The sequence below is a fragment of the Thermobia domestica genome, chromosome 12 (assembly GCF_964235325.1).
Source record: "Thermobia domestica chromosome 12, izTheDome1.hap1.1, whole genome shotgun sequence".
NCBI lineage: Eukaryota > Metazoa > Arthropoda > Insecta > Zygentoma > Lepismatidae > Thermobia > Thermobia domestica.
In genome coordinates this window covers 107,743,629-107,815,717 of record NC_137465.1, presented here as the reverse complement: position 1 = coordinate 107,815,717, position 72,089 = coordinate 107,743,629, and the positions used below count along the sequence as shown (strand labels likewise).

Here is a 72,089-nt window from a genome sequence, read left to right as displayed (position 1 = left end):
TTAACAACATTCTCGGCATAAACTGTATTATCCACTGAGTTTTCTTTTTATTGCCCTAGTGACAGTGTTTCTAGTCAACAACATGATAAACATTTTTTTAAAAGGAATTTTAGAGGGAAATTTATTAAATTTTCCCTCCGTCACTTCCTTCCTTTAGGCCATACTCGCAATAATAGCTTGCTTCATTATCTTTCGAATGCGATACAAGTTTCGTCTTTACACCAACTACAGGTATGTTATATGCAATTAACTGAAACTCAGCAGGTTTCAGTGGCTGAAAAGGTAAATTCTATCTTAGAAATCTGGAGAAATAGACCGTGTGTTCATATAAACTTTTTGGCTTATTATGATCTCCCTTAGCACCTCCAAAAATATCTGCACTTCCTTACCGAACACCCTGTATATATATCCCATGCAGCACATATACGTATGCAGGGTTGAATCGAGGATTTTCTGATGGGGGATGCATCAATAAGTACCAGTACATTTGAATTGAATTGGAATTTTTAAATGCCTTTAGGCATCTGTGGTGTGAATGAGGAAATGGTCTGGAAATGCTAAGTGTCTGTTCTCGGGGAATACTTCTCTTTCAACTTTTAGAAAATTGACTCAACTAACGATTTTGCGAAACTTCTCGAAAAACTCCTTTGTTTTAAGCCCAAACGCAAACATGACAGCAGAAATTTTCGGAAAGTGTTGCGATTTTCACTGTTAGCTGCTCACTTTAGGTAGTGAATATTTACAACAAAGGACGGGGGTGCACGTGCACCTTTGCACACACACCCCTAAATCCGGCCCTGTACGTATAACATATGTATAATGTACGTAACATCTATCTGTTGTATATGTATATTATCTGTATAGGTTTGGTATGCGTTACGTACATTATACGTATATCAGTAGTTTAGATGTTCGCCTTCGTAAAGTATATTATACGCATAAAGTAGGTATGTATAGTCTGTATTTTCAACGTAATTTATGTGTTCGAAATTTCGTGCTATCGCTACGTTTTTGAGGTGACAGGTTCAGACTTACCTTCAATTATCCAGCTGCTGTTTCATTTTTTAATATAGTACAAGTTCAGTGCAAAAATTAACATTTGCACGGCGAAAATCACTTCATAACTAACACATAACAAAACATAGAGTGTCAAAATCATACAAAATGACTACCACTATATAGAGATCTGCACGGGCCGGAATTTTTAGCCCGGGCCCGGCCCGTACCCCGGCCCGACTCATGTGATAATCAAATGAGCTCGAATTACAGAAACTTAATGCAAAATTGTATTTTTATTTACAGCAATTGGAGGTTTCATTTTGCAGTTATGCTTTAAAAGTTCTCCAGAAAGAACAGCCCAATAAATATCAATGTACAGTATATTTACAAAATTAAGCCTGGGAAATATGGTTGCATATTTAAAAATTTGCTGCCCAAGCCCGTGCAGATCTCTACCACTATAGCAGATCATTATATGTTATTTCAACACCAAGTTTTTTTTTTTTTTAATTTAAGGGATTAGGCTTAGGAAATTTCTTTAATCATCTATTTTTGTTTATTTCATCATACTTGGCTTCTTATCAATCAAACTAACTTCAGCCATTAGAGAGTTACGCCCTCTCTTTTTCATAGGTTTCAATACATGTTGGTGTTGCTAATACAGGTACAATAGATGGTCTAAGTGCAATGCACTCAACACCAACGATTATTTTTACAAGGTTAGACTGTTCAAGGGGTACACCCTTTCTTCGAGAAGGGCGTGAAGGGAAAACAATGGGATAGGTGATAAAAAGGTGAGGGCTAAGTGTTTTGATTTTATATTTATTTCTATTTTCATTTCATTCCTTTGGGGTTTGCATTTATTCATATAGTTGGGTTTTCATATTCTGTATTCAGGACATCCATTTCATATTATCGTACTATGCAAATAGGAAGGGCATCATTTAGGTATCCATATCCTGTGGGAAATTGAAACTAGGAGTCCATCCACGGGATAATGAGATGATAGATGAATCCAGTGCAATTGGACAGGACAAACACAGGGAAAATGTTAATATAGACAAATGCAGTGTTAGCGTCTGTTCTGTGGTTTTGAATTTACTAATGAGTAAAAACTAAATTGAATAACATACTGTTCTGTAAAATGATTATTCACATGGGTTTTCATTCAGTGAGTTACTATGAAGCTCATAAATTATTCTTTTCAATGTAACAATAGTGCGGCAACGACTCAAATAGTCCCTTGAGTTCAGAGTCACTAATAGACACGTTTTTTTTTTTTTTTTAATATAATTTGTTATTTTCACTTCAATATTTTTCTGACTATTGATTTTATAATAGGATTTCAGTTTTTTCATATGCTGATAACTTACTAATATTTTGACGTTATAAGTTAAGTCGTCTATTGTGTTAATTTTTTTAAAAAATCCATTTTCTCTTACTGTAGTCAAATAACCTTAGTCTCCCGTCCCATAATAACTTAAAAGTGCATCCTCTAACATTTTGATATAGAACCCTTCCCCGAACAAAATCTTTTGGAAGAATATTTTCTCTCCAGTACACACTACGATTGATTTTCCCTGTAAATGTCTTTAATTTACATATTGATTGTACTATAAGTAACGGAAAAAGAACATACAACATCATTATTAAATACTGAAAATGTATTATAATTGACTTACTACAAAGATACTCGTATTTTCTGGAGAATAGATTTTCTGTCCACTGGACTATACTCAGATATATTTTCAAACATCAAAAAGTATTTTCTGTGCTACGTTTGAATTGAGAATAACCTCTGTCCTATATAAAGAAGTTACTAAAGTGTTGCTGTGGAAAAGAGGACTTCGTTTCTGTTTTAATCTGAGAGCATCCGTGAAATAGAGAGCTCTATCCTGTAATAGCACACATATTTTTTTTTGCCAGACAAGCCCGTATTAAGATGCTTGTTATTGAAAGGTTTCTATTAATTGAGGTATTACTGTAAATGTTATTTTTAAATATCTACATAGAACAATATTTCAATCATTATACGCTGTAGAAATTGTAATGACGATATAATGTCCTGGCACAATTTCGTCCTGAAGAGTTCTGGTAAGGCAATACTTCGTTCCACGAGATTTTGATCGACGAGGTTTTGAGCAGGCGAGATTTTGACTCACGAAGTTTAGGACAACGAGAATTTGGCCCACGAGGTTTTGGGTGCCGAGATTTAGGTCAGGCGAGAATAACGCCTACGGTATTCTGCAAGATTTTGTACCCTTGTAATGAAACCTAACATTGAGCTATAACGTTTTTACTAGATGTACTTTAGCGTACTGCTTAAAATACGTTAAGTGTTGTTTATGATTATGACAAAGAAAAATACATTATTTTATTCCAAATAGTGCTCTTCCAAATCAACATGAATGAAAATGTAGAAACCCAAAATTATCATCTATTCTTTCCACTAGAGTGAAAAATCGTAGAATCTTGTTGTTGGGACATTCATATGAATGAAATATTATTAAGAGGCCTTATCACCACGAAATTCAAATACCACTAATTTTACAGTAATTATCTAATGTCTTCAAATAGATAAAATATAATCGAAAATTATAACCAGAGCTCGCTAGACAATATTATTTTACGTGAGATACCGTTATCGGGACTCACTTATCTGCGTGCGATTTCCATCCATTTAGAAAATAGGCGTTTATTTTCGCGTTTCTAAATGGCTGCAAACGGAAAGCTACTAGGTGACTCGTATAACGGTGCATCATGCAAAACAATATTGTCTAGTGCGTTTTTTCTTCACATTTCGATTATCTTTTATCTATTTGAAAAAATGTATATTTATAATTACTGTAAAATTAGCGATATTTTAATTTTGCAGTGATTAGGCTTCTTAACCCTAGAACGGTTGGGGTGGGTCTGTGAGACCCATCTACTTATATTTTAAATAAAATTTTCAGCTTAAAGTTAGTGATTTGAGTTGTAACTTCTTATACCTTCCTAAAACGACCGATAAGAGACGCTAGTGTTGCAAATCAGTTTGATTTATTGTTAGTTTGCTTTTAATAGAACTCTAAACCTCGCGTGGGTCTGTCAAACCCAGCCCGACCGTTTACGTATTTTTTTTTTTTTGCCAGTGTTAAGAATCTTGTAGGAAGTTTACTTTTTTATTAAGACTACCTATTCGACATTTTTTTTTTTTAGTATGTGTATACGAACAACATTTCAGTTGGTATTTTGAGCAACCTTAGAACATAATCGGACGAGAAACAGTTTCTGCGAGTAAAATTCATAGAATTTTATATGATGATGTAAGTGAACTGGATGATTCTGATTCAGATCCTGATTATGAATTATTTATTGACCTGATAGGAACAGTGAGTGTTGTGAAGAAGAGGATGAGAGTGAAGAATTTTTATCTACTGCCACTGCTGAGATAACTCCATCCACTCCGCTATTAGATAACAATCTTGCCAACAATAAAAACTAAAAAAAAACTTTACCCTCTGACATTTAGTACGTTTCATTTCTCTTTTGGTGAGAACTTCAACTCTTTCTGTGTATGCAGGTATTCTGCAGTCGCCCTTATTGCTTCTCACGGTGGAACAAAGGACTTGTTGTTTTTGAATGCAACACTTATCGTCTAGACAGAATGCTTCGTAGCAGCAAACTTGTTTTTTCTTTCCCTAAAATAGTTTCCAACTTATACTCTTCGTTACCATGACTGTTCCGTATATACGTTTTTTTATAACAACGTTTATTAAGATTGGGAATATTTTTGGACACGAAGTTGATATTGTGTGTGAATGATATTGTGTTTGTCGTGTTCTCACGCACTCATATTACGTCATCCTTCCTACCGTGAGAACAAGTGTTCATGTCCTGCAGGAGTCGTAGATGAAATGACTCATATACAAAATTACCATCGTTCGCTCCTTTCCACTGAACTGTTTTACGTATAACAGTAGTGCATAGAAATCCAATAACCATGGAAAGAATTTATTAGTTTAGACTGCCACACTCTTTTTTAACTATTATTTCCAAGCTTCATTCTCACGGGACCAAATCAAATGTTGCCAGTGTTCTCTATTATAACATCGACCTATTGGCACTGTGTATGAATGCAGAAAACTTTAACATTTTCTTTATTGTTTGATATAGTGTATTGTCAACCCTAAGTGTAGAAAACGGGTTGTTCCCAAGCGTCAGTAGAAGCGGAGAGTTAGCAAAAGGAGTTCGTCGTAAGAGGAGTTAGCAAGAAGTCATCGCAAGAGATCATAGTATGAGGAACATTGTGTTGCTACATTAATATATAGGATGTGAAGCTAAAAAACGAACGAATACTTTTTGGTCATGCAGCGTCCTTTTGGAGTCAAGATACTTCATTGATCAGTGTTTTTCCAGTATTTCCCCATTCCCCTTGTCATTATTACGCAGTGAAAGTCTTGTCTCAGTGTGAATAGTCAATTTATAGTGCAAGTGATATTTAAACAAGGGCTATGTTTCTAGTGTTCGTATATAGTGTGCGCATATCTACATTTACCATGCAGTGTTAAGAGTTTTATTATTCATTTCGTTTATTCGATTGCCTCAGTGCAATTTCTTCTGTTTGAGCATTTAGCTCTGTAAAGTGAGAATTTTGTGTGTTGTTAATATACATATATTTCTTATTCCGCTCCGTACAGACATATATCCATATTCAATAAATAGGAATTTACCCAAGTAAATATTATCGTCTTCATTCATGTGTGTGTGAATTCCTGCGAGCAGACGGCTTGCCAGTTGCGTATATGTATGCATGTGCATACGCGAAAGTAAGTATAATACAACCTGAGTCTCAAAAGCACCAACGTGGCTCATGTCAAATCACTTGTCATATTTCAATGTTGTCAATCTGCGCCCAAACAGAGTATGAGCCTGGACCAGAATTGTTATCAGCTGTTTTCTTAGGGAGTTCTTCGGGAGCCAGCACCCAAGGGAAACGGTAGGTAGCAGTACTAAAATTCAGATTTTAAATATAACTTCTCTATAGTCAGAATATTAACGTATGTATGTACAATTAGTTGAGTATTTTTGAAGAAATGGACGCGAGTGGAAAAGCAGTCTTAGATAGGATGACCGAAAAAAAATACCTAACTTTAAAAATACAAAAAATTAACTTCAAATATTAATACTAATTTTCTATTTATAACAATACAGTGTACATATCCTGCATGTGTTAGAAAAAAGAGAGGCAAAAAATATTTGGAAAATGAAGAAAATAAATTGACATTGTCGAGTTGAACCATAGACGATGTTCAACAACGATATAGAGAAGAGTGTAAATTGTCATGACACATATAAGTAAGGAAAAGAAACAGGCCTGTTTGGGGCTTTTACGGAAAGTCTATCGCCCTATCCTTTGAAATCATAAATGAATTATCTATAAATATTATCGCATGAAAAAAAAAAACGCTTGTGAGAAATTTCCGTTTGTCTAAGCAGGGTAAGATTATTCACAAATTGAAAATTATGGTGTTAATTCAGGACAATTTTAACACAGGCCAGTGGTCCCAACTTAAATTTAGAGGGCACAATGGCTCAGTGGTAGAGCGCTTACCTATGGTGAGTGGGGTCTCTGATTCGATCCCGGTGAGAGTGTGTTTGTGATGGACAAAATCATGTCAATGGGTTTTCTCGGGATACTCCCGTTTCCTTCACATTCTCATTTCAACAATTTTTCCATCATCTTTCACTTGCCTTAATCATCCATCTACTTTAGCCTAAATGCCATAATCGTGGGACGTTCAACTGAAATATTTCATTTAATTTTATTTTCCCAACGTGAATACCACTTTTAAGTGTTGTTTCAACACCAAAGGTCCGGTGTTGCTCTTAAGAGTCTTCATCCCGGCGAAATTAAAATACCGCTAATTTTACAGTAATTATATGATATCTTCAAATAGATAAAAGATAATTGAAATATGGAACAACAGCGCCCTAGACAATATTATTTTGCATGAGGTACCGTTACCACAAATCACCTAGTAGCTTTCCGTTTTCTGCCGTTTAGAAACGCGAAAATAAATGCCGATTTTCAAAATGGCTCGAAATCGAAAGCAGATAAGTGAGTCGTGATAACGGTTTCTCATGTAAAATAATATTGCCTAGGGCGCTCTTGTTCCACATTTCGATTATCTTTTATCTATTTGAAGATATCACATAATTACTGTAAAATTAGCGGTATTTTAATTTCGCCGGGATGAAGAGTCTTAACACAGGCTGTGTGTTATGATTTGACAAAGAGACGGTGCCGAAGCGGTGTTACAGAATTAAGTGAAGGAAATAGGAACAACGCGACGGCGATCTTTCTACATACCACATGTTGTTAGTAACTCCATAACTAGCATAGTGAACAGATGTCATTGTTATACTAATATTAGCAACTGCATTTCAGAGTTATCTTAAAACCCTGTATATCAGATAGGTGCATCGATAATGTATTATTCAGTGAGCACATGGCCTTTCGTCCATATCATAAATATCTACCAGTGACAGTGAAACTTGTTTTAGTTTTAAGCTTCTGCTAGGGGAATGTTTTGTGCGCTATATTTCAATTTACACCAAATAACGAACGATATATAGGCTATCCTGTAATCCTATGTTTTCTATGATGGTTTTGTGACTGTTTAAATTCTCTCACAATATTTATATAAGTAGAAGTTTTACCATCTCTTGGTCTATGTTCAGTGTTTTCTTCTTCGTCGCCGACGATATTTTGTTTCTCATAATCACTTATAAATAATCTATGCCACACATTACTATCCCTTATAAGACTCACGTCCATTTAATATGAAATCAAATGTTTTGTAAAAGTAGTGTTTAGCAATTGTTAGAAGAAACATTGTGTGTAATTGTTTGAAAATTTGCACAATTTGTTAGATACCGTATATCAACACCTCGTCTATGGCGACAATAAACGTCCATCAGTCTCCTACTAGAACTCGCTCGTACAACTTTTTGCTGTTTTTCGTTACACTACATGGCTGACTTTCAGGGTATATGAATGATAAGGTGAGTGATTAGGTGGACAAACAGTATCTGGTAGTATATAGTGTTTAATTCTGCGAAGCTCTCACTATCTTAATTTCACTCAGCACTGGTGATTTTAGTTTTAATTGGATCCGTTTCGGATGTGATTTGATCGGTCGTTCACTTGCCGGGTTCGGTCTTGCACATCTTCGTACTATGGGATCAAAGTAAAGAGTTCAACAGCAAATCCATGTTCGTGGCAGTGTTTATCTATGTTGATACAACTTACGTCAACAGTGTAAACTGTTATAATGTTGTCTTCCTACAATCGATTTACTTTCGGTAACGTAAGACTTCACTTAATACGACTATTTTGTAAGCAGATACATCACAATCTACTACCTCACTACTGTAACTTTCACAATTCTACGCTGGACATGCACTGTACGTGCTCTTTGCATTCGTCTATATGAAAACCTATGAATGTTTGTAATGTTTGGCGAAAAATTTTTCACCAAATTATAAATGCAAATTGCATATAGCTTGCTGACAAATAACTACCTAACACGACTTGTAATCAGAGAAGAAAGAATATGTTTGTTGTTGCAAGAAAACTGTTGAAGATAAACTTACTTTCCCTGCTTTTTGATTGATTGATAGGATTGCTTGTTTGGATTAAAGTTTAACGTCTCTTTGAGCATACAGACTACATGAGACATGGATGTACAGCATAACATGGGATTCAAACCACATAGAGTACTACTGGGAACAAAACGAGTTTAAATACTTATCAGCGTCAAGACTATATGAGATAAGACCTACATTTTAAAATCGGTTCCAAAACACTACTCTGTTTTCCATTCAAGGCAAGCACCCATCCCAGGAAACGGACCCAGGGTCACTCGTGCAGAAAATACGTGTTAACTACCACCAAGGGAAGCATTGGTTTTAAAGTGTGTTCCCAAATGAGTTTAAAGAGTAGCGACACGGTACCTATTTCCTGCATCTATATTATAATTTCAACCACATTACTAGTTGAAGCAAGTGAAAAGTAAAGCGAAATATTTTGCAATGTGACGTATCACCTATTTCCATATCTTCTTGATCACATTCCAGACTCTCAATTCTAGCAGGTTTTCGTCACTGACATTACAGAAAACACGGTTTTGCCCTAAAAACGGAAGTTTACAACTACTTTGTGTGATGTAATGCATAAGAAATTTTTAATGTATTTGAGATAAGGACTTTTTGTATAATTAGGGTGTGCACAAGATGGAATGTCAGAATCAAAGTATGCAGTTGAAATTTCAAGAGGATTGAGAAAAATACGTTAAAAGTTGCGAGACCACTTAGCAACTAAACTTTTATACAAGAACTGCATAGTTCACACAAGAAACATGCGTTTTAAGGACGTTTCTTGAGGAAAGTGTATTGATAAAACCTTAAATTTAATTGCTACAAATTATAAGAAGAAAACTTATCCAATGAATAGCTTCAGAAATTGTATGAAGCTTCCTTCCCTTAGCTTGTAACGACAAATCTTTTACTGGTGTGGCTTTCTTCAAGAGTGCCACTGCGTTTTAATAAGAACATGTTCTTAAATAGGTGGAAGGAGGAGATGTATTATTGTATTGAAAGTCAGGGCTATTGATTAGATTTTAAAATGGTATTGCTTCTTGGGTTAGGGAATACGAAAAAGGTAAATTTAAGGGAATATCTCTCTGGCTTTGATAAAGGTGAGCACCGTTGACGGGACATTTATACATGAATATGTTTTAGCTAAGTCGGATCCAAAAAGGATGGTCTCCTAAGGGGCGCGGAGTGGACGGCTACTTAAAGTTAATTTAGCTTTATTTATGAACATATCCGGACCTATAGCAATAGTGCCTGTCACTTGGGAGGAGGGAGAACGATCCTTCGTTCCCCGCCCTGGATTCGCTGATGTGTACTAGAAAAATGTTTTATTTCTTCTTCATCATCATAAGTATTCTGCCATTATTGATAGGTTACTTCCCGCAACTGAGAAGCTTCCATGGTCCAACGTTTTCCGCTAACCTCTTCGTCTTCACGTACGACTTTTCTGGTTTGATCCATTAATTGTAGTCTCCTTCGCCCCCTCCCTCTCTTTCCTCCCACCATACCATCTAGCACGTCCCTCATGATACAGTTCCTTCTTATCCAATGTCCCAACCAGTTTCTCTTCCTCCTTTTAATATTTGCTCTTACAAGTAAAGGGTCCAACTGGATAAATCTAGTTACAGTATGAGACATAGTGCGCCTGATAGGGAATGTGAAAATATGTGTATGTGCAAAGTTATAGCGGCTGAGCGCCATAAGAAACGGAGGGAGATGGAACAAAGTTGGTGGGAGAAGGCCTATGGTATTTTATAGAAATACATCAAATAAATTATTCAATCGTAAAAATAGTGAAAGATAGGCAATGAAACGGTGGTAGTTTCACATATTGGCAAAAGAATGGGCAGAGTAGATGACGAACCTCCGTCGCCATGTTGAAATCTGTATATTATTTGGAATAGAAAAGTAGGCATGCTGCACATGTGTTAAAACTGTGTTGTGACCAGGAGTACAATGCTGCTGCCCATTTTTACATTATCACTAAACATTAATGAATTATAGTCTCTTTTATCCCTTTGGATACCATCACAACACACGCTCGAAATGACCACCCTGTGCAACAATGTTGTGTGCAACCCGCCTCTTCCACTCCTCATACACAGCCAGCAATGTCTTTGGACGCACAGAAGCACATGCATTCTCAATCCGCTGCACAAGATACTGTAAATTTCAGATCTTGACGGAGTATACTATGGACTGAAGGTGGCCTCATCCGGAGATCCGGAAGTCGAGATCTGGAGAGCGTGGTCGTCACTCCACCAGTCACCGACACCCGTTCCACCTGCCAGGGAACTGTTGATCCAGGTACTCCCCGCGCGCCGAGTACGTAATGGGGAGGGCTCCATCCTGCTGGAAGAACGTTGGATATGAACAGTCCTCTGACAACACTGACGGCAAGATATCCTCGTCCAGCAGCTGTAGGTATTGAATGGCTTTCAGAGTGCCGTAGATGAAGAATGGGCCAATGACGTTAGTTCCAAAACTACCACACCATACCATAACCTGCTGACCACCAACCATCCTTGATGTATCACTCTAATGAGGCTTATTGTCACTCCAGTAGCGATGGGTTTTTTGGTTTACTTCTCCGTTGACATAAGAATTCGCCTCGTCGGAGAAGAACACGGTCATGGGGAAATCTGGTTTGGTTACCAGTGGTGCTGTTGCCCATTCTGCAAACTGCACCCGACGGTCTGGATCGTCCTCTGTTAGATGCTGGTGAAGCTGGAGTTTGTATGGGTGCTACTTGTTAGTGGAACGTATCCTCCGACGTTCGACTAACTCTACATTCCCGGGACAAACTCCGTGTGCTACGTTGGGGGCTTTTACTGAAGAATGCGAGGACAGCGACTGTAGTTTCCCCGTCTGTAGACGTTTTCGGATAACGACTATGATGTCTGTCGTTCACAGAAACCGGCTCCGGGAATCTGCTGATGAGCTTTGCCACACCATTGTAGGGTATGGGCTCCCTTCACGGGTATAGCAGATTAGACCCAGCAGCCACCACACGTGAGCTGCGATTTCCACACATCAGGATGATCGCAATACCTTCGTGAGTCGTCAGCACCATTGGTCAGTCACCGGCATCTGCAAAGATAAAACTGGCCGTAATTCATCAATGGTTAGTGATATGACAAATGGAGAGCAGCATTGCATTCGTGTCACAACAGTGTTATCACATGTACCGCATGCCTACCTTTCCACTTCAAATCATATACAGATTTCAAAATGGCGGATTTCAAGATGACAGCCGTGGTTTGTGATGTACTCTGTCCATTCTTCTTTTGCCAGTATGTGAAACTACCACCATTTGCAATGTCTACCTTTCACTGTTTTTACGATTCAACAGTTTATTTGATGCATTTCTTTAAGAACATAGCATAGCCCTTCTCCTACTAACTTTGACCCGCTTCCCATCCGTTTCTTATGGCGCTCAACCGCTATAAATTTACACATACACATATATTTACATCCTCTATCAGGCGCACTATGTCTCATTCTGCAACTCGATTCACCCATTTAGACCCTTTACTTGTTAGTTTTGCTAGCATTGGCATTGTTTTTAAGGTCAAGTTTAATAGCAACGCGTTCACAACAAATAATATTTACGTAAAGTGAGACAGGTTAATTATAGCTATATATAATTCTGTCATTTCGAGAGTTTATTTGTTGGTAAAAATTTTGCAATCAACCTTTTGTCGCCTTGTATGCAAAATTTCTTTAAATCTTATTTGTATCTCATCGTATCACCAATGCTAATAATATACTTCGTTTATTTGGTTTTCTAAAATTCGATTTTGATATAATTAACACTTAATATCTGACCCAATATTCATAAAATATTGCATTGGCATTAGTGATATGATGAGATATAAACAAAATTTAAAGAAAGATGTGGTGATACAAGGCAACAAGAAGTTGATTGCAAATTTTTAACAAGAAAAAACTCTTGAAATAACAAATATATATATATATATATATATATATATAACTTGTCTTACTTTATATAAATATTATTTGTTATGAACGTATTGCTATTAAACTTGACCTTACAAACAATTTCAATGCTAGCGAAACTAAGAGCAAACTTTTCTAGACAATGGAGTTTTTTTTTTCTGCAATATTGAATCTATACAGAGCAATGGCCTCGTATATTTTTCTTCCCCACTTTTGTATATTCATGTTTTTCCACTACTCCTGTCCACTTGGGTGCCTTTAGTGGAAGTTTTCGCGTACCACTGCAGATATAAAGATCTTGGACGAGAGCCCGGTTCCCTTGAGGGAGGGGAAGGGGAAATCAACATGGCTTCCTTTAGTTAGTAGTCTTGTCATCTAGTCCCAGATGGCGCCTGAGATCCCTTGTTTTATATTGTGCTGTACTACACTCGACACTTTGGAAAGAACAAACGAGCAGAAAAGAGGTGCTATATTAAACAAAGAGTGTATGAAAGAGAAGTTGTACTGGAGGAGTTTGAAACATTCTCAAAGATATATACATATGTATATGCGCATTTATATATGGAATGGATGATTTATCTTAATACGCTTCGTAACTTTTAATTAATAGATAGAAAACGCTGAAATTTCATACTATACAAACATCGATACAGGGATATTTTCTTACATATTACTCAGTACCACGAGATTAACACTGTTGCCAATCCAACATAAGCTTGTACTTTTCAAATGACATTATGTTGTCAGATTGGGCTACAAGTAGTGGATTGGGCGATTTGTTTATAGTTCCCTCTCAACAAAATTTTAAATTGCACTAGACGCTACTTTGGCGCTACTTTTAATAATATACATGTTATCTCTTAAGAATGCTTTACTTTCTTATTTTCATATATGAAATCACGTAGTACAATAAAAGTTTTGCTTGCTGAATGTTATATTCATAACAAACAATGGTTTTAATAAAACTAACATGTTTCATACTACTTTAATTCTTGTTTTAGCACCTTTTAATTTCCAGATTTGATAACACTAGACTTTCGTTGAGTTTGTGCTGTTACACCATCACTGACCATGTTGATGTCTCGGATAATGAATAGGAATGATAATCGAACGGAGCTGAGTAAACGTAAACATAGTACATTTATTGTTATCGTATTATACATATTAATATAATGAGTAAGTGGAGCTAAAATAAATCTTCCAAAATACATGGCTCCCAGATTACGAATTTAGTGAATGAATTAAAGAAATGAAGAATGCCAGTGACAGTCGGAAACTGTGGTCGCCGTCTGACTGTTGCCAACCCAGACATTTGATTTATTTCCAACTCCAGGTGTCTCTATTAATTTGATGTAAATGATTAGTAAAATTGCATAGCTGCAAAATAATTAATTTTCTGTTTGGGCAACAAATAATTCAAATCTGTTACTTTTAGAGCACAATATGCTACTTTTTTATCTTAGAATCTGGCAATACTGCTATGCGAGGTTATTACATATTTCAAATCCTAGCCTAACTATATATAAAACTGCATGATCTGACATAAATTATAGAGCACTTCCTATAGGGCTACAATGATTAAATTTTGCATGATTGTAGCTTTCCGGAACTAACCGACAGAAAAAATGTCAAAAGTGAATATTTTTAATTCTTAGGGAGTCTAAAGAGGAGATGAAGAATTTCCCCATGTTATTTAAATGAGCCTTTTTTGGAACCTATAATCTCATGTTTTAGGTACTTAGAATTGAAGAAAAAACTTGAAATTCGGTACGTTTGTATGGTTTCGTTAGCACTACCTAAGTAAATCAGCAAACACAAAAAATCCAACTTTGGAGTGGTTTTATAGGGAACTGAAAAATCTTTCCAATGTTATTTATATGGGACACCTTTTACACCCCCAAATTATTGAGCACTTCTTGTAGGGCTACAATGATTAAATTTGACATGATTGTAGCTTTTCGGGATAAACCCCAGAAAAATTGCCAAAAGTGAATATTTTTAATTTTTAGGGAGTCTAAAAAGGGGATGAAGAATTTCCCATGTTACTTAAATGGGCCTTTTTTGGGACCTATAATCTCATGTTTTAGGTACTTAGAATTGGAATAAAAACTCGAAATTCGGTATGCTTGTACATTTTTGTTAGCGTTACCTAAGTGAATCATCAGAAATAAAAATTTTGAACCGTAGAGTGGTTTTATGGGGAACTGAAAAATCTTTTCCATGTTATTTATTTGGGACGTCTTCTACACCCAAAAATGTTTAGGCACTTCCAGTAGGATTATAATGATGAAATTTGGCATGATTGTAGCCTTCCAGGACTGACAGGAAAATTTCTGAAAGTGAATATTTGTAATTTTTTAGGGGTCTTAAGGGGAATGAAGAAATCCCCATGTTATTTAAATGGACGTTTTATTGGGATACATAATCTTATCTTTTAGATAGTTGAAATAGGAAAAGAAACGACAGAATTGTGGGTTCAAGAGGTTCGAGGCCGTAGGCCGAGCAAAGACAGTGTGTGGGGGCGAAGACAGTGTGTGGGGATGGGCAGATTCAGGAAATATGAAGAGCAAGTTCACGAAATTCACTGTTCATGCAAAGGGCGATATATAAGAAATGCGAGACCGTAGGCCGAGCAAACTTGGGTGTCTGGGGGCGAAGCCCCCAGGTAGCCAAACGCTAGTTTACATATAAAACAAAAACTTACAACTCCACACTTAAACACAGTACTGCAAACTAAGTACACTGAGAAAAAATCGTAGGTGGCGTACTTAAAAAGATAGGTTACTTAAAAAGAAAGGTATATTTGTACAATCCGCGGCAAAAAACCTGCAACATGAGCATATAAGTTTATTGTGAAATGACGAAGTCTTTTGCTCCAAAATAAGTGTGCACGGGAGGAGGCCGAGGTTTATCCTGGCGTGATTCGTTCCACTTAGACGTTATGTTCATTCCCTGTGCTATTAGGCGTAGTTTCACAATAAACTTACATCCTCATGTTGCAAGTTTTTTGCCGCAAATTGTACAATATACCGCTGTCCGGAGAACGGATTTTTCTCTGTATATGTTACAGTTCCACAAACATAAAAGAACAACCGAAGTTTGGACGCTTTACAGCAGTAATGATGCAAGTTACACGAACAGGGTAACGCATATCCAAAGTGTCTTAGTGTAAAATATTATAGTTGTCATATGGCATATTTTGATAAAGTAGGAATAAAGTTACAACAGTTGAAACTTTGACATTTTTCAGCGTGTCATATTTCGATAAAGTCTTTAGTACCACATTCAATTACGTAGATAGTTTTCATTATAAACAAAGATCATTATACCGTCTACAGCAATTTGAGACCTCAAACTATTGGGGATATAGAAAAAAAGTTATGTTCCATATATGACTTAAAATGGCATATCTGTGGAAACGTTTTAAAACATGTCTAATTTACTTTGCTCCTATGACATTAGAACAATACTTTTCGCTAAGTATAATTGAGGCGGTATATGGAAAAAGGGCATATATTGCTATATGCTCTTTTTCCGGAGATCATTTTATCGAATTTTCCAGCCTTTCAAGAATATGTGGTGAAATTTTCATCAAGATATTTGAAAAATTGAGATTGGTATTCCTGTTTATGTGTCGTGTGCAGAGCTGTATTTTGGCGGTAATAGATTCGTACTGCAGTCCATTGTGTTTCGTGGTGAATATATTTTAAACCTAAACATGAACGCCAGTAACAGCAATGATTCTAGTATTGTGGAAAGCAAAAAGAAGGGTAAGAAAATATATATTCAGCGAAGAAACAAGAAGAAAGAAGATATTAAGCGTAAGCATGTTCGAGGCGAAGAGTATGTCAATGCTGGAGGGAAACGTATCAGCGTCAAAAATTTCAGGTACTGTTCTAACTGTTGTCTTAAATCATGTTGGCAACAGTTTTCGGTGGATACACAAAACGAAATATTTGCAGTATTTTACAATCAACAGGAGAAATCATGCCAGGACTGATTTTTAGCTAACTGTATGGAACGAAGCAAAACGTCGTCTGGAAAGAGGACTGGGAATCCCAAGAAGGAACGTTGCACACTTGGTCATATTCGTTGTGTGTTAACTGAAGAAAAATGCCGGTATGCCAGCAGTTGATACTAAAATTGTTACTAGTGTCCGTAAAGCGGCTGCGTGTTATTCAAAGTAAACTACTGGCAAATGCAGACTTCAGGGAAGTAAGGGGGTCTCACGCGAATAGGCCTCACAAACTGCAAAACAATATGTTGGAGCTAATGGCAGAACATTTAAATACTATACCCAGTGACTGCAGTCATTATTTCCGCAACTTTTCCACTGAATTATCATATGCCTTTGTTTGACCCAAAACCGACACTTGTGATTACTATGCTGCATGTGAACTGACGTTGAAAGACAATCCCGGTGCTGAATGTGCATTATAATATGCACTTCATAAACGCAAGGCAGCAAGACGAAAAGAAATAAGAAATCATTATGTGCAGAAGGCAAAACAGGATATGTCTTATTTAGTGATGGAATTCGATTATGCTCAAAATTTTCCTTTTCCACGCCTAAACGTAGACACACAGTTTTACAAACGACTACTGTGGCTCTAGTGTTTCAATGTGCATGTTTTCAATGATGACACATCGTACTGTTATTGTTTCATGGAAACTGATGGTGAGAAGAATGCTAATTCAGTGGCTTCTTTTTTGTATGACTGTTTAGTAAAGAAACTTCAAGAATACACCAATTTCAAGACGATTGTATTGTTTTGTGATGCAGCTGCAGGTCAAAATCGGAACCTCACCATTTTCAAATTCTTATCGTGGTTTGCCAAGACCAATGATCTTGAAATAATACAAGTATTTCAAGTACGTGAACACTCATTTTCACAATGCGATCGCAATTTTGGACTTATTAGGGAGCACATCAATAAAAAGGAAGTCATAGGAACAGCGAAATCATATCTTACTGCGATGGTCTGCTGCAGACGCAAACCCAGTCCGTTACAAGTTGTAATGGATAGAGATCTATTGAAAGAATGGGAGAACGGATTAAGCCATTTGTTCCTATCCAAACCTGTCTCCAACCGCCACACATTTACGATTATGAAATATGTCATGATAAAGGTGAATCAATCTGGCTCTCTGCTTTGTTCCGAAAATTACCTCCCTGTGTATAAGTTATTCATTTTTTGGAATCAGAGGGCACCGCAAGACCGTATACGTCTTGACCTTGAAAACATGCCGTATCCAGAGCTCAACCGCCTAAAAATCAAAGATGTAAGAGCTCTATACAGATTTCTGAAGGACGAAGACAAAGAGTGGCTGGAAAAATTATTTAATCGTTAGACTTCACCTTCTGGAAGCATTTGCAATTTGATGCCATGTTTATTGAATGCAAATTTGGTAATAAACATTGTATAATGTAAGTAATTTGGTTATTACATTTGTATCTATGGAAAAAGGGCATATAAGGTATTTTTTTAAATTACATCATTCTGAAATATTTTTTCAACACAGCAAGTATAAATGTCTATAATTCCATACATTAAATTCCAAGGTTTATTTTTATCATAGGTACCCAGTGAAATAAGCACCATGCATTTACGTATTCAACAATAAAAACTTTGATAGCGATTTTCTCGAAATGGTATTTTTGCGTATATGCCCTTTTTCCACATACCGCCTCAATTGCAACAAGTTGTCTGAAAGCAGTTTTTGAAATTATGTTTTTAAAAAATGTCAATTTTTCAATCCCTTGCATATTTATTCAAAACACATCATATCATGATCATAGTATTAGACACTACAGTATTTTGTATGCACATTGTCCTGTCCATCTTACTTGTGTTATTATTGCTATAGATGCTACCAAAATTTGGATGTTTGTGATACTGGCGTCATTAAAAAAATGAAATATTTCAATTTTACGTCCCACAGTTATGCCGACTAGACTAAAAGAGACGGTGATGATGATAAATGAAGTCAATAGTAGAATGAATGAAGTGGAAGAAAACGGGAGAATCCCAAGAAAACCCACGCACCCGGTGTTTCCATTCCAAAATCTACTTAGCGCGAGCTGGGATCCAACCAGGGAAACCACACACCAGACGTGAATGCTCCATCACTGAACCGCTGCGGTCCCCAATGGCGTCCTTAGTTTGTAACACTGAATAAAAAATTACATTGTAAGTTTTTGTTTAACATGTAGATTTAAAATATACAATAATCTGACCCAGTAATTTTTGAAAAAATATAGCTTTATATTGAACAGGTAACACTGGGTACTTAGTGTATCACAGAATATGTGATACAATGTCTCTCTCTCAATATTTGCACGGTACAAAATTTCAACGTTTCTTTGTCTATTAGTATAAAAGTTGCAGCAGTATATCAGGATAAATGGTTCAGGGGGTGTTAATGAACTAGACCGACAAACTGAAACAGATGATTCCGCATATCAAAATAAGAAAAGTTTATATGTACCTGTGGTCACAAGTGCATAGTTTCAGAGCTAGTGCTGTCCAAAATCGTGGGAGAATGAATTTTGGGGGTGAATTTCTCCAATATATCCATTGAGCTGAGGCGGCATAATATTGTCTTAGATTTGTAATCTGTTCTTTCCAAAAATGCATGATTTCGAATCGTTCACTGGCGGTGCAAGGGAGTCCTCCACAGGAAGTCGAGTCACGGATATCCTTTAGGAAATGGGTCCGATTCATGAAGAGTCCCAACAAGTAACAAAAAGTCATTGACAGACCATTCGTATTTTGAAGAGAAGCAAGATGGTGAAGGTTTCTTTGGCGTGTTGTGTGTGGTTGCATAATTACAACAGAGTGAATATAGTCGATAAAATGAAATCAAATAAAATCAATACGTCTGCGGGTTCATGATCCACAATCATGACCTGTGTGCTAAAGGACAAAGACATTAATAATACTTAATGATTTTGGAAGAATTGTTGCAATGAGGATTTGTGAGCAAATGGGAGTATTCACGGTAAAAAAGAAAACCGAGAAAAGGAACAATTGGTACAATGTTCATCACAAACTCAATTGACCGTGGTTCTAAAGTGGGATCTCTTACTATATATGTACACATTACCACTGAACTACCATAAATCTCTTTTCCCCCTCCCACGTAGCGAACAACAGATCATTGACAATGCTGTTGAGTTGAGATGATTTTAGTTTAGCGTCCCTTTCAGCAGCGAGGCTATATGAGACGTGGACCTACTGATTAACGTGGAATCCGAACCACATGAGCTCCTGCCGGGAATCGAACCCGGGTCTCCCACGCCATCATTGACAATGCATGGGAGATGATGACACATAAAAGCAATAATACTGATTAAGTAACAAAAAGAGCAAACAGTCATGTTAAGGAGATAGACATCTCGAAAAGAGTTAGTAACTTATCCTTCCAGTTTTGGTTTAAAGAAATTAACATTCCACAGTGTTGTCTCTTAGGCTATAGGAGACAGATAATTAAAGAAATGTGAAAAGAGTTGAGCGAATGAGAATATGCTAGACAATGGAACAGCCACAAGGAAATCCATGGATACTCCACACATATCGGTGACCAACATAATAAGTTCATTGGCCATGTGGGTCACGTGGTAGGTAGTAATTGGAAAGATGACACAGTAGTGCCATGCTGTCACAATGGTGAGAGTGTCACTGAACGAATCAGAGACGATCAAAACCAGCACTAACACAGTGTCATGGAACAATAGTACAATCTAAACTGAAGGTAATCCCCTCCCTTTACCTCCTTCTTCTCTCTTTGATGTATGAACATAGGACATTATCACATGGAAAGCGAAAACAAATTGCATAAATGGAAAACTCGTTTTTTACATGTAAACTTATATTGCTCATTACGGACGCGCCACTTTGTAATCAAGGGATTCCGGGTTCGATTCCTAGGGTTTACAAAAGGTTCAAAGCTAACGATAGGTCATGACCTAATTGTAGTGGTAAATTACGGAAAATGGTTATAAAACCAGAACATAATGAGTGCAATAACCAACATACAAAAATCGAGCCAGTTGTTGGCCTCTTCCCTCGCCATGTTGGTCATATTGAATGCAACCTTCATATGGCATAAGAAATGGCTCATGATAAGTGTCAAACCCCTATACGTGACATACCTTTTGTATTTTTATGTTGTCACAACATGTAACAGTCATGCATACGAACATACTCATAGCCACACAGAGAATTTGGAGGTAAAGTGGAGTAATTGTGCTGGCTATCACGTTCCTTCTGTTCTGACTATCTTGTAGTAGCGTCATTTCATCTCATATTTTTGCTCTGTGAGCAAGGCCCCATAGATACGTATGTTTCACGTTTTTAATTGGTATATTAGTAGACAAGTGATAAAAATATATGCATTTCCCAACCTCAGGAAGGAGTAGTTTTCCTGCCCTCTCCAAATAACGCCCTGCTATCATGCTATAAAGTACAAGAGTAATATACTTTGTATATCATTGAATTGGTATGTCCAATGTCCGTGCCAGCAGCAGGTTGTTTTGTGTTTTATTCCATTTGCAACACTGTCTGCCAATTGTGTTCACTCAGCATATATTCAACCACATCAGAACTATTGAGTGGTAGGTCAAAATGACCAACTATCAAATTAAGGAACTAGCGGATATAGTTTTCGTGTATGACAAAACTGGCGGATGTGGGCGAGGGGCAGCCAGATTATGTCAAGCAAGAAACCCTTCGAAACAAACACGTCATCATTCCATGTTTGTGAATGTCTTTGTGCGGCTACGCCGAACTGGGAGTGTCTGGGAATCCCTTATTTATGCCTTCTGCGGAATTACTTTACACCCCCATCGCATTTTTGTTACTTAAATATGACTTCACATGTATACGGTTATAGACGACGAGATCCACGGTTCCTGGTGTTCAAAATAAAACGTGTTGCTTTTTTGCTTTTTGTTTACCGTTTAGGGCCTACCGTAGGAACAGGTAAAATTCTTACAACACTTGTTATGTTATAGTCTTAGGCCCACGTAAGAGTCACTTTTTTATATCAATGTTTTACAATATATTTTGTAACGACCTGATTTCGTTCCAGTTTTTTTCAGTAATTTTATTTTATTTTATTTATTTCCTGATTAGTCAATTGATGTTATAATTTTCCAACTTTAAATAATTATTTTCATAATGTTTCTAGTGTGCTGATATTTTCTCTATCTGCAACACATAACAAGAGTTGGACTGTGTAGACTGAATTTAATACCAATATTGTTCTTTTTAATGATGATTTGTATAAAGAGGGTACTCAACTTTCATCAGGGATAAGAGATGACGCTGTAAACACTAAGTATTGGGGAGCTGTGTTCTCAATTTTTATTCATTTTTTATTGCTTATAATTCATTACTTTTGACAATTTTACTCTTTGTGACAATCTTAATACACTGTTTTTCAATTTTAACATTCATGCGCCGCTTATCCTCTCTTATTACATTAAAGGTGCGATAAACAATTATATTTCAAACATGCAAATTCGGCAATTTTGGCACGTGCCATTTTACTACATATGCTTACTTCAAACAAATTTGATTTAAAAGAAATTTAGTGAAACAGTCCACAAGGCTCTATGGCTGGGACTTCCTTTATAAATCTTTCGAAAGGGAGAAAACTGAAACTGAAAACTGAAAACTTTCATCAAGTAATAAGATTTCCTAAAGTACTTTGTTTCAGCATAATTACAGTTGTTTATTTTGATTATTTAGTGCACATAATATTGGAAAATAATACTTAATTGTACTTTGTTCATTATTTGTTTAAAGTATCTTGAAGCTAAGTTTATTTTGTATTATTAGTTGATATATATAGTGAAATAATCAGCTCCAACTAAGTTTCTTGGGCCCATTCCCCTTGAAGAGTTAGCAATTGAAAATTCCTTTAACAAATCATGCTCAACTGAATATTCGAATACCAGATTAAAGTTGCGGATATCCAAGTTGATAAATTATGTACAACAGTATACATGAAAGTTTATATAATGGGCATGAGTATCACAATAAATGAACTAAAGATTTTGAAGTCTAGATTTTATTTAAGGATTCGAATGCACATAAAAGGTATAGGATTTACATCCAATCTCTTTCTGTAGGTTTTCCAGAGGCCAGTGAGATCGATGTTATACACGTTCTTTTAGAATGAGATCGATTACTGTCAGTTGCTTCAACATCTTTCTTCTTGTGCAAAAAGTTTATCAACTCAATAACATTTCCTTACCTGTGTCTTCGATCCGATGCCTTGCACTACTGCAACGTAGCTGCAGATGCGTAGCAGTGTGACAGGACCTCAAGAAACAATATAGTAACAATGTACTCGTTTAATGGTAGAGTGGGCACATGACAATTTGATCAAACAATATGTGTTTATCAAACTGAAGGGAGGGGGAATTACTCTCTTGTCCTGCCCAAATGATGCCTCTGAAACATTTGCTTGCAATTACTGGGAAAAATGAAATTTATCATCTAATATTACTTATTTTTCTCGGTAGATTTTAGAGTTCTGTGTGCGTATTACAGACTTTGGGAAGCACAAAACCTACTGTCGTAATTGACAACTCACATAGACTTTGCAAGGAGCATCTTCGTAACTTGATGTAATATGCAGTCTTTGAAGAAGGGAAAGAATGCAAATAAATGAGTTTATGAAGCTATGGGATCATTTGTGGCATTATTATTATTATTATTATTATTATTATTATTATTATTATTATTATTATTATTATTATTATTATTATTATTATTATTATTATTATTATTATTATTCAGGCTCTAAAGAGGCATTTCAAAACAAACGAAAGAAAGAGGCAGTTTTAGAGCTATAAATCTTGCAAATATGGTTCCTGTTTCTTCCGCCAGAATGGAAAAAGTCACACAGACTGCTATAGACAACAGGAGGAGGAGGAGAGGGAGGTGATTGGATTGAATACCAGGAGCACTAAGTCGATCGAGATGTGTATTTCTGAATGCATAAGCACATGGCGCAAGAGTTTGTTAGTACTTTGAACTTAAACTTTTGTAACATTTTCATTGTCGAGCATTGTGCGCTAAGTCATATATTTTCTGACTTTTTGATGTGTTCTCCGTATCTTGCTTCTTGTTTCACGTGTCCAGTCGAATTAGAGCCTAAAATAGTATCACCTGAAAGTAAGTATTTGGAAAATTGGCTTTGATAACAAAAGGTTAGGAAATCGGAGTCATACCTTTGGAATATTAAGTTAATTCGTTCCAGAACTCAGCCCGATTCCAAGACAAGTTTTAGCTTTTAAAGTAATAGAAACCAGATTAATCCGCTTCTGAGTCCCATGAACTCGAACTACTTTCACATTAGTCCTGGATTTTAAGGTAAAATATTATCAAATAATTACAATACTTGAATACAAATTAACTTTTTAAGAGAGTGGCGAATACATTACACAAGAGAATAGCAAATAAAAAAACATGTAAAACTGAATAAAATTAACAGCAAAAATGACACGAAATGCTTTCACTCCAAATTACGATCACGAATTGTACGATTTTGAGCAGGAGAAACGGAAGCAAAAACACTCAGGAAATGCGAGCTGGGTGATAGGATTCCAAAGCAGCGTTCGTATTCCGAGGCAAAATTTGCTCGCATCTTTCGTTCGTATTCCAAGTTGTTCGAATTTGGGGGGGGACAATATTGTATATTCACAGTTAAAAATCAAGTCTTAGTCCAGTTGTGCATGTATTATGATGACCAGCTACATATTTCCTGTTACACATGGAGTTTTAAAAAAGGGAACAAATCATTCATAATTAATTTTTATTCGCGGGCCGGATGAAACATACTCGCGAGTCAGATTCAGAACTGGCTTATATGATGAAGTAACAAAGAATGTATATCATATTAAAATCACTCAATAAATTTACTCAATTGGTTTTGATAGTTAATGAAGTTTTTTAATATATATCGTCTTTGAAGATGTGAACCTTCGTATGTCCAATTTTTGCGATTTTGAGTTTTTGGCATAAACCTAATGAGAAAGCATTAATCCCTGTTCTAGCCCTTAACACAGTAAACGGGGTCCTCTAGCGACCCCAGAGGGTGATAATTAATGATACTGCTGCAACTATAACAACCAATTTATTCTCGATTTTTATATGTGCCCTGCTTCCTTTTGGGATATCTGCTAGATAATTAGATCAATGATACGTTCGTACTGCAATAAATAAATAAATAAATAAGTTGAGAAATTAAAATAATACTTGGGATCCCTAGAAGACCCCAGCTTGGTAAACAACGTTGACGATTTAGGCTTGGTGCGTTAAGGGCTAGCAAACCTTCGTGTGTTCACAAAACATTCGATTACAGCGATTACTGAGAAACAATCGATTACAGCGTTTGCTTGCATGTCGATTGTTGGCAACTTCATGTGATACCTCGTATGCCAATGAGTTCAGTGTATAATAGCGATATGTGCTGTGATGAGAGCAGCTGTATCAGCGTGTTTTTAAAGGAAAAAACACATTTTAGAAGGCCTGAAATGTTGATATTGTGATTAGATATAGTGACGTTTTTTCGTCTCCTGAAAAACTAACAAATTGGACATACGAGGTATCACATCTTCAAGAACTATATATATATGTATATAATTTTTAGTTTTCTTCAATATTATGAAAAAATTAAAAATAGTGGGAACGAAATTGACGTTCTGTATGAAAATAAACCTACATGTTAGAGCGAGTTCCTCTCCGCTATTTAGCCTTTTTCGAGGTTAGTTTCTCATTTGGGATCAAATTCAAGATTAAGTGCTTTAGCCACTGACCCTAAGAGCCACGATGAGAGATAGGCCTAGCTTTGTTGTCAATAATTCACTGTCAATACTCTGCTTTTAATTTCCTATTTTTATAGTTTTTTAATGCAGCTAGGACCGGCGGTGTGATAATCTAATTCAGTTTTCTTAGTATTCGCATCCACTAATTGTACTGGATTCCAGTTTAAGTCGTAATTCAGAACTCACGTTAATAGTAAGTCTTTTCCTCCATAGGCTTTAAGTTGCACGAGGATGTGACACAAAAACTACTCCTTCCAGCTATATAGAAGGTAGGTCGCTTTATTCCAACTAATTGACAATGAAGTTGTATTTTGTATACTTGCGTCAAAAAACATGAAATCAGCGTCGTTATAATAGTGGTGTATCAACGTGCAGGTACATGTACGATAAGTGAACGGAAAGCTGAAAATATATGTTGCCAACTTCCAGGAATTCATCGTGATTCCAATCTATCGAGGTGCATCCCTCTCTCCAGGTACCAGGTGCTGACCACATGGACAAATAGTCCCCTCGCCCCTGTTTTACCTTCATTGGAAGCAGAAAACAAGAATCCATACCATTCCTGTCCATGTTATTACTCCATTTCACGCCATTCCTGTCAAAAAGCCTAATGCCTGATAGATTTTCGTAGTATTTGGACTGTTATAAAAACGTCTATAACATAGAACTCACTGCCTCTGGAAAACTTACAGAAAGAAATTGGATGGAAATCCTATGCCTATGCTCCAAAATAGATTTTTGCAGTAGAAAAGTTATGTTGGGAGATATTTTATATTGCTAATGGTCCAATAGAAAACAATGTGATTGAAGAGCTTTTCATAGGGTAAGTACATACATTTTGAAAATCGGTCAGATATAACTCAAGCCGTTTTCTGTATTATCGAGCACTTCAAATTAGATATCTACCTGCTACTATGGAAATAAATCCAGTGTCATTTTGTTAATTTGATATTCTAATAACAATACTACAAGATAGTAACAACCTGAAAAGAACTTGAACTCAGGTTTCTGACAGGATCTAACACTAACTAACTATGGATTACTATTTTAACACTAACTAACGTATGCAGACGAAATATAAAAAAGACCGGTGCATACAAAGAATACATGTGGCACTGAATGATTGAATGATACACGATAGGATATTTTTATCAAGCATTATCGTAAAGATTCGTAATTTATTGTTCTTTTTCACCAGCGAGGCTATCACATCCTACAGTTTTATGTGTGATGACATGTATTCTGTTAGGAGTTGCAACTCCGATTGAACAAACCGAAAGTTCATAATCGCAAGAACAGAATATCTTCATCAGTATTTATCCTTGTGCCAACCCAATTCATTTAGGATTGTTTCTACCTGCTCCCTGAAATCCTGCTTTATTATAGGTTCACACCCTTTTGATTTACTTACAGACATCTTTCTCACAAATAGAGCTCCTTCGTGGCTAAGCGGTTAGCGTACGCGCCTTTGACGTAAGAGATCCGGGTTCGATACCCGGCGGGAGCTCATGTTGTTCAGATTCCACGTTAATCAATAGGTTCTGTCTCATATAGCCTTGCTGCTGAAAGGGGCGTTAAACTCAAGATCAGTTCAACTCAGCTTTCTTACAGATTATCGAACTAGAACACCACACATTATTCCAGAAATACCGTGATTAATGTTGAATTTCTGTATCCCTGACTTGTAATTAAGTAGAACAAAGCATTTGAACATAGGCTCCAAGTTCTTCGATTCAGAGATATAAAAGTATTTTTGTACACTTTACCGTTATCTTTTAAAATTTAAGTAAAGAATCAGTGGCATCTATTTAAGATTATTCTGTAATCCAATACATTATTGTATTCACAACCCTGTTTTCAATATTATAGGCCATAGAAAAAATTATGAACCTGAAAGGAAATGTAGGCTAAAATTACAACATTAAATTCAACAACAAAAAATACCTCCTAAATGGCAACACTGTCAGTATGTTTAATTGATGAATTGCTATTGGTCTTGCTTCGCAATTGATTGATTACTGCCTCGAATCCCTGTGCCAACCATAGTAACCGATATTTTTCAAGACTTTTTATTCAGATTCAATAGACAAATGCTAGTTTTAAATATATCCTTTGATCTACTTTCTTCCTAACTTACCCATCTTGGTTAATTTTTAATTGTTTCCAGCTCAAAAACAGCTTCACAGCTCTAACTGGAACTTCAATAATAAATAAACAAAAAGCATCCAAGAAAATCATTCCTAAATTTTTGACATGTTGTTTTTAAACACTATGAACGTACTACCCAGATATTTCAGCCACCTTATTTGTCTATTGGCACTAAATATCGAATGCCGCACTGTTTTCTGTTCTCTGAGAATGAGCGACAAACTTTTAACTTTAAATAAAAATAAAACCCAACGAAAATAAACACTTATTATTACTTATCTATCATTATCAATCAGATAAGTCTGATGAAAGCCAAGGTGTGTTCCCGAAACTATAACACAGATAAGTAATAATAAGATTTTGTTCTATTCAGATGTTATTTTCACTTAAGTTATCCGTAGTTCCAAAAACAGAATGAGTAGCAGACACATCTTTAAATTGTCGACAATGCAACAGTTGGAATTTTAATTTTTGCAGATTTACAGAGTAATTTACTCCGATATTATTTGAGAGGATAAAAGTCTTTTTATCGGAACAATAACACAAATTTACCGAAATAAATCTAGTTTTATGATAAGTTAAGCACTTGGATGAAAAGAAATAATAAAGATTCATAAGATTTTTAACCAATCTTTTAATATATATATTAGAAATAACCATACATTCTGTGTACAATAAACCGATAACAGTAAATGAAAAAGAAACATCATAGCGTTATTCATAAGATCAGTAATGTTGTTACTGAGTAATTTATAACGAGGTATTCTTCGCAATAAATCTAAAACACTAACCGTATAAGGAATTTAATTCCATTATTCTGCTAGAGCTTTATTTAGAACTTTATTACTTAATTGCAGCAATACTTCAAAGTATCATCAAAAAGTTCGTAACTTGTGAGCACATTGATCGTAAATATTGTGTGATGTCACACGACATAGTCAGTCCAAGTGTCTTCTTTCACAAGATCATGAGTTTTTACATGCTTCGTTCAACGTTTGTCAGTTGAATAAGCCGAGATAATAATAATGAAGGTAGAGAATCGAATCAAATGAAAAATAAAAATATTTGGACAACAACCAGTATATTTTTCAAAAAAAAATGTTTTTATTGTATGTTTCTCAAACATAAAATTTCTCCAATAACAAAGTTCTTTTTACTCATACGAAACACGTTTTAAAAACATTATTTTTTTTTACAATATGCTAGGCATATATATTACATATCGTTTGTTGCAAAAAAGGCACAAATATGGCTGTGATGTATAAAAGATTTCCTTTTCCCTTCTTAGTTTTAAATTCTAAACCATAGCCTTCAACAATATATGTTTTACAAGCAGGTGTCAATGCTTTTCTTATAAATACGTAGGCCGTAAGAAATAAACATATAAACTGCAAAGAACTTCTTTACTTTCGAAAGCAAATACAACTAATTATATTTGTTATATCTTTTCGAAGATTTAAAAACAAAATAAAAATTGATCAAAATAATTGATTAAGAAAAAGACAAAAGATACTCGCTGATCCTAGAGAGAAAGATATAAACAACTGTCGCGCGCTATTGAAAGACTCTTCTTCAACTTCTCAGAAGAATAAAAGCAAAGTATACATATGAATATATTTTGTGTTTATTGTGTATATTTGTTTGCAAAGTTTCGAATTTCCTCTTAATAACATTTTTTAATATCCTGCTAACTCAGCAAATGTCTGATCCATTTCATCTGCCAGAGCTTTGTAACGGTCTTTGTTGATACCCAGTTCATCTGTGAAAGAGGAACAATAGGCAATTGTTATCATTAGAGAAATCTTCCAAAAGTTATATTGTTGTTGTTCATTGTTGTTGGTTAATAAATGAGAAAATGAGTTCAACCTTGCTTTTTTGTCAGAAGAAAAAAAGCGATGTTAGCTTTTATTGACAGCCAAATTCATTATTTTATATTGATTAATCATTATGATCGTGAAGCCAAACATGGCAAAAGAAAACGAAAAAATATAAAATATAGAAAAATAGCTGTAGTAGTAGTAGTAGCAGTAGTACTAAATATATAATATTGCTTGTTATATGATCTTATTATAGTTAAGTTTTTTATTATTATTACCTGTCCAAAGACACATAATTTTACGCAGATGCACTACAATTTGTATTTATAACACCGAATAATTATTTATCTGTAAAATAACAATTTCAGCGTGACAGTGCTTTTCACTTTATAGAGAAAAAAGAAAGTATGAAAAAATAATTTGTTTGTAAGGTCAAAATGACATCGGAATAATATTGACAGACAGATAGCAGTAGTAGTAGAAGAAGAAGTTCTTGCAGACCGTAGAAGTTTAGTAGCCTGTGAGTTCTGAGAAGGTTTGGTCCAAATCATCACAGATTGCCTTGTATTTCTCTTTCTCATGGAATAGGTCGTCTGGAAGGAATAGGAAGGAGTTTTGTTAGCAAACACACCCCCTGCCTTTAATATAAATTAATTCCTATTTTTTCTTTTCCTTCGAAAATTAATAATAAAAAAAGATAATCTAGTTAATGAAAAAATAGCATTTTTGTTTTTATTTTATTATTATTAATAGCAAAAGAAGTATAAGCTTAGAAGTCAAAAGAGCGTTATATGCTAATATTTTATACATATCTGTTAAAATCATAACGATTCACACATTAAAATACGATGTGTTTAAAAATTAGTTATACAAAGTTTCAGTGTCGTGAGGGCTATAATGTTTTAAAATTACTATTTTGTGTTATCGTTTTTTATTACCCTTCAAATGAATCTCAATCAGCAACGAAATCATGAAATTATATACAGAACATATATTATCAGTCCTGTACATTCATGAATACTCAATATTCGAGAAAGAAGTCGAATATAATATTTTCGAATATGATTGCTGTTGGTTCTTTAACATTAGGTGAACTCTCATTGAGTTGTTCTCTTTTGTATAACTAATTCGTAAACACACGAATATACATTTAAAAAATCAAGCAAAAATATAGAAAACACTCACATATTATAGTCTTCACTTGAATAAGTTTATTTGTTTTATAATATAATTTAAAAGAAAAATAATCCACAGTATAAATACAATAAAGCACAAGAAAGCCAACAAAAAGGAAACATTATTTTATATTTAAAGGAAACAGTTTTTAGGTAATATTACTACTTAGATATATATATTGATATTTCGAAAACTAATAGGACTGCAAAAAATAGAGGAATATTCTACAAAGATCAAGGCAGAACTGTTGAAAGGTTGAAAATAAACAAGGGCAGTTTATTCTAAATAACGGTTTAGTGGAATCCAAAAGAGATGCATTAAAATATTTTATTTTTGATATCATTTTATTAATAAAACTAAGGTAATTAGTTTAATAAGCCCGGTGGCTTTTGTATTTGTTTTTTTATCTAACAGAATTACATAAGGTACTCAAATATTATTTTACTAAGCACATATACATATAAGCCATTAAATTGAGACGATTAACTTTCAAGCCTCAAGCTGCTTATCAACGGAATGTCGGAGAGTGAAAAGGGAAATAATGCTAGAGAAAGATATATATATAAACGAAGTTAACAAATTAGCAGACATATCTTGCCGAAGAAGTGATCAAGCCTTGACAAAGTATTTGCAGTCTGTATATATTTGTTGTTTGCTAAAAATAAACCTTAATAGCAATGTGCTACTATTTAGTGCCTTCGTCTTGTGGTTTTGTTGTATACTTGTTTCTTGAAGTTAATTTTTGATTGCAAAGTGCTTGCAATATATGTGGTATTGTTGTTTGTATGTTTCTTTTCTTGAAGCTCTTTTCAGCCCCTAAGTGATATGAGATGCAAACCTAGAGTTTAACCTGGAATCCAAACCTCCGTAATACGTTCAATGCTTTCCCATCGAAAATTAAACCCGCGACCACGTGCTTCAAAGCTCACGCATTACTGACTAGACAAGAGGGGAGGGATGCATGTGCTTTTGTTTAATCAATACGTGGTTTTCATATTTTGCTAACCATAAATATAAGGAGAATCTTTCTAAGGTTTATTTATATTTCCTTATTAGGTTATATTAACTTCAATGCCTTTTAGGAGTTTTGTGATTTATGTAGGTTATATTTAAGCTTATAACCGATTGCCTAAAAATTAATTTTATGCAAATTTATAGTGATACATTTTATTTTATTAGGTATATTCGTAATGTTATGCTTTCTCTGTTATATTATGTCAAGTTAAAATGTATAAATGAACTCGTTGAGTGATTGGAAATCTTCAGATTAAATCCGTTGTTGAAACAATAAATTAGCAATAAAAAGATATTTACTGCTTTGAATTGTTTCTTGTTTGTGACTTTAATTTTAGAGAAAGATAAATGAAGGCTATGCATTCAATCTAATAAAATTGTAGTACTACCAATTTTTGTTATTATAAAATCAAATTCAGAAATCCGTGAAGGATCAATTAATAAGATAAATAAATTTATAATACAAATATGAATTATTAGTCCTTGAAAAGTAGTTTTTTACAAAATTGTTTAATTCGTAGGTCTAGTTTTAATATTTGATTTTTTGCAATAAAGGGCTTTTGTAGGAAAGACTAATACGATTGAAGTTGACTATATCCAAATTCATTATTAGAAATAAGAAGTGGTCTAAATGAACGTACCCTAAAAGTTGCCTTTTTCATTGCTTTCGAATATTCTTCAAATGTTAAAAATCCTGATAAAATAGAATCTACACTATAATAAGCAAATAATCATTAAAAATACTATTATCTTAAATACTTTAGAAAATCAATGTTTATCTACACAATTTATAATGGATTTGCAGTCCCATCTGTACAATACGTGTAGATAAATTCATGCAATTCAAGTTATTCTTGTATTAATTATTCTTTTTAATGTGAACTTATATTTATGGTAAAAGAGAAGAGTAATTTTTAATCATTAATTGGTATTTTCTTAGCGTAATAAGTTAGTTAACACCTTATTAAGGTAAAAGAGAAACAATATCATAGCGTTAATGATATCAATAAGATATTTTAGTCATTCCTACTAAGTAATTGCATTTACTTTCTTTGATATATCCACAGGGAAAGGTGGATGAACTCAACGAAACAAGTTGGCTTCTGTTTTCAAGTCAAATTCCTGTATTGTCTATTAATTTGCATACTTTACAATTATACTAATTGCTTAGAATACACTTTTTTCTTGACAATACTAAAGTCTTTTATCTGTCAAACTAAGTATTTATTCTAAAACAAATTTTCCCTACACTGTAGCTTTCCCTTATTAAACATTTTACATATGCGTATGTGTTTTCGAATCAACGGAATCCAAATCACATCTACTTACAATAACAACTGAATCAGCTTATCCTGCACAGAGGTAGGAAGGTGTATTCTTTTTCTGTTTTCCTTTTTATGCGTTTTTTTTAAACTTTGAATAACGGTAATACGCGATATAGTTGACACTGAGAAGTATATCATAATTTACGTATTTCATTTCGTCATCTATGCGCTCAAATATACTTTTTTCGAGTACGGATAAATTATTGATACGCTTGCTTTCTATTCACAAGATCCTGATTACGGACCGCGGTGAGACAGGAGATCTTGGATAATTTTAAGCAATTAAAACATTTTACTATTGAACTTTAATATCAATTTAATTTTATCAAATAAATACATAGCCCAAGAAATATGATGTCTGGTCAGGATATTAACCCTTATGGACTATATTTCGTCTCTGCTTGACTATCTTAATTGAAGTTGCTCTTATATGGGTTGTCAACATGGAAATGCTTCTGTTAAGACTAGTGACCAGCTCAGTAAAGTGACCACTAATATGCTAACTGAAAGCAGGAGTTCGTTTACATATAAATATTTCATGTTAGTAAAATTACCTACTAATAAGTTTTGATTTATAAACTGAACGATTTTGTTTACATTAAAGTGTAATTCTATTCTTTAAAATAGAGATTTAAATTCAGGAATGACTAAACGTTTTGTTTAATTGATTACATGATGTCACAATTTGTTTATTAATCCTTTACCAAAAAACTCATGCGTGTTTAAATTTGGTAAATAAATCAAAAATATTTTACTTTTAATTAAATGGTAAGATGTGTTAGTAGCTGTAACCCAACAAGTTTAAATAGCATTATTTTATGGTATTAAGCTAGTATAAAACAAAGAGCGAGAACTGTCCCAACTGTTGATCCACAATATACTGTTATTTGTGCAAACGAATTATTACCTTCAAGCCTATCCACCTCCTTCTGGAGTTTCTTAACAGACTTCTCAGCGTATTCTGCTCGGGCTTCAGCCTAGAGAATATAATAGGTAAATAATTGACAACTTACGTTATATAATTGAACACCATTATTTTTCGATGTCTCACTTTTGGTTTAATTCTTTTACTTTGGAATTGATGTCTCAACACCTCTTCCCATAGCAACACTCTGTTCTCTCGAGTGTCACACTATTCCACATAATGAATAAATTCTATCAATCACATTGTACGTTGTCTTTCATCCCTCAACATTGTACGCAGGGTTGAAAATTCTAATAAAGTCATCCCGCTCTATTTTACATGTTATAATTTTCATTTTACCTATTACCATAAAAAACATTAAATTGAAAGGAAAATAAACTATATTTTAATATTCATATAAAACCACAAGATATTAAATTGACAATGTTTACCTGCACTTTAAACAATTAAATAATTGAGAACGCTTTTGAAAACAATTGCTGTATGAATTGTATAGTAACCGAGGAAAACGGAATATAAAGAGGCACTTAAGTTATTCGATATTATCAACTATTTTAATTTAATTATTGTAACTCTTCCAGAAAATATTTACAGTAGGTTATATGTCACGATGAATTTGATGCTATTAACAGCATCACAATATATTCTCATGTAAACTAACTTTATTTCTTAATGACATTAAATCTCCTATTAAATATGCTAGGACTAAAGTTTTGCCGACATTTCGACACCATATTTACAATCAGTAATGAAGTCGGAGAAATCAAGAAAGGAAACAATGAGTGATGGAGAATTATATCCATGACACTCAGATGCTAATTCTAAAGTGAAAAACTATAATGTTTCAATTGGAGGAATGGTATACAATGTATTAAAAAAAAGGAATTATGAGTTTGGATGGTGAAAAAATATTTTTTTACTATTTTACAGTGATGGATTTGCTCGATCAGAGATAAAGAACAGTTATCAAAATTAGACATGAGTTAACCATATTTCTTCAGTGTGAATATATTTGATTATGAGGCAGATATACATACACGGTAATCATATGCCTGCTCCACTGAACGATGCATTGCCAACAGCATGAAGTACAGTGCGCTTGTTATAAATAATTAATCTATTTCACTCCTTTAGAAATATTGCAGAAATCAAATAACGTATAATTTTCTTGTATGTAAAGAACTCAACTGATCAAGGTAGTCAGTGTTCTTCACTCACTCTGAGTTCGTTGTCTAAACCTACAAAATTATAAGGAAATTGAAGTTGTATTCTTTGACAATGGAGTAAATATCGACAATACAAATTATTCGCTGAGTAGTAAATAATTAAGCAGATAAATTTATTTGTTTGATGTGTCCAATATTTTGAAAGTTGTGAAAAATAGTCGAAGGGCTGATGAACATCCTATACACAAACCTCAAAAGAAGGAAACTGCATAATCTAGAAAATAAGTGAAAGAAGTAGTTAAAAATAATATCGTTACCGTCGCTTGTAAACGTCAATTCAGTGCTTCTGAAAGAAAATTTTTAAAAATGTACATTTGTGTACAACTAGGGAAAGCTGTGATGATTTGTCAATATATATATATATATATATATATATATATATATATATATATATATATATATATATATATATATATATATCTTATTTTGATGAATACTATAGAAATTTTACGTAACATTACAACAGTTCACATTTCCAAACTTCATTATTATTAAAATAAATCGAAAAATAAAAAGAATAATAAAGTTGATACTAAAATAATTAATTATTATTACAAATATTATTACCTATTAGTTTAAAATGAACGATTATTATTTTCATTTAAACATATTTCTCATGTTTGACATCAGTGAAATTTAATTTACATGTTGCAGTGATATATTTATAATTTCAATGAAAAATCTACAGTGTAGTGTACAATTTTCAAACCCGCTATAACATTTATGCTGCACTGTAGTAACTGATTTGGACACCTAAATCCAAAGTGCATGTAATGTATATTTTCTCGTAACTTGCTATTATAGAGGTTATGTATATTTGCGTGTATCTATACTGAGTTCAAACAATCTGTCCCTAACATATATTTTTAATGATCAAGTTACATCTTGGTAAGATAGTTATATTCAGTTATGGCACCTAAGCTGAAAATTTATAGTGTAAATACTGAAATTCTTTCTCTAGTTACAATGATAATCAATAGTGGATGAAGACTATCTGTAAGAATTTTGAGTGTTCTTAAGTGTTCTTAACTATTATGAATTAAATTCCCTTAATAGAAAGTATGATGTAAGGAGAATGAAGAAAGAAGAAATTCTTACAATTTACGAATGGTATGATATAGTGTGACTGCTATCTCAAGACGAAGAAATTACTAGAAAGAATCATTACTGCAGCTTCTAAGTTTTAGGGTAAGGAACCTGCCAGTAATAGAACACTTACAGGTACGATGACTAGATTAGTAGAAAATTTGAAACTTTAAACTTCATAACTTCTCAATGTCGGTTATGGAAATACTCTAAACTATAATCAAGATATTTTCAAAGTATGTTTCTTTTCATCGTAGAACCACAGGAATATATTCACTTTTCAGTGAGATTTGTAGTATCACTGAAATTTTCGAGTTAGAAAGTCCACAAACAGTTGTTCTGTATCTCCATTAGACGGACATTATTAGGTATGTATCGAACTTGAGATTGTTTAAGGATCTTGTTGCACTATTGTACTGCTGCAGTTGTCAGCGACCTTCGCAGAAGTCAACAATTTTCTTAAGATTTGGTGGGTGAGAAATAGAAAGTTATATACTTCGTAAGTTGCCAGTAATGAATGAAGTTATTTGTATGTATCATGGATGGAAAGGTAAATGTCGGCTTTCAAAAGGTCGAAGGTAGTTGAAGATTGTTCATTTAACATCAGTGAGATTGGCGATTTAACTTGATCAATTTAGTTTAAAGGTATTGAATACTACACAACTGTAGTCAGTAAAAGGATCACTCCCTATTGAAGTGTAATAATATTTTTATATCAAGAACGTTTCCTTAGTTGTTTAACCACTTGGAATGTTACGCCTTGTCTTCAGTTGGAATGTTAACCGCCTTGTCTTCAGTTGGAATGTAAAAAGTTTTCATAAAATATTTGAGTGAACATTTTAAGAGGACTTTCATAAACGCAAGTCTTAGAAGACAATGTCTCCTCTATATCGAGTGATGTCGAAGTATTAAAAGATTTGGTAGAATTATTGAATGGACTGAGTGAGTGTACCCAAGCTCCGGGGTCGAAGACTATGGGCGTTGAGAAGGAGATCTATTACTTGTAGTAATTCTTTGATAGGAGATAGAATATTATTATACTAAATCCAGATATTTCATATGCCATACAAAAACTCAAGTTGTGGAAAGTGTTTCAGTAAATAAAATTACATTTGTCGTGGAAATAGAATTTTTTGATATTTTTACGCATTGATCATTGATATATATCTATATATATATATATATATATATATATATATATATATATATATATATATATATATATATATATATATCAAGTATATATATTGAGAAGAGTTTGTTAACCTTAATTTCATACATCAAATATTTGTTTTCTTATACGTAAATTATTGCAGTATCTCACACTTGAGTTCCACTATAACAACGGCGAGTACTATAGCTAAAGTGGTAGTGTTGTGTTTAAATAATGTTGTAGCCTTACTCTTGAAAGAGTACTAAAGTAAGATTCCTGAATTATTATATTTAAAAAACATTCTAATGTTACTTTTAAAAGCGTACTATAGCAAGATTGATGAAGTGTTGCGTCTAAATAATGTTCTAGAATTACTATTATATTGACACGATTACCTCTTTTAGCTTGACTGTTAGAGTCTTGATCTGTCTCTTGTACTCTTCAACTCGCTGGTTGGCCTGTAATGGAATGAAAAAAATGTCTTTATTAAATTTATACTGAAAAATTAAACACAAGGAAAACTAAAGCTAACAATTCGTTTGTGAGTTTTGTAAAAAAAAAAAGAAAAAAAAGAAGAAAGAAAAAAAAAGCTGGCATAAATTCAAAATTGTATAGACCCTACGTTGTGATATATAAGTAAGAAGTTAGTTTTCCGTTCATATTGTAAAACTAAGATGAATTTCCAAACTACGAGAATACAATATTCGAAACGTAAGATATACCAGTGCCCTTCACTTTTCGCTATATCAAACCGTTTTACATCTGATACCTCCCAATAGACATACGGGCAGATAAAGATGTACAAGACTCTCCAAACTTATGCATAGTGAAGTTTGAAAGTGAAAAACTACTATGTTACGTTTGAACAAAAGATAATTTAAAGTAAATAACAAAATATATTCGATAATTTTGGAACTCCTTGTACTCATTATACTTTATATCTTTAGAATTGGAAGCCCAAGCCTCACGACCAAACATCACGAACAGCCTTTCTTCCTCTCTCAATCATATTTAGACTTGGTCTCGCAACATTGAGTTGCAGCCAACGTCTTGAGTACTAAGTAACTTTAACGCAATTAACATAAATGCCTATACTTGAAGTAACTATTTTTAAATAGATCTACAGCAAATCATCAAAAATTAATGGCTTGATTGTTTACTTTAATTGAAATTTTGTCATTAATACCAGTTCTAGGTCCAAAGCAGCTTGGGTTCAAAAAGCGTCCGTAAAATAGATATCTGAGGAAATCTGAAGGTAAGGATGGACGGAGTTTGGTGCTCTTATACGTGCTTAAAGCAAAAGGGCTTGGTTTTATCTCCACATTAGCTGTGGATCATGTCAATCTATCTCGATGGAGATAGTCGTTGGCTATGCTTTACCAATAATATCCATATTAAAGATTAACTCTGGATGAAAGAGGACATCAAGGGTACAATGAATGACTCCGTGGAAGAGCGATGACATCTGGTGCTACAGATCCCTTTTTTGATTCCAAGCCAGGTGAACTTGTTGTGAACAAGATCGTATCTATGTTTCCTTAAGGTCCTTTCACATTCTCATTCCACAAATTATTTCATAATCACTCACTTTAATTAATCCCTTTAGTCTGAAAGACATCACCACAGGACGTAAAACTAGAAATTTCATTTCAGAATTCAAAGAGAGATCTTGAATGACTTTTAGAAAGAAAATTTAGGAACAAAGCAATAATGACAGCTGTTTCAAGAAAAATATCTAAAATTTCAGAGTGTTGATACATTGATAATACTGTACATTATTCCCGTGGTACTCATTTCCCCCAACTGCTAGGGCGCAAACAAGATAACTACCATTGTAGACTAAATTTTATTCTGTGTCGGATCATTTTGCCGTTATTATGGTATAATTAAATTCAGTTGTTCCATTTTCAATGATGAATTGTCTCCCCGCCCTCCTCCCCCAAAAAACACACAAGAGCAAACCTGCACCCTAACATTCGCATGCGGGAAGTTGTACATTATTCTAAAACCTTTGAATTTTCTCGGAACATCATTTTTTTTGTTTCACTAATTTGAAACAAATGACAAATGGTTTGAAATGACCAAAAATACTCATACCTTCTTTCTCTTTTCAAGATGTAGCAATAACTTAGAAATCAATATAAAAATAGTAAAATATTTAGTTTTGTTGCATTAAATAATAAAATCAATATCTCTCAAAATTTATGTAAATGCAGGATGACAAATGACGTGACTGTAAAACATGACAGATGACAAATGACAGTTGCCAAGAGATGAATAATCGGTCTAGAAGAAACCAAATCTTTGACTTCATTTTGTTCTGTAAGGTTCTTCTCGGAAGGGAGAAATGTATTTGGATACAGACTGGTTTCCATAGTTATAGTTAACGTGTATGACTATTATGAAACGTATACACCCAAATACCCTGAATGATATTTAAAATCAATTAGCTAATCTTTGTATTTAAAGAAAAAAACTTTTGTATTAATCTGAAGTTAAAGTAATTATTATTGCAATACGGTATTTCTTATTTCTTCAATATTTGTGATTTGTTAGTCGTTCTTGCATACATTACATTCCTGATCCGATTACTAAAACTATCCCTCAATTTCAGTTCCCCTTATATACTTTTGAATTTCAAAGAAAGGAACTGGTCACTCTACTTTTCTTCTACTTGCTTATTCCTCCATCTTGCTTGATCATAATAAGTAAGTTAGATTCGTAATTTGGGTAGAAACCTCCAATAAGAAAACTAGATTGAATTAAAATTAGGAGTTAAATTAAAAGCAAGTTAACTAAATTAAGTGAAACTGGAATTGAGTTTAAAAGAAATGAGCTAAATTTATCCAAAAATTAAATTTAATTAAGTTTGAGTGTATTGTGTTCTTGATATAAAACATAACATATTTCCACAATCATTATAACATATATGTTAGGGTTAGTTTTTGCATGTTATTCCTCTCTGGTTCTGCAGTGACGAAAAGTGTTTAACGAGTAATTAATACTAAAGATGTAGTATACTTGTATCTAGTATCTTTTGCCAAATATTACATTCTAAGAATTTTACTTAGTATTTAATTTGAATAATAAACTCCATAATAACATACCTTTTCCTCGGATACTTCCAAGGATTTCAAGCTGTTGCCGACAACTTTCAACTCTTCTTCCAGCTCCATGATCTTTCTGTACAATTAGATAATGGAAATTACAAAATTAATCCTCAATCTTTCAAAATAATTATTTATAATCTATGGAAAAGAATATTTAAATTTAATAGTTCATTATAGACAAAAAGTATAATTAAAAAAGTGATTTCGATTCATTCAACGGAAACAACGAGTTTCCTTTTTCCGCCATATCAGTTGACCGAACTCATGAACTGTAAGTTGAAAAAAACAACACAATTTATTATTTTTTGAAAATAGTTCACAAAGAGTAAGTCATCTCCGCTTTCATAAAAGTTAAGGAATTTAGTGTAACATTTAAAAATATTATTGAACTAAAAATTATTTGTGTCTTAATTAATACTCAAATACTTATACTTTATTTTTTAACAAACTATTGCTACAAGTGGTGCACAAAAGTTTTTGAAACCAACAAAATTAAATATTCTTCATGAACGTGGAAATGGCAATTACATTATCCATTAAATGTAGGAACCTTACTTTGGTCACTTTCGTACGTATTTAATTAACAAGGTAGATATAACGATGAAGTGTTTCATCTAAATAATATAAGCAGATACTAAATTCTAAACAAAATTAAATATATCATATATTTTAAAGTTGCATACCTATAATTTTTAAAAAGGAAAATGAAGGCGACGTAAAAATATGTTCAATGAAACAGAGAGCATACCGAGGGCAGGAAGATCTCTAAAATAATATTAATTATCTGTTAATAGCCAGAAAGTTCACGAACTTATGGCCTTTCACTCAAAAGGCAATATCCCAAAATCAAACAACAAAAATTAGATGAGTATCACATCGAATCACGTACACGGTTTCCAGTAGATATAAAGATTTTAATACCATTAAAAGTAATTTGATATCTCAAAGTATTTGATGTATATATATGAGAAATGGTTAAATTTGATAATTGCTTAAAATATTGTGTTTGTGGGAATTTTTAAAAACATAGCCTCGATCTAGGATACTTTATGATGGCTCCTATGTATGAGTTATCGCAAGTCTTATTAAAGTGTTGTTACTAAGATAGAATAATGATAGGTTATCTCTATTCCCCAGTACAATTGAATGAACTGTACCGGAGTTTTGATCTATAAAAGAATATAACTATTTGCTCTAGGAACTGTGAATCTCAATAGTGATAATATAGCTTGTATATATTGGCAGAGTCAGGGTAGATCCATTTCTCTCAATTGCGATTGAATACACACATAAAATGTACAGTCAATAACAAAAGTTCTTTCCATTTGGTGAAAATAGTTTCGTAAATAACTTCAGAATGAAGGACAATTTGAGTGCAGTTTTTATGTGTGTGTGTGTGTGTGTGTAGTGTAGTGTTTGAATAATGTTGTATTTTCTTCGCTTTTATCGTTTGGAGATTGTCCTCTCTTATTCTTGTTTACGTAATGTTCACTTCAAGGTTTCATATCTTAACGTCCACAGTAAACATTCATGAAGACACAAGATTTTTGCGAAAAAATTCTATATATTAGAACACAATATCAACGTAGTATTATGTATTTCAGTTGGTAATCTGTAGCCTCAACCCTTCTTACGTTGTACTTAAGCCTATTAAGTATATTACGTTTAATAGATGGCTATAGACTTTGCCTATACAAAACGAAAATGCTTGTATATATGTGACACTTACAAAGGCAATCATACACAACTAAAAATTCCATTAAAAACTATAAATTTATAGAAATTGTAGGAGTTATACTTACGAGTCGCCGGACTTTACTCGGTCCTCAGCTACTTCCAGGTCGTCTTCAACTTGAGCCATCTTACGGGACACCTTGAGATATCACAGGACAAGTTAGAATACAAGTGAACAAATAAACAGTAACATATATTAAAATAAAACAGTATAGAACAGAAAGTTCATATCCTGATCCTGCATTACAGTTTACGTAAAATCGCAACACTTTGTTTAGCCGTAGGTAAATATAAGTAATATAGAAAGATTTCGTTATTACATACTTAAATACTTCATTAATACATAGAAATAAATATGGATATAATATGTATACTTAAGAAAATAAATTTATTAACAACATATCGAAAGTTTTGGATCTTTTTCGTAGAATCATAGAACCTTCACAGCCATTAATTGGCACTAATCAATACAAATTGAAGTGATATCATATACAGACAATTATTCAAATTTATCTTGTTAGTTCAAGTTTACGAGGCAAAAATATTAAATATTTAAGTAAAATATTCTTTTAAAAACAAGATAATAGTTTTAAAAGTTGTGATAAACAAGTGCCTTTGTTTTGGGCATCGTTTTGAGGACATATGCTATATGTAGTTCCAAGAACATCAATTTCGGGACTCAAACTCTAGAAAATATTTTGGTTAAACAACAGAAGATACGTATGATATATCATTTAGAAAATAATACTATTATCAATATATGAGCAGGTCGGGGGGCGGTAATAATGATAAGTACTATTTTCTAACTTTCGAGTAAGTTCAACATTTTCATGCAGTGCAATGCAATGACCACATTAAAGAAACTTCCCCCTGCTGCATTCCGAATATAAACTATTTACATACTGTCCCATGATCGGATCCCAACCCATTCTACATAATAAATCCGGAAGTCTTCCCCGAGCCGCATTATATATATGCCGAAATCGTAAAAATTGTAACTTTGAGGCTGCCTAGCTGGAAAACTATGAGAGATATCAAAGGTGGTTAAACAAATATTAGAAGAACAAGTGCACTGTCTATCTAAATAACCATGCTTGAGAGTTGGATTGTACCGGCGCATATGATTTCTGAGAGAGGGGAGGAGGAGCGGAATCTCTACTGCAGCTCCCACTATAAAATCCGTTGCAACGATACGTCTCAACTCTGACACATGGTTGTTTACATAGACAGCGTACTAGTTCCTCTATTATGTCTTAAGCCGCCGTTGATATTTCAGTTTTCGAGCTAGGAAGCCTCAAAGTTACAATTTTCTCGATTTCGGCATCCCGTAATTTTGAAACAACGCTTTTTTCGCCCTATGTTCATATGGGCTTTTTTTATTATTTAGGTGAGAGGATTTTACCAGTGAATTTTGGCTACATAATAAATGGACCCTATATAAATGAACCCTATAATGTATCATTTATCCTGATACTTTGAAATTAATGGATAAAAAAGTTAAAATTTTGTACGATGCAAGCATTGGCAGGGGGACATTGTCTGGCATTCTCTGTGATACCACAAGGTTAACAATGTTGCCAAACCAACATACAGTATTATTTTTTCAAATAGCATAACATCATATTATTGTATATATTTCGAATCTTCAGTACATGTAAAACGAAACCATACAATACAACATTTGTCATGCAGTGTTGCAAAGTAAGGATGCAACAGTACCACAAACACCAAAAAACAATCAAATCTTGAGGAGTTCAGAACAATAATAATCAAAGTAAGATGGACGGAGGAATGCACATCCAAATACTTAATGTCGAATCTAGGGTCATCATAATTATGAAGTATTTCGAAGAAGTCGAGACGAAGGTACAAGGAACTGAAAATTTTAATTTTTTCAAAGGTTTTTATATCAAAAAAGTGTTTAGATATGTATAACATCAAATTACGTACCTGTTTCCAATAAATATACAGTCCATAATACCGTTTACAGTAATTTGAAATCTTAAAATTTAACAGTTCTTACTGTATCTCCAGAATAGTTTGAGGTATCAAATTGCTGTAGATTTTCCGCATTTATTAAAACCCATCTACGCAATTGAATGAAGTACTTATCTAAACAGTTTTTTTTTCAAATAATACTTCTGAAGAAAAGTCAAATTTTCAATATAATATAACTTTGTTTGTATTCACTCCAGACCTGTCATATCATCCACTTCAGATGAACATTGCCTAGTTTGTCTCATTTGCATGGGCGTCTCTTTCATGTTACAATTGGGGGGGGGGACGTGGATGACTAGGATACTAGTGAACCACAAATAAAGTTACGTCAAAATTACGTGTAAATTGAAATCTACTTTACTAACGGGATCCCTTCTTTCTACCTTAACAACACAATTCATCATAATTTTCTTCCATCACTGGTAGGCTAAAAAAGAAAATGTTAGTTTATTTATAATTGGTTATTAGATAATTTCTTCACTTTGATATTCCTACCGGTGAATTCCTACTTAGTGTTCTTAAACGCATTTGGAGCAATCTACTTTTATAGTCCTCACATATTTCGACTTTTTAGTTAAAAAGAATCTTAACTCTCTGAAACATGTCTTACAATGGCACTCTTGATTTGATTGCGAATATCGAATTTTTTATTTCCATTCTTCTTCTGTATTCTTAATAAACTCAAAAGGTATATTATCTACTGGTTTGTTCTTCATTTCGCAGTATGACTTTGAACTTGTCCAATGAAATATCCTCGTATACTTCATTTCCCGTTTTAATATCTAAAATATACAGTGTATTCTTGTTATCGTCCCGCTCCTCAATGTATTCTTTCCATCTTCCTCAAGTTGTAATTCGCTCATTTAGGCACATTTCCATCTGAATTTTCTATATTCTCCCTAGCTCCCTTCCATTTAAATGAAATTTACCTTCATATACATTACTCAAATTTCTATATCCTTTTTAATTCCCCTTGTAACCTTTGCTTCTATTGTATATTTCCCTATCTTTGTATATATTTCCCTTCTTAATTCACAAATCAACTTTCTATCCATCCTTTCCTTCTCTTCTCCAGTCTTTCTTCGTCGTGGAATCCAATTATTGCTGGTTAAACAATGAAAAGAGTGTGTGCCTGCAGCCGAGACTAGTTTGACTAACCAAGAAGAGTAACTTTAAACAAGAAATATTTGAAAGTGCACGCGTCAGGGAGACATTCTAATCACATTAACCTAATTTGTAACAACAGACATAACTTTCATTTGTTCTGCCTGCGTCCCCCCTGTCCTCCCCGCCAGAGACGCCCGTGCTCATTTGCGTTATTGCTGCTGTAGATGCCACTAAAATTTGGATATTTGTAATGCTGTAGCGTCCTTAGTTTGTAACTTTGAATAACAAATGTAGCATTGTGAGTTTTCGTTTAACATGTAGATTCGGAACATTTAATAACCTGACGTAGTGATATTTGAAAAAAATAACACTTTATGTTAGGTTTGCAGCACTGACAACCTTATGTATCATAGAGTATGTCAGACAAGGTTCTCTGCCGATACTTGCATCGTGCGTATCAAGATAAATGGTCTCCCTTTATATATATATATATATATATATATATATATATATATATATATATATATATATATATATATATATATATAGGGTGCCTGAGAAGTTCCTAACCATTTCTGGAAAGGAACAGTTGAGTTAAAATAAAATATTTATAATATCAAAGAAGAAACTGTAAATCAAAGAAATCACAGCAGTTTGACATGGCCGCCTCCATGTCCAAGCAGAGTTGCCATCTGTATGCACCTGAACACAGTAATTGCTGAATTAGACGAGGTTCACCACGGTTTTGGATAGCATGCTTGCCTGATATAACGTTCTTCGACTTCTTTGTATGAGGTCACATCAAGAGTAGATGTAGAATGTGAAGATTAGGGATTTGGCATACCTGTGTGAACACATTTTGGCATTGGTGCATACAATTACCCCAGCAATGTTGCAATGTGTGCTCAGGTGCACCACAGAGAAATAGCAACTCTTCTTGGATATGAAGGATTATCATGTCCAATTGCTATGATTTCTTTGATTTACAGCATCTTTTTTGATATTATAAACACCTCATTTGAATTCAAATGTTCCTTCTCAGAATGGTTAGGCGCTTCTCGAGCACCCTATAGTTATATAAGAAGTTTTTGCTTAAATCAACAGAGTTTACGATATATAGGATAAATTCAACTCTAGAAACGTTTGAAATATAGTAAATCCACCTGGCAAGCTCGATATCTAATTCAACATATACATAACACAAGCACATTTTCAAGTGTCGGTTTGATTAATTTTACACTAACTGAAAGAGCCTGGTATATGAAAGTGAAGTATAAATGATATCTTGAGAGGTTAAATGTTAATAGTGTGTGAATTGTCCCGAAAATAGTTCTTTTAGAATTTGAAATGACAAATTCTTTGAAAGAAAGACAGTATTTCAAACTTAGCATTACTTGAACCTTTGTTGCTTATGTTAGGTAATTAATTCACCTCCCAAACTGTCCTTTTATTAGTTGCCATATTCTGTGTGATGTCACAAGATAATTTAATAGATTTGTGTTACCTCATCGGATTTGCCATCAGCGTCTTCAGCCAGCATCCTAGCTTCCTTCAGTTGGTTATTAAGTTGGTCCATTCTTTCCTCGTCTTGTTGGGATCTGTTCTCCAATACTTTGCACATTCTGAAAATTTCAAACATACAATTTTTGATAGATGTATTTTTAATATCTATAAATCTGTCTATTACTACCCGGTATGTACTAGTGTAATATATTACTACCCGGTATGTTACTGCTATTTTATTACCCTGCTTCTTTCTCTACAGAAACACTTAAGAAAAATTTATGAATTGATTTCTGTTGTAACAATTAAGTGAGGTCGTAACAACGTATTTAAAATGATGGGTCATGTTTTGGGGCATATATATACGTATGTACCAGAGTACATTTTTAAAAACATTTCTCAAAATTTAAATTTGCATAGCAATTTATAAGTTTTGTGTATCATTACCAGCAGGATGGAAAACAATAATAGTGTGTATTTTGAGAGTTCTGTAAACATGGAGCAATAGAAATAAACAATTATTGTATATCGCAAACAAGAACTGTAGTGAAAAGTAAGCAAAAGAACAAGTAATGATAATTACATATTATTTCGTAACAGAGAATGAACTTCATTCGACAGTTCTACGTTCATTCTACAGAGTCATTCTACAGATTGCCCAAGCTGGTAGTTGAGATTTCGAATGTTCCTGTGCTTTATTAAGTACAGAATCAGTAATGCCCAAGAAACGGAGAATTGGAATAATGAAGTCCACAATATGAATCTTCATTTTTAAGACAAAAGCACAATAAGTTTATTTGAAGTAAATGTTCATTTTGTAACTTATATTGTAGCCAAACACTACGTTGATTCAGTTCGCATCCCCAACTTCTATAAGTTCTAATCCGAATACTATTTTTCTTGTGCCATTTCAGTGAAATGTTGTTTTTGGGCCAATACTATGAAACAAATAGGTGTGCCATTTATGAAACTTTTACTAGAGTTTTGAGCAACTATGGGAAAATAGAAGTTTAGAAAAGAGGATACTGCTATGCCCAATGTTTCTGCTAGTAATCTAGTTTTCGAAAAGGAGACTGGAGTTTTGCAACTCGAAATGTGAGGTAAGTGAAACCCTTTATTTCCAGAAGCAATAATACATTGAAGTGAGCACAGTCTTTTTGCCGTCAATTTTACAGCCAATTTCCAGCTATGTTATGTAGGCCATCCGGATTGGTTTGTGTTACTAACAACCTGTAAGGCATCTAAAGGGAAACGTCAGGTTTATCGAGAAGACATCTATTTCTGGCTATGTCTAAGTGTATGTGACATCAAGAGAGAACCATTCTATTAAGAAGGAAAGACAACGACGCACTGTTCATTGTAACAGAAATAACCTACTTCGATAATAAATTATGGTCAAGATACATTGTATTTTGCTACCCAATTTCTCGTTTGCAACACATTTCAACGATTTTTGTAGAGTTTTGTAACAAACTGCGATGTTATGCCACTTTAAAGAGAACACCGATATATTGTTTACATTTAAGTAATATTACTACATGGGAAGCTTATAAACATGGAACTTTGCAAGATAAAATAGTTATTAAAATGTCTTATCAGTTGGTAAATATGCCTATTAAAAATTTATATACGTATATATATTACAAATTTGCGTTATTTGTCTTGTGTTTTGTTTTTATTTATGTGTGTGCTACGTTTGTACGCAAAATAGTCTATTTTATACAATGAAACTCAATTTTTCACCTCCAAGTGATTAATTTGCTATTGGCAAAATTCGAATTAGACCTTTACTCAATTCAGCTTGTGATAATTAAAACGACTAGAATTCCACATCAAACCTTGCATCAAATTCATGGTATAAAAAAGCAAATGAGAGACAAATTGATCATTTTTATTTCTTTAAAAAATCCTCCCATTTTATCAAAAGATGTTTCCCTCACTGACGTAACGTGGTCAATTTATTTGAAAGACATAGTATCGTCATTATCAAAAGTTCAGTCTCAGTGTCTAAGCAACGTTAATCAATGTATAGACAAATTTGTTGAGGCATGTACCCTCCTAACCACTAACACGACGTCTTTGGACGCTTTCTTGTTACATATTGCTGTATAACTCTTAGAATGAAATATTAGCAAAGATTGACTACAAAAAATATATTTGAATAAAGGATATGAAGATATTCCCTTACTTCCTTATTGATTAGTGATGTAGTAAATTACATTCGTTTGATGATTATGATAGATCATGATTGATGTGCATGTAATATTTCCTTACCGCTGTGCCTCATCAGCAGCGTGGGAGGCCTCAGCAAGCTTGGTGAGAGCAGTTCCCAACCTTTCTTCTGATCTTTCCAAGTTCTCTTCAATCATCTGGACTTTCCTGTTTAGGGATGCCACTTCTTGTTCTGTCTACAAAAAGAAATGCGTAAAATCAGTTATTGGTATGTCACCACTAGTAGTGCTCATAAGTATTTTATAGGAAAATCTGAGCGTCCTGGCCTCAACTCATCCATACGAATTTCACGTTCATACGTTAGTTAGTGGGTTGAGAACATCTTATATCAAACAAGAGCAGGTCCAAGACGGTGAGAATACTTCAAAACTGTAAGCTTAATTTCATTATATTATCCACTATAAATATATTCCCTTAGTTTATTTTACATTACAGATGAATGCGTTGATATGATCCAGATACAGGAAGAGAATGAAACATCCAACCTATTTTTTGTGTTAATTTAGTCTTTAATATGAGTTCATGAGAACATTTAATAAGATTTTATTTTGGGTCATTCTAAGCAAGAATATGGGGCGTATTGACTTTTTTCTGCTAAGTTTTCTTAAACTAACTCTGTTTTAGTATTTGCTTCTCAAACACAGTGTGATTTCTTATTCAGATAGAGCAAAAATACTTTCTGACTCATTTGAAAGCTATAACTACTACTATGCCTTCAATAAATTGCCGATATCATTATTTTCTTTCAATTTATAAACGCTACTGTAATAATCAAAGTGGCTTTAAAATAAGTTCCAATCTAGCTTTGATATTATGCCCAACTAAGTGCAGGTACAATAATAGATGTTACGAATAGTGTAAATAGTCTTCAGTTTCTTTTCTTAAAAAGAAACTTGTTTATAGTTGGGAGCGCAAATTGGCTAATTTTTCGTAATTTAGAGTTAGGACCAAACTGAAAATACTATTTTTGTTGTATTCGAATGTGTTCCTTATCTGTAAAAGAAAATCTATATTAAAAAATAGTTTATTCAAATATATTGAGAACAAAGTTTTCATTCATATTCGTTATATGAGGAGAACCTTAATCTGCAATTTCCCCATCCTCATAAAACTGTAGATGAATCAGTATGAATTTCAACTATACATTTGAATATATTTCAGTTTCAGATTAGGATTATGCTCCCCTTATTTCTTAATGAGTATTTTTAGTACTGCAATACAGATAGACACGAATATATTTTGCAAGAAAATACTCTTTGATTCTAATCCGAGTAAACCAAGATGTTAAGTGAGTTAACACAATAGCAAGACGTACTTTGAACCCTTCGATAAGAAATACTGCAGATTATTAAAAGGTTTCAAGAATATCCTGATCCAGTTCTGATAGTAGCGTCACTAGGAATTTGGCTTAGGGAAGGAGAACTAGAGGTATTTCCCGAGTAAGTACGGGTAATTTTCTCCAGTTTTATATGCAATTGAGGTTTCCAGTTGTTGTTATTATAAGTACATTATTTAGTAATTTAAATAATAGACCTAAATTAACTTGTATTCTTATTTATTACATTTATCCTGATGTAATCAGCAATTAGTGACGATTCTCTTATCTCCGTACTTTATTCTTTAATACTAGGGGTTTCTTTATTGTTACTTTATTTTTTTAATATTAGGTGACAAATTTAATCATTCTAATCCTGCAGGAAGTGCATCCGGAACATTTTGGAGTGTAGAACATGTCCCATATAAATATCATGGGAAAGATTTTTCAGTACCCTATAGAACCACTTTACAGTTGGAAATTTTTATTTTTGATGAATTACTTAGGTAACACTACAAAAACGTATAAGTATATCGAATTTCAAGTTTTTATTCCAATTCCAAGTACCTGAAATATGAGATTATAGGTAAAAAAGCGCCCATTTCACATGAGGGATTTCTTCATACACCCTTTAGACTCCTCCCCTAAAAATTAAAAATGTTCACTTTTAGCAATTTTTCTGGGGGTTAGTCATGGAAACTACAATCATGCCAAATTTCAACTTTCCACATCAATCGGAAGAACCCGCTATTTTATGTCAGTTCATGTAGTTTTATATATAGTTAGGATTTAATTTTGAATACGTCGAAATATTCACACTGTTAAACTAAACTTTTATTATAATTTTTATTGTAAAATTTATAAGAATGCGTACATGTAACCCAAGAAGAACAAACAGTCGCAAAGAAAATTGACGGTACCGAGATATCAAACCAAAACATATGTTTGAAGTATTGTAAAATATTAGTGGCTGAAAATAAATGAATATTAATATGTTTAATGATATTAATAGTTTTCCTTTCTCGAAGCTAAAAATGGAAAAATACATAGACCCGAAAATAAGTATATTATTGTCATATATGATAAATATAAGAATAGCTCTTCTGTTTGCCTTAATTAAGGTAATACAAAATTTTTCTTTTACTAAAACTGAAGAAAATGTTTGGGCTTTATGTAGAATGGATAACATATATTTATTTTTCATTTCTTTAATTTTCTTTCTTTCTTTAATCTTTTTTCTTTTCTTTGTTTCTGTTTCAAGCAAACTCTTCAATTAGGTCAGCTTTACATTAGATCTTGTTATTACGTCCTTTCTTCACTTATTATTTTATTATCCCTAAACTTAATTCATGAAATAATAATAATATTAATAATAACAGAAGAATATGCTTTAACATTAGCATTTGTTGCTTATGTTTATTTATGGGAAGTTCAAAGATTCTTTTTATTAATAGTATCTAAAGGTGCTTTATTTATACTTTGTTGTCGCATTTTATTTTATTAAGATATCAGTTTCTTATTTAACTTATGACGACAGCCATTTGTGCGAGTATTGGGAATCAAATCCTGATTTTCTACACCAAAGACAAGAGACTAGCCACTGAACTAGAAGGAAAGTTTGGTAGAAGTAATATCGTGAGATCTTGAAATAGAAAGCTATAAGTTTTCAATAACAGGAAGGAGGTCACTATGCTGGTTGTTATCCCAAGCCGTTTAAAGCCTTTTCTACATAGTTGTTTCTCGAAAGACTATTTCTGCCTTTGAGCAGATCCTGGATGCTCCCGGGACCAACCGATGACTATGTGGGTTAGTTGCTATTCTGGGACGCGCCATGTATTTTGGTGAATCAGTCTCGTCACCAGCACTTCTTTCTCTCTACTGGAGCATTGCTTTCTTCATCTCACACGACAGCCATGATTAATGCACACCGTAAGGGTATTATGAATTTAACACGTGTGATCACATCCGAATGGAATTTCTTCGAGTGAGGTACGCGTTAGTACACTGTAATGTAAAAATTAAATTCATGTTTATTGTTTAATAATTATGAAGTAACATAAATAGAACATCACTTTTGCAAATAATAATTACTAAAAATTACGAGTTAGCTATAATTATTTTCGCAAGCGAAAAAGCCATGTACTTCTTATACATTCAAGCTAGGAAGATACTTTCACAACATGGACTAAAGCTGTAAGACTAGCTAATAAATAGTCTCGCACAGTAAAAGCAAAACTATGATCCTAATTCTTCACCGCTTTCAATTACAAACAATGGGAGTAACTCTTAACTATGTTTTACGAAAATTGATCTTTTTTTTTTTTTTTTTTTTTACGAAAGTTATTGCGAAACATTTTCTTAACTCTTGTGGCACTAATGATATTGTCCCTTCCTGCTAGTCTAGTAGCTAGAGCGCGCACCTTTGGTGCACGGGATCTCAGGTTCGATTCCCGGTGAAAGAGCATTGAACGCATTGCAGTATTTTCGGATTCCACATTAAAGTGTAGATTCACGTCTCATCTAGTCTCTGTGGCGCAAAAGGTTGCTGATCTTCAAGAAACAAAGAACAAGCTAACAATAGAGGTATTCCTCTAACCCACAGCCAGACGTACTGTGAACTGTGCTCTTCTGCATGAACAAAAATCAATTTTAAAAAAATTAATACTGTCAGAATTTTATTTTATTGCATTTGCTTCTAAATGGCTTGGGGCCTAATTTACAAAAGCCTTCAAATTAAAGTGTGTTAAACAAGTCTTCCCTTTGTAATCTATGTTACGTTACATATATATGAAAGTTACGTATGTTGCAAGAAATCTACAAAGAAAAAGAAAAATGTGTAGCAGCGTGATTAGAATTCACACAAGGTGTTATGATCCCAACAAACATTTCTGCACAAGGCACAGTACAAACCTGGTTTCATTCGCTTGATTCATGAGACGTATAGACCTGGTGTAATTTTTTCTCATTATTGTAATTTTTGTTTTATCTATTTTTGTCAATAACTTCAAGAGCAAATACTTTATGAACAAAAGTGTTACTTGTATTTATTTTGTTTAACGAATAAAGCCTCTTACAATTGACACTTCCATGTATGCACCCCTGAGTTCAACACGCTCACTCTTTGTTATGACACGTTATAGAAAATATCTTATTACTGTAAGGGTAAAGTAGAGTGTAAGGGTACGGGTAAGGGTAAAGGTAGGGTAGAGGCGAGTACACTACTTATCTTTGATCAATTTCAACCCCAAGCCATAGGCTGCAATGAATAGCCTCAAAGCAACTACACACCTTCGAATAGCAAACGACTTTTAGGAAACTTACCGTTAGGTATGTTTTCCTTAAAAATCTCTAGAATTCAGATTGTTTTCATGACTGATTTCAATCCCAAGCAATAAGAACAATTCTTAAATATCAAAGAAAATAAACTCGAACAAAATAAAGAAGACATTTTGTAAAAGGCGTAGGATTTTTATGAAAATTATCGTGAAACATAAACTTTAATATTGGAGTAATTACCCTATTATTCTTAATTGGTTTCATTTCCAAGCAATAGATATAATTGGAGAACTTCAATAAAGATATATATACACCAAACTTCACCAAATTAAACAATTTTACGAAAGCACAAAACAAAAATAATAGAGCAAATTAGTTATATGGAATAAGTGAATATCATTGAGAAATTCGGAAGAGAAAACAATACTGATGATAGCAAATAAAGAGAAAAGGAACTCGTTTATTATTTGAGAAGAGATTATGTTACTAGGAATTGTCTTGAAAGATTCGTAGAAGGAATAGGAGGAAAAAAAGAAAATGTTTACTCACAACGTACGTATTAAAACATGAAACAAGGCAACACTTCGCCAAAAAGAATAGCTTAGCGGAGATTCGTCATGTATGAAAACAGATTGCAACAAGTTTTTTTTTTTCAGAGATGTGACAATAAAAGTCTTTTGATGATTATCCTCCGCTGCCAGATAGAAAATTTCTTTTTATATTGGATTTTCCTGACAGGAGTAATTGTAATGATTGTACTGATACTAGTTGTGATTGAGCCACATCTACTTACGTTAGTAAGTGTCTTCTCCTTCTCTTCCAAGTTCTTGTTGGCAGTGGCAAGATTTTCCTTGGTGGTGGTGAAGTCAGTCTCAACCTGAGCAAGCTTCTTCTTCAGGTCCTGTACTTCTTCAAGGATCTAGGGGAAAGATAATCAATGATATACAATTAGCCTTTTAACTCTCAATATTCCAATATTATATTAAATACTACACGTATCATTAAGGATGGATGTATTCAAAAAAGTACTTCTATGAACGTTAAAAAATACTGTATGTAATTATGAAATTATCTTACCTCAAGAACATTTGAAAATCGATATAGCTTTATATTATTTTTATCTATTGTAATTTTGGAGTAATGCGATTTTAAGCAAGTAAAATGTCGCTTTTTCAATTCAAACTGAGAAAAATAAATGCAGAAAGTGTTATGTATTGTGCACAGCATAGTAAAAAGAAAAGAGAAAATCATTCTGTTTGCATGTGATTTATGTTTGTTTCTTTGTTTATTATTAAATGTTAATTTTTTATTAACTTTGAATAATGTCAATTGAACAGGTGAAAGTTATAGTGGTGTAAGTCATGTTTTCTTATTTGATTAACACTACTTTTCAGAATAACAAAACAACAATTTCCTTTATCATTAGAGGTTTCACAGTCATCTGTTGAAGTCTGTCATCTTTCAGAATGAAGCTGACCTGCTTCATATTTTCTGTTAACAGATTTACTTATCTAGATCTGGATTTCTTGTCTAACTTGTAAGACCCTTTCGTGAGAAAATGACTTGCAACACTGTAACTTTCACCGTTTAATTATCTTACTGGCTTTAGCAACGCTTTTTAATCAGTAGGTTGCTTCAGTTTCAGCCATACTCAATCTTCATTGATATATATATTACTGCGTCAATTATAACGTGTTCATATTGCCTTAATAATAATGTTAGCATATCTGTATTCCTGATTGTAATTGTTGGAATGTTTGTAAGGGCTATATGGATTTTCGTTCAACAATCCTTATTTTAAATTACATCAAGAGGTGACAATCTTCGGGAATTCTAAGAAGCAGGATGTAATCCGAAAATTAATTTTATAGCATATCTACGTCTATATCAGCAACTGTAGAACTCAAAATTATCCACAGTTCGATAAAATGCTATGTTTCTTTCTCTCAGCTCTACCAAGAGAATGCTAAAGCAGTTCCTTTAAAGCATGATCGATTTAATTCTACGAATTTCTTCCTATCTTACATAAGTATAGTATCTATTACTTCAGTGTATAATGGCCTAGTAACTGTATCTAGAGTTTTCTTAACGATGCATTAATATTTTAAACAAGTGTTCACCGTTGGACCATTGTTATTGTTTTCATCACATGACATTCTGTCTATAAAAATAGCTGATTTTCAGGATATCCTCCTTTGAAAATGTAGTGAAGGTATGTAGCACGAAATTACTATCCGTACTCAATATTTATTTGTAATAATTTGGTTACTTGTTTCTCGAGTAATTTTCAACTAAAAATGTTTTAATGTCCGTAAACTTACCTTAAGTTATCCTTTGAACATCTAAAAGCAAATAAAAGTAAATAGAAATTATGCTAAATGAAAATTCTAGTATTGCATTTTCTGTAATATGCCGTATGTCATTTGACATATTCGACATTTAAAATGATCTAAGATTCAAGTTAACAGTGAACATTCCTAGCCAGTGTTTACTTATTGCAGTACCTAGCTATTTCTCAAATAAATGTTGGGATAGTAAAGTGTAATCGATTTTGGTGTGAAATATCGTCCTTTTTATGAACCTGGCAATGGCTCTTTTTGGGTACTAATTGAGACATATGTTTCTTAATTTAAGAGTATTGAATGAGTGGCGTAATGTAGCCGATGAGATTCAATATTGATGCACTCATAATATAAATCATATTTGAGTTGTGGCTTGTTCTAGTCGGTACTAGTTATCAAGTTGAGATATTTCTTGATGCATATTTTATGATTAAATCTAGGTATTTACATAGTAGTATCGTATTATGATGTAAACCAAGATGATAAAATATGTTTGATATATATTCTTGATCAACTTGAACCTATAACTTAGGCTTCTTTTCATGAGGTTTACTCGGACTTCAGTCTATTATTTATCATAATGATCATAGAAAACCTGCATTTATTTAACTGCTATCAGTAAAGTTATTTCCTAACTCTGGTCTCATTCTAATACCTACTCATGTTTCAGTGCAAAACTCAAACAGTAATTTGAAATTACTAGTGGTACGTATTTTACCATTAGAAACAGCTAAACGACAGACAAACTCTACTAGTTAACATTATATTTTTAACGTATACAAGACATCAATAAGTAATCTGCTCTAAGAAATAAAAACATTAATTATTATCAGCAACAAACATCATCCTTTTCGTGCCTACTAAATTATTTTTGCTCGATTTTCTTGAAAAGTGTGAATTTTATCCTTAGAAAACACAAAAAGGTTTAGCTCAATGTCTTCTATCAATTCATATGCCTCATCTTTGTATAATACTATAATTACACAAAACATAAAGTTTTGGAGTTAATCCTAATTGTGGAGTATATTTCATTAATCATTCTGTGTACTGTCATCTTGAAAGTGTCCGTGGTGAAAAGTTTATTGAGAATATACGTCAGTATTAGTTTGATCTTAATAGGTAGTGTGGCTATAATGTAGTGTGGCTATAATGCAGAATTAATTTTTTAGGTATACAAAATATTTCGTTTTTGTCAAAAACTACGCATATGAATTCACACTCATCCACATCATTTTGCTCGGTTCAATGCGGTTTATTAATTAGTATATGTATCGTCTTGAACATAAATTTTGAAGCGTAGTTTGTAATCACTATAAGATCGAAAAATGAACAGATGATATAAATCTACAGCTCTTTTTCAAATGATATTACTCTTAATAGAAAATAAAGTTGAAGTATGAAGAAATTGTTGATACGTAATTTTATATTTTTAGTATCAACATTAACACTTAATTTTTTTAATGAAAAAATGGCCAGTAAGAAGCAGCTATATTGTTTTGGCCCATATAATCAATCGAAAGAAAACAAGTCATATTAAAAGTCAATACCAAGAATAACTTTACGAGTTCTTTTGAAGTAGATATTGCATGCTGAATGGTAATTAGGTACGAATAAAACTGAGACTCCACACGGATAGACTTCAATCCTTGATCTTTTTTACTAATGGTAAAGATATCTTTCTGTTTTCTTTATTTTCATTTTCCTTACTTATTCTTCTTTTTGCCTCGTTATTGAATATGTAGATCATTGCAGTTGATTATTTCACATTATACATAATAATGTTACAGATCAGTCAATTATTAACTTCAAAACGTTTCATGAGATTATAATTAGTATATGAAAATTTCTTGATCAATAGCACTAACATGACATAATTCACAGAAGGGCAGCAAAAATTTTAATCTAAGAATGAGAAACCAAATTTTGTTTTAAAGTCACATGAAGAGATTTGCAAAACTTTCCTATTTTTACGAAAAATCTCTAAACATATTAATGTAATTTGTAACTAATAATTTTTATCGCAAATTTAAAACACAACAGATAGTTATCAATAAGCAGTATTACTTTAATATTTCGGGGGGGGATGAAGATATGAAATTTTGTTTGTATAAACTCTTAGTTACAATTGAAATTTTCTGTTTTTGAATGAGAAAAGGAGATTGTAACAATATGCAGAAGGACAATATACAAATTTCAGTTTTTTTATTGATTAAACGTTATTCTTCCTCTCGTTACAATATAAATATTACATTACTTAGTTAAGAATTATAAAATATGAATCAGTTAGTTATGCATTGTCAGGTATCGGGGAGAGAAACTTTTTTTCTTTTCGTCCTAGAGGTTTATACTCTAGATGAGAGTTTCATAATGAATTGATAACTGATAGATTAGACTTTGACGATCCGCTTCATCATCAAGATTATATGATTAAAGTAGGAAGGATGAAAGATCAAGTACAAAAAGACGAAAAAACAAACATTGACTAAAATACGTATGAAAAATTAAATATTATTCCATGTGCAAATAAATTTTCTCATGAGCAATGTATATAATATACAGACTTCCAAATGCAACTTTCTGGATGCTATTTTAAAGAAATGAGTGGAACTCAGCCTAGAAACATTCAGACAAAAATACATGTATTTGTATATGTAGCCTTTCTGGTGTAGGACTAATTGAAGATATGTTTGGTGGTCAAATGACGTGTTTAGTGTAAACTAGCTAAAGTAGTAATGTTTTACGACTTTGTTCTTAATGGAACCACAGTTCTTTCTCAATTTCTATTTTATGTTTTTACGAGATTTAAATTAACATTTGTAATATTTGTAGAATGTAGTTATTTCTGTCCGTAACTTTCGTCCTATTGCTCGCGATTCCCCCAAATTGATTCTCACTGATTGTCACTGTATTAAACATTTAGTATTTGTTTCGCACTAAAACCAGAAGCAGATCACTAAAATTGTACGACAACTATTTTCAATATTTTCTGCAAAATATTATATTATCTTAGATATTTTTTCCAAATATTTATGAAGACTTAAACAGTACAATACCAGTCTATGATATCACAATTTAAGTCTATTCAGAGTCAATGTAACAAGATATTCCCGCCTTTCAAATATAAATGGAAGTACAGAAAGGATCAAAAGGAAGTATATATAAAACATTATTGTCGTCTCGAGCATATTTTATTCTCTGTAAAGAAAACAATGTTACAATTCAATAAATAATAGTCACTTCAGAGATTTTTTAAATCCTAAAATGTCATGCACCGTAATTTTTTTAATGTATAAGAAATGGTATTCTCTACTTAGAAACCAAATGAGCAAGAGACGATTATAGTTATTCTATGTTTATGTTTATTGAACATAAACATAAAATTTGAACCATTTATATATAAAATAATATTCCAAAAGCAAAAATATTCCACTGCTTTGACTAGAAAACCATTGATAATTTAGCGATGTTTAATGTTCTAGTTGAGGTGAGATAATGATTATTCTGAGTTTGTTCTGAGTGAGGGAGCAACTAACCTTGTCTGCTTTCTTGTTGGCGTCCCTGGCCTGCGCCTCCAGAGCGTCTGCCTTGTCCATGGCATTGTCCTTCTCCAGCTTCATCGCCTGCATCTTCTTCTTTATGGCATCCATGGTGGCGGTTTTTTATGGGTCCTTCGGGCGGCAAACAAAAACCTAAGAAAATAAGTACAGGCGTTATTTCTAATTGCCACTAACACCATGATAATAATTACTAATCTTTCAAAATCATGAACAATATTTACCATGCCCATTTATTGATTTTTACTGAGTATTTATTGCCTTGAATAAAATTCTATGGAAATTTTAATAAAGAATTAGGACAAGGAAGAAGTGAATGTTGTGTTGCTTTACTAAATTAATTTAGCATCATGAAGCTTTCTTCCAGTTTTAGACAAACTAACGTACCTTTTTTAAAATTCATTTGCTGAATTTCAGACGTTCTCAATGGCATTGTGTGAAAGATATGGTTCCTATATATGTAACATGTTCGTCTATGTATAAAATCACCGTCTATGTATAAACTCGTAAAATAGTGCTTCTATACATTCTATACATGCTTCTATACATATACATTTCTTAATATGTACCTCATAGAATTAATTATGTTTGTATTATTTCATGCATTATCGTTCGAAAATTGTACTTGCATAATAACTTTATTTTCAGGGGAAATAGGAACTCATATTTGCCACGACCATGTTTGTGATATACAAATAAAACTCAAGTTGAAGTTGCTATAAACTTTATTGCTGTTGCCAAATTGCAAATGTAAATAAGAATTCTCCATTGTGTATATTATCTATTGCTTTAAAAAATGAAATTATTGTTTAAGTTAATGTTGGTGAGAAATTGTTATGGAACTGTTCAAGGGTATTACCAAGGCAGCTTATCTCAAGGACATATCTTATCTTTTCTTCAAAAAATATTTTTACTTTGAAGTAATTTAACGTATTACACATATCTTATACATAACTATCAAATATCAGTGGTGGAACTGGAAAACAATCTTCGGAAGGGAAGGACATTATTAATCTTATTCAGATTTGAACTTTATTACGAAACCTGAAGACCAGATGTTGAACATGGTGCATGAATCTAAAAGAAATATTTTTCGCTAAAATTTACTGAGCCCTTAATATTCCTTGTTGAATTCAACTAATGACTACCGCCAAAATGAACCAGATGTCACAAACAAAATTATTCTAAACCTCAAATGCTCCCAAGCACTACTATGGGCAATATTTTGCTTTCTTCCTTCCGTGCCTTTCATGTAGAACTCGTAAGTCTCACATGAAACTGTAACATCTCGTAAGGCAGCTTACTGAACCACCCTTACAGCTTTTCCTTATCTCTCAGATCAAGTAACAGAAACGTTCAAATACTGTTCAATCATTTCAATAAAAATGTAACTACCAAATTTTATGTTTCTAAACTTAAGGAAACACGAGATATGGGTATCCTATTATAATACACGTAATTTCCATTGCTTTTAACTTTCAACCGACCTTTCTTCTATTCTAGATGTCAAAAGCGCTTAAATACATGTATAGTTATTTTAAACGAGAAGTCCAAATACCAAATTTCATGTCCCTAAACTTCAGAGATTCCGAGATATGGACATATAATAATAATAATAATAATAATAATAATAATAATAATAATAATAATAATAATAATAATAATAATAATAATAATAATAATAATAATAATAATTCTCAACCCCTTATCCCTAGCAACTTATTTCTTCCCTTCTAGATCAAATATGAAAAAATGCTGAAATTCACTTAATTATTTTAAGTGAAAAGTCTCCAACCGTCAGAAATTCCGAGATATGGGCGTCTTATTATAATAACTTGTAATATCCACCCATTTTCTTTTCTCAACTCTTTTTCCCTCTTCTAGGTCAAATATCGAGAAACGCTTAAACACGTGTCTTATTATTTTAAATCAGAAGTCCAAGTACCAAACTTTTGTCTCTAACCTTCAGTGATTCTGATATATATTCACTTTTAATGTAGTAATTTTCATCCTTATTTACCCCATCTCTTGTCGATTTTAAAATCCTTCCTTATGTCAAAAATTCCATGTACTGTCCAAATTTAAAGTTTCTAGCTTAAGCGATTTTCTTGGAGATTGATTAAGGGCTTCATATATATACTAGGGCCGGAAATTTATACAATTATATATATGTTTTATTTATTTTGCTTGATATATATATATATATATAGGGTGTCCTTAAAATGGACATGAACTACAGAGTTCATGTCCATTTTACAAGTTAAAATAAAGCAAAAAATATATATAATTGTATACCTTTCCGGCCCTCGTCTGGAGACGCAAATTGCACTATGTGGAACGTCTCAGATAAAGAACCACAGAGAAGATCAACTAATCCATCAAATAGTTTCAAGGACTCCTTCCAAATAGCAATAAAAGTCGATAGATATTGACACTAGAACACCTGTCAGCGTAACAATCGATGTAACTGCTTGGTGGATTTGTAGAACAATGCTAATGATTCCAAGTTAATATGTGACGCGGCCACATAGTGAAATTTTTGATTCCTCATAGCAGCTGTAGGAGACCCCGGAAGGTATTCTTATCGGTATATAGCATCATCGCTTTATTTTCCCCCGTAGAATAGCTTTCTATTGTCCGTAAGTGCCTAGCGTGTGTTCCACTGCTATGTGAAGATTCGAATTGAATTCGCAATGATGACAAAATGTTTAATGTTTACCCAACATCATAACAAATTGAAGATCCATTTATAGTAAGATGTAATACACAAGAAAGTTTCAAACAACGAGGAAAAGAATCGATACAATGATCACATACCACCAACTAGAAATGATATAACCTTTGTGAGCTAGATACCGTGGTGGCTCAGAGCGTTCATCTTCTCTGCATGGGGTCCTTGGTTCGATCCCAGCTCGCGTCAAGTGAGCTTTGAGATGGACAATCACCGTGTTCGTGAGTTTTATTGGAATTCTCCCTTTTCCTCCCACTGTCTTCATTCCACCATTTCATTCATTTCTCATCATCAGTGTCTCCTTTAGCCTAGCAGCCATAACCGTAGGAAGTAAAACTTAAGATTTACTAAAATAAAACTTATTAAACGCAATAAAACTTAAGATTTCATTTACTTTGTAAGCTATAATAACACATAATAGTTCGCATTTTCTAGTTCTTAATTATTTCCCATAATAATGTTATATACAAAGAAAAATTTGAAAATAATCTTGTACTAAGAGTATTACATGGATTAAGAGATGGAAAACTAATTTATGCTTATTTTTTTTATATTATTTTTCTGTTTGTTTTATGGAATCGCAGATATATTAGCTAGAGTCTAATTTTAACAGCTTGAAGCAAACATGAATATCAATCCACAGGATTTTGTGAGAAAATTAATGCTTATCAACTGCTAAAATTTAATTTTCACTTCAGTACTAGTTGCATAAATTTTGAAACTTTATGCATAAGGGTGTGTACGGTAGGAAGGGAATATACGCTCTCCTAATGTTCTGGCATTAAAAAAAATAACGGCATACAATTTTAAAATGACTGAATTATTTTTGTCTGATTACCTCAGCTATAGAATCCTGTCATTCGTAGCCCTCAAATTCTTGAAGTAAATCCTTAACTCTAGAGTCTTCATTCTCCGAAAACCAATTACGATGCAAAACAATATTTTACTTGATACATTTTCACTAAAACCCTAAATATATTTTAGTGTTACCAATAAATTGCATTGTAAGTTCATTAACAATTATACATCACTCTGCCAAATGGTAACTTTACCAATCCACTTTTCACGTATTATGAAAAAAATGAAAAATTCTAAAATGATCTTTAAATATTTCAGGTACTTTTTAAAATTAACAAAATAATGCTTTAGATATACTGCTCTCTGTTGAGTAATGTGCTTCCAAAATTTATGACGTAATTATTTTGATGATATCCTTGACTAAAGGAAATATTTCAGCCCAAATCATTTGACTGAAATTATATTGATTTCTGGTTTTAGCAATACGAATTTCTAACATGAAATCCGGAAAAATGAAGGAGAAACTATTGAACATTCTTGGAAACAATCAGCAAATTCCCGCAAGCATCAATGCTATGCCACCATTTTATGTCTCTATCACTTTATCACTCATAGTCAATTCATACTGGTGAAAAACAGATTAGGATTTGGACTCAGATTAGTACGTAATAAATTTTACACCATCCAGATAGCTTATAAATCTGGACTTCAGACGGGACATTTTGCTTTTTCCATGAAGCTTTTAATTTTTTTATCATCATCATAAATATTCTGCCGCAACTGAGAAACTTCCATGCTCCATAGCCTTCCGCTAACCTCTTCGTCTTCACGTAGGATTTTTCTATTTTGATATCGTCTATAAATTATAGCCACAATACCCTCTAGCACGTCCCGCCTGATACAATTTATTCTTAGCCAATGTCCCAACCAGTTTCCCTTCCTCTTCTTAAAAATCTTTAAATTGTTTTTTCCTCCCCACCATTTCTAACACCTGATTCGTTTTGAATGTGACCCAACTAATTCTCTCCATTCTTCTCCATACCCACATTTCGAAAGCTTCCAGTCGTTTTGATATAATTATTTTTTCCACTTTTATATTTTATTTAAATTTTCTTTAAATCCTTAAAAGTCTTTAATAATCAATTAAAATCAATTTCAAAACAAACTGTACTAGTCAATATCTGCAACAGCAGAAAAAACACTCAGCTCTAATCTAATCTAAACGTGTCACAATTCCGAGAAACTTCAGTAAAATATATCATTATTCAGAAAAGATAGGAAGAACTGACCCAAAGTATAAGGAGTACATTGTAACGAAGTAGAAAAGTTTTGGAGATATGGTAATAAGTATATTATTACTGTTTTAAGTATTCATAGATTTGTTGTGCAGAATTATAATTGTTAATCACATTCCAACCCCCCAACCAAAAATACAAATCGTCTAATTTGTCTCGAGTCTCTTCCTTGATATTAACCATACAAAATCAAAATTCGTTTAAGGATTTAGGATTTAGATTTCTGGGCTTTCGGCATCTAAGGCCATTTAGCCCTTCACGTTTTGAGGGATCCTCGGCAAGCACACAATCCGGGGAAAGGGAAGGAAGAAAGGATGGGGGAAGGAAGGAAGCGGCCTGGGACCTATAAGTTAGGTACCACCCCGGCATTTGCCTGGTGTGAATGCGGAAAACCCAGGAAAACCTCATTCAGGGTGGCTGGCCGGAAAAACCGTTTTACACTTTTTAGACCGAGTGCCCCCACCGGGAATCGAACCCGGGACCAAAATTTGCTTAAGTAATATAAAGACAAGACATAAGAGGTTACGTAGTATTAGGATTAAAATTTTCCTGTTTTTCTTGAAGTTACAACAGTTCAATGTTGGTCACTTTTATTAATTTATTTATTGTTTTATTGATTGATTTGTTTATTTTTGACTACTTTATAACATTGTAACTTGTGTTGTGTTTGAAAAATAAAGGAATAATAATAAACATCAAATTATGAATTTGTTCGTTAGCTTTATAAAATAATGTATATCATTTCGCAATCAGAAACCAATTCGGAGATAAAGAAAAATGAAAATGTCTACCTGTTTGAATATTGTGAGAAAGCAAACTTTTATTCGGTACCATTATAATATGGCATATCTTTCAAGATTCTTCAATCAGATTTACGAAGCAATAAAAATAAATCCGTATTTTTATCTATCAACCAAGGAAGGGTAGAGTTAAAGAAGGGCTTCCCATTATTGAGCATAAGTGAGTTAAAGTTTTAAACTGAAGGGTTTAATTAAATGTTGTAATAAAGACATATTAAGATGTCTACTTATTTACCTTTCAATTGATATCAAAGGATATACCTGTCTCGTATGGAAAAAAAAAATATTTTTAAAACTTTTGAAAATACATACAATTTGTGAAAGTATATAAAACAGGAATTTTTTACTATTATTACATATCTCTTTGGCGCCATTGATATTTAAAAAAAAAAAATAAATTGACCTTCCCAGCAATGAAGTAACAGGCAAGTATGATTGGGTACCGAAGTCGTCATATATCTCCTAGATAAATAACAATGCGAACGCAAAGTCTATTTTGTAATAAAGAATTAGCCACGTATCTTAAGTCAACTCCTAATTAACCAGTTTGCTTCATACATAGAAAATATAAGTGTTAGTTGTAAGTCTTCCAATATTCTTAAACATAACATCCTATATTTATTACAATACAACGAAAGCAGACCATCCAAAGAATAGCTTTTCGTGTTGGATTGTCTGCAGTCATCTTCTTGCCAATTTCTCTATTCTATGGCAATAACACATTTTGTTCTTTAAAGCAAAGAAGTCAGTCACTGCTGTTTTTATCTCCTGCTAGTTGCTGAATAATCGTGATTTCAAGAAGTGCGCCATGGACCGGAAAGTGAAGTAATACAAAGGGGCAAGGCAAGGACTATACCCTAGTGTGGCAAGGTGTATTTTTCGAGCCGAGTGTGGTTTTGCATTATTCTGTTGCAGCAGGATACGCTTTCGGTTCACTATTGCTGGATATTTTTGGCGTAGTAGAGCATACATCCGCTCCAACTGTTCCGAATATAGGTCGTCATTTATGATATGACAGATAAGAACGAACTTGAAGTGAATTATCCTCACATGGTAGCTTCTTAATGATTCTCTCGAGTTCGTGGAAGTAACGCACTACAGTGGACTGGGACACACCGAGTTGATTTGACAATTGTCGTGTCCTGGTGGATGAATTTCCTTAATGGCACGTCATATGAACTCAGAATCTGTCATCCTGGGGCAGCCGAACCTTGGCTGATCTTCGACATTTCTATATACCGCACAAAATATCCTGGAACCAACGAGTTGCTCTGCTGTGGTTCACTGCACCTTACTCTTTTGCAAGGCAAAAGTTTTTGGTTGCTGCTGCAACGGGAGTTCAAATTTATACAGCAACAGCTAACGTATGTTGTTGTTGAGCACTCATCGTCATTTCCAGTAAAAAGTGACAAAAGATACTGACGGAGTGGTAGCCTCCGTGTTAAATAGTTATTTTTAGAGATCGTATAGTAACAAGTTCTTGTTTTATTTCGGAATATACCACCCTCATATTTTTGGGGGGAGGATATGATCTTGATATAATCTCTTGTGACATATTGTAACTCATTGTGAGCGTACATTATTCATTTAGTAACATCCCGATATTCAGTAACCTGCTTTTTTCTTACAGGTCCATTGTTGCAACATTATACATAAAGAATATATTATTTCAATAAAGATTGCGGTTTCTGCATATAATGACTCTGTTATAGCTTTTATGTAGTATACACGATATTGGGAATATCTTTCATATTTAGCTTTCTTTACCTATTAGTTAGCTGAGCATAAAAATATGTTAATTTATTACATATCAGGCTTTATTTCTTCTATTGTAAAACGATGGTGAATTAGATCACAGTATGCTGTTTTGAAAAGGCAAAAGTTCCACTTTAAGAAAATAGGATTTCATAGTAGGCTAGTTTCGTTTAATGAAATTTTCGAGGTATACTTCTCTTTATCTTACCGCGAGAATATGATAATGTTGTGAAATAAACAATGCACATCGTAAATCAGAGTGCGTTAAATTATGAAGAATTGTTTCTTCCCTTATTAAATAACTTCTGCAACTTTACATGACGTTTAAAATATGTACGTGAATTACTAATTGTAATAATTGTGGAAATTAATTTTAAATGGTTATATATCTTCTGTGTGTTCTTCATTGCAAATAGCTACAGAGAGTATCAATGTATGATTGTATTTTTCCGGAAAAAGTTTAGGCCAATGTTTGGCTTATATTATATACTTTATTTTTATTAATCAATCAAAGACCATCCTCCAACAAGCGTTTCGCTTTCTATCAGGGATAAGATTTACATGTTTATTTTCTAGTATTACTATATAAGTATTCTAGATATTCTCAAGTGTCTGTTGAGTAGTACTTCTAATATTCTATTTATAAAAGAAAAGCATGACAGTGCGTCACCTAACTTCTAATAGTAAACAGCAACCTTAATAGATGTCTCTGCCTGCACTTCCTCTCTGATGCCAAGAGGTTTTGCTAGCTAGCAGGCAATTTTGCAGAGTGGTGCCAACCCGTGAGAAAAAACCCATTTTGCGGACTTTTAATATTAATTATTCGCAATGGGATAAGGGAATTTTCATATAGTTAGAAACATACATGGGATTTTTCACTCTATGCATAATACACGCCAACAAAATTCTTTAAGAACGGAAAGTGGACAGTACTGAGTCATCAATAAGGTTGTCAGTGTTGTCAACTTTTAGCCTGAAGTCTTTTCTTTGTTTTTGGCTCGGAGATTCATGTGTGATTCTCACCAATCAAGTACCAAGAAATGACATTTCTGGTCTGGTATTTGAAAATAGAAGAAAACAAAACAATGAACGAATGAAAAAAGTAAAATATCAGAGAAACAATCAATTTTCAAACGTTCTACATGAAATGTGTGCAGAACAAAACTTTTATGGTATCATTCTGCAGGACCATACCGAGATTTTTTTTAGGAGGGCAAATGCAATACTCAGGATATTTAGGAAGGCATACCTGCGTTTTATGTAGTCATCTAATTAGTTTATCAGTTGATGAGGAGACCATGGCCTCCACGGTCCCCTTTACCTACTGCCTTGTCATTCGGCTCGGTATAGAAATGATGGTATAAAGATGTGGAACTGACAACAAAATATACTTGTCCTTGATTGAGGAAAATAGTTATTCAGAAACAATTTTATAAATACGAAAAATCGAAATTTAAATTTGAATTCGATATTTCATTCAGAAATTGAAAAAGTCACACACAACATATACGAGAAGTTTCATTTTCGTATAATAATAATAATAATAATAATAATAATAATAATAATAATAATAATAGTAATAATAATAATAATAATAATATGACGTGGGAAATTAAGATGCAAAATGGGATACTTTGCCTCTCGAGATGAAATTTTATAGCATTTCAGGTTAGCATCATTGATTTGCCGTAAAAATATTATAATGATTTAATTGTAACTTCAATACTGTATTATGATATTTCAATTTCGTTATTTCAAATTATTTGTTCAGTTAACCATCTTCCTAATACAAAGCACCAGACCACTAGAACAATTAGTATAAACATCAGCAACAAAAACAACAATAAAAATACAAACAACAAAAATAACGATGGTAGATAAAGTCAACTAAGATCTATGATCCAACTATTTGGTGGTCCAATCTGGCATTGTTTAGTGGGGAACTCTCAGTCAGGACGAGAGGTCAGTAAATTCGAATCCAGAACCTTTTGTTGGCAAAACAAGAAGTATAACTGACAGCTTACGCCCATTTTATCACTTCATCTACGAAAACAAAAAATATCTGTAGGTATATCTTAAAACATGAAGATTCAACCAATAATATATGTAGATCATTTTCGTAGAAGTTTAATTTGTTTCTAAAAGACGTACACAAAGTGGTATCGGTTTTCAGTGAGTTCATTACGAAGCCGAGATGTTCATCATCATCTTCCACTTCTATAATAAGCTGAACGGACTAAACAGGAAAAGCTGAGTTAAATATCTAAGAATTCAATACGCATGCGCCAAGCATGGCTATTTTCCAATATTTTAACCAATGTGTGAAGTCATTTTTAGAACAAAATTTTCTTGTGTAACACTGGTAGTCAACAGGAGATACGTGGTCTGAATCTATCCTGAGCAAGTAATTGCTAGCCAAAGCACGTACCCATAAAGAAAACAAAAAGCACATACACATCTCAGGTTTCCTCTATTACGTAAAAAATTGTAAGAGACAATGCCAAGACATTGTTTTGTTTTGGAGATATTCCCGATGAATACCGACTTTAATATTAGCCCAACATATCTGTCTTCTGAAACGTATTTGTCTGCCTTATATCCTCCTCCCCCTTCTTTTTATTATATTATCATAATTAATATCCACTTTCAGCATATGATCAGATACTAAACTAATTAGCCATAGATTTCTTTTGATTTAGAAGTATACTATTACTTAGACATATTTTGAATTTTTCAGAGTGAAGTTTATTACCTCTTAATTTCAGTTACTCTGCGTAATATTAGTCATTACGGTACTAGCGCTATAATACTAGTAATAGTAGTAGACTCGCAATGCTGGCTCGACACTAAAAAATCTGTGTTTTGATTAGAAATTGAACTTGGATCCAGAAACAACAAACAGAATGCTGCTAAGTGTTTGGATCAATGAGATCTTATCATGATATATGTGTAGACCACTTTTAAAACACATATGCACTTTCCGGCTTTGGTTTCGATAATTATTATACTTTCTATATTGATGGTACGAATAGATGCTGTATCAAAACATACATCGGAACACATTCGCATTAATTTCCGATTTCGCATAAAATAAGTAGTTTGACATACTAGAAGTAATGGGGGAGGGGTCAGAATCTTGGATTATCAACAATGTATATGTTTGGACAACTATGACGAAAGATATGGTTTCTTGTAACCACGTCAGGTCATACTGAAATAAATGGGACGGGCAAAAATATTGGGAACATGCCTTAAAAGGGGAGATCATTGAATTATTTAAGCTTCTAATATTACAATAGCATCATCGGATATTGACTACAAGTCTTAATGCTTGGAAGAGTAGAGGCAGAGAACATGAAAAGTTTCTACTTTAATCCCCACTTTAAAGAGAAATATTGACACACACACACACACACAAGAATCGGCAGGAATGTTTTATTTGCACTGCTGTAAACGTCGAACCACTTCACTTATTTTTTTAAAATAATTGTCTTTGATATTTAAATATAACTAAACGGAAGTTTTTTTTTCCTTTATACTATGTTTTAATTTCATTAAGATCTATTTACCGTTAATTAACACTGCGCGTATCGAAATCGTTGAGTCGTATTCTTTAACCAACACTCAATAAACAAACAGTAGTATCTGCACTGTAACAACATTGTCGGGTATCGAATTTCAGATGGCCGTAATAGAAAAAAATAACGATTCGGATAACACTAAATTAGTATGTATTCTAACTTGACAATAAAAGGCATGATAGGTATTAATGGTACCCAAAACAATAATTTAAAAAATAAACTGTAAGCATTAAGTTATTGTAAAAGCATGATATGGGATAGCCACTTGTCCCAAATGGTTCTTGATTTGCTTTCCAAGCGCACAAAACAATTTGATTTTTTATTTATTATCACTGCACTTAGAAATTTGTTGAATTGCGGACTAAAAGGTTAAATATCAAGCATATTACAGTATTCGAATTATTACGTAAGTTATTAATCACAGCAAAACACAACTCTATTTCCGTGAAATCAACAGGAGGTAAGATTGTATGTAGTGTTTCCTACCTCGAACTCGGTGGATCGACCTGGAGTGCTGTGTACGTAGGCAACTACGGCGCTCTGGTTGGCAGCCCGACACGCACTGCCCAGAATACACGCACAAGAAGCCACCCGAAATCCAGTCAGACCTCACACTTTCCTTACGAGGCTGATCCAAAAATGGCGCGGGGGGCCAATTTGGCATGCTAAAAACAAATTTGACGAGAACTTAATTTCGCGATGGACACTTGTAGGGGAAGTAGGAAGAGGTGGAGCTTTAATTTCTAGAAAAATTATTCAGATGGCTCTGCAGTAGTCGCGCTGAGTGTTGTGGTGGCCTAGATCTTTTACCCTCCAAAAAACAAAACCTACATGAGAACTATTTCCACTCCAAGGTTCATAGCATGCCTGAGAAGAAACGAAGAATTCAAAATGTTGAAAAGAAAGAAAAAGAAGGGTTGGTACTATAAGAAAAATCATTGAAAGTAGAAAGGAATTTGAGAGAGCACACCAACTAACTTATCTTCGTAAAGATCCTGCAGTCCCACGAAAGAAAGCCAAACATTTTTCTACTGAATGAGTATTTAAAACTGATTTATTTTTCTTCCGCATTTACCTTTTGAGACTGTTCTCTGTCACTCGCTATTACTTTTACCAAGAAAAAAGTCTCCCTCATTTCATCATTTTACTTCTATTTTTGTTCTTCGATCCTTCAATAAACTCTGAGTATCTTTCGTTCTTCATCTGTTGTTTATTTGTACACTCATTACGGTTTTGTTTTTATGGCTAATTTTAAGGTTACACAGCAAGGAATCTTACTTGCTCGCTTCAAATTAGTATACCTCTACGTCGGAGTTTTCAAACTGAGGGTTGGGATTTCTAAGGGATCGTGAGAGGAGTCGTGAAGTGAGTTAAGAAAAGATGAATGTAATTAGAGCCAAGTAGAAAGAAATATTGTAAAGACTATTTTCGATATTAAATGGTGCCCCAAACGACTTCAAGTCTTGAATACATTTACAATATACCATATAAGACAAAGGTAACTTGTAAGTTTGCAATAGTTAGAGGGTCTGACTCTGAATTCCCGCGCACTTCTCTGTTTGTACGAGTATACTGTAATATTAATTTGAAATACACTTTTATCGTCTTAAAATGTGACTATTTTTATTTCAAGTGTGAGAATAGATTGCT

The 72,089-nt window shown here is 33.3% G+C and overlaps 1 protein-coding gene across 2 annotated transcripts; it reads right to left on the bottom strand.

Moving 5' to 3' along the window:
* Positions 1-28,200: 28,200 nt before the first annotated feature.
* Positions 28,201-71,081, bottom strand: Tm2 (tropomyosin 2). 2 transcript variants are annotated; one of them, XM_081733984.1, is made up of 10 exons: positions 70,926-71,081; positions 59,459-59,614; positions 54,377-54,502; positions 49,035-49,168; positions 46,762-46,879; positions 42,221-42,291; positions 40,416-40,491; positions 37,704-37,766; positions 33,826-33,895; positions 28,201-29,996 (listed from the first exon to the last, which is right to left on the bottom strand). In XM_081733984.1, the coding sequence occupies exons 2-10, from the start codon at positions 59,570-59,572 to the stop codon at positions 29,914-29,916; spliced, it is 855 nt and encodes a 284-aa protein (XP_081590110.1). In that variant the 5' UTR covers positions 59,573-59,614; positions 70,926-71,081; the 3' UTR covers positions 28,201-29,913. The 2 variants fall into 2 exon arrangements, with proteins under 2 accessions (XP_081590110.1, XP_081590109.1); XM_081733983.1 differs by having other exon boundaries at positions 28,201-29,345.
* Positions 71,082-72,089: the final 1,008 nt, after the last annotated feature.

Coding starts and splice junctions, on each gene's coding strand:
- Tm2 (XM_081733984.1), bottom strand. CDS start 59,572: ATGGATGCCATAAAGAAGAAGATGCAGGCGATGAAGCTGGAGAAGGAC. Junction 42,292..46,761: donor CTGATGGCAAATCCGATGAG/GTAACACAAATC, acceptor TGATATCTCAAG/GTGTCCCGTAAGATGGCTCA. Junction 29,997..33,825: donor GGAGGTGGATAGGCTTGAAG/GTAATAATTCGT, acceptor TATTCCTTCCAG/ACGACCTATTCCATGAGAAA.